The sequence below is a fragment of the Triturus cristatus genome, chromosome 1_1 (genome assembly GCF_964204655.1).
Source record: "Triturus cristatus chromosome 1_1, aTriCri1.1, whole genome shotgun sequence".
NCBI lineage: Eukaryota > Metazoa > Chordata > Amphibia > Caudata > Salamandridae > Triturus > Triturus cristatus.
Genome location: NC_140579.1, coordinates 189,269,193 through 189,341,281, shown reverse-complemented (window position 1 = coordinate 189,341,281; position 72,089 = coordinate 189,269,193).

The following is a 72,089-nucleotide window of genomic DNA, read 5'->3' as shown; positions in this document are numbered from 1 at the left end:
GAGACCTGATGTCTGATGCATGATGTCTTATGTCTGATGCTTGTGGATGTCTGATGCCTGATGTCTGATGCTTGTGGATGTCTGATGCCTGATGTCTGATGCCTGATGTTTGTGAATGTCTGATGCCTGATGTCTGATGCCTGATGTCTGATGTCAATGCCTGATGTCTGATGCTTGTGGATGTCTGATGTTTGTTGGTGCCTGATGTCTGATGCCTGATGTCTGATTCCTGATGTCTGATGCTTGTGGATGTCTGATGCCTGATGTCTGATGCTTGATGCTTGTGGATGTGCAATGCCTGATGTCTGATGCTCGATGTTTGATGTCTGATGCTTGTGGATGTCTGATGCTTGTGGATGTTTGATTCCTGATGTCTGATGCTTGTGGATGTCTGATGCATGATGTATGACACCTGATGTCTGATGCATAATGTCTGATGCATGATGTCTGATGCTTGTGGATGTCTGATGCCTGATGTCTGACGCTTGTGGATGTGTGATGCCTGATGTCTGATGCTCGATGTTTGATGTCTGATGCCTGGTGCTTGTGGAAGTGTGTTGTCTGATGCATGATGTCTGATGCTTGTGGATGTCTGATGCCTGATGTCTGATGCCTGATGTTTGTGAATGTCTGATGCCGGATGTCTGATGCCTGATGTCTGATGCATGATGTCTGATGTCAATGCCTGATGTCTGATGCTTGTGGATGTCTGATGTTTGTGGATGCCTGGTGCCTGATGTCTGATGCCTGATGTCTGATTCCTGATGTCTGATTCCTGATGGCTGATGCTTGTGGATGTTTGATGCCTGATGTCTGATGCTTGATGCTTGTGGATGTGCGATGCCTGATGTCTGATGCCTGATGCTTGTGGATGTGTGTTGCCTGATTTCTGATGCATGATGTCTGATGCTTGTGGATGTTTGATTCCTGATGTCTGATGCTTGTGGATATCTGATGCTTGTGGCTGTCTGATGCTTGTGGATGTCTGATGCATGATGTCTGATGCTTGATGCTTGTGGATGTCTAATGCATGATGCTTGTGGATGCCTGATGTCTGATGCCTGATGTCTGATGCTTGTGGATGTCTGATGCCTGATGACTGATGTCTGATGCTTGTGGATGTCTGATGTCTGATGTCTCATGACTGATGTCTGATGCCTGATGCTTGTGGATATCTAATGCCTGATGTATGATGCGTGATGCTTGTGGATGTCTGTTGCCTGATGCTTGTGGATGTCTGATGCCTGATGTTTGATGCCTGATGTCTGATGCTTGTGGATGCCTGATGTCTGATGCTTGTGGATGTCTGATGCTTGATGACTGATGTCTGATGCTTGTGGATGTCTGATGCCTGATGTCTCATGACTTATGTGTGATGCTTGTGGATATCTAATGCCTGATGTATGATGCCTGATGCTTGTGGATGTCTGATGTCTGATGCTTGTGGATGTCTGTTGCCTGATGCTTGTGGATGTCTGATGCCTGATGTCTGATGTCTGATGCTTGTGGATGCCTGATGTCTGATGCTTCTGGATGCCTGATGCCTGTGGATGCCTGATATCTGATGCCTGACACTTGTGGATGTCTGATGCCTCATGCTTGTGGATGTCTGATGTCTGATATCTGATGCCTGATGTTTGATGTCTGATGCTTGTGGATGTATGTTGCCTGATGTCTGATGCCTGATATCTGATGCCTGATGTCTGATGCTTGTGGATGTCTGATGCTTGTGGATGTCTGATGCTTGATGCTTGTGGATGTCTGATGCCTGATGCCTGATGCCTGATGTCTATTGCCTGATGCCTGATGTCTTATGCCTGATGTCTGATTCCTGATGTCTGATGCTTGATGCTTGTGGATGTCTGATGCCTGATGTCTGATGCCCGATGTTTGATGTCTGATGCCTGATGCTTGTGGATGTGTGTTGCCTGATGTCTGATGCTTGTGGATGTCTGATGCTTGTGGATGTCTGATGCTTGTGGATGTTTGATTCCTGATGTCTGATGCTTGTGGATGTCTGATGCATGATGTATGACACCTGATGTCTGATGCATGATGTCTGATGCATGATGTCTGATGCTTGTGGATGTCTGATGCCTGATGTCTGATGCTTGTGGATGTCTGATGCCTGATGTCTGATGCCTGATGTTTGTGAATGTCTGATGCCGGATGCCTGATGCCTGATGTCTTATGCATGATGTCTGATGCCTGATGTCTGATGCCTGATGTCTGATGCTTGTGGATGTCTGATGCCTGATATCTGATGCCTGATGTCTGATGCCTGATGCCTGATGTCTGATTCCTGATGTCTGATGCTTGTGGATGTCTGATGCTTGATGCTTGTGGATGTCTGATGCTTGTGGATGTGTGTTGCCTGATGTCTGATGCATGATGTCTGATACCTGATGTCTGATGCTTGTGGATGTCTGATGCCTGATGTCTGATGCTTGATGCTTGTGGAAGTCTGATGCCTGATGTCTGATGCCTGATGTTTGATGCCTGGTGTCTGATGCTTCTGGATGTCTGATGCATGATGTCTGATGCCTGATGTCTTATGCCTGATGGCTGATGCCTGAAGTCTGATGGCTGATGTCTTATGACTGATGTTTGTGAATGTCTGATGCCAGATGTCTGATGCCTGATGTCTGATGCATGATGTCTGATGCCTGATGTCCGATGTCTGATGCTTGTGGATGTCTGATGCCTGATGTCTGATGCCTGATGTCAGATGCCTGATGCTTGATGCTTGTGGATGTCTGATGCCTGATGTTTGTGGATTTGTGTTGCCTGATGTCTGATGCATGATGTCTGATACCTGATGTCTGATGCTTTTGGATGTCTGATGCTTGATGCTTGTGGAAGTCTGATGCCTGATGTCTGATGCCCGATGTTTGATGTCTGATGCCTGGTGCTTGTGGATGTGTGTTGCCTGATGTCTGATGCATGATGTCTGATGCTTGTGGATGTTTGATTCCTGATGTCTGATGCTTGTGGATGTCTGATAACTGATGTCTGATGCTTGTGGATGTCTGATGCATGATGTCTGACACCTGATGTCTGATGCATGATGTCTGATGCTTGTGGATGTCTGATGCCTGATGGCTGATGCTTGTGGGTGTCTGATGCCTGATGTCTGATGCCTGCTGTTTGTGAATGTCTGATGCCGGATGTCTGATGCTTGATGTCTGATGCATGATGTCTGATGCCTGATGTCTGATGCTTGTGGATGTCTGATGCTTGTGGATGTCTGATGCTTGTGGATGCCTGGTGCCTGATGCCTGATGCCTGATTTCTGATGTCTTATTCCTGATGTCTGATTCCTGATGTCTGATGCTTGTGGATGTCTGATGCCTGATGTCTTATGCTTGATGCTTGTGGATGTGTGATGCCTGATGCTCGATGTTTGATGTCTGATGCCTGATGCTTGTGGATGTGTGTTGGTTGATGTCTGATGCATGATGTCTGATGCTTGTGGATGTCTGATGCTTGTGGATGTTTGATTCCTGATGTCTGATGCTTGTGGCTGTCTGATGCCTGATGTCAGATGTCCGATGTTTGATGTCTGATGCCTGATGCTTGTGGATGTGTGTTGCCTGATGTCTGATGCATGATGTCTGATACCTGATGTCTGGTGCTTGTGGATGTCTGATGTCTGATGCTTGATGCTTGTTGAAGTCTGATGCCTGATGTCTGATGCCCGATGTTTGATGTCTGATATCTGATGCTTGTGGATGTGTGTTGCCTGATGTCTGATGCATGATGTCTGATGCTTGTGGATGTTTGATTCCTGATGCTTGTGGCTGTCTGATGCCTGATGTCTGATGCTTGTGGATGTCTGAGGCATTATGTCTGACACCTGATGTCTGATGCATGATGTCTGATGTCTGATGCTTGTGGATGTCTGATGCCTGATGTCTGATGCTTGTGGATGTCTGATGCCTGATGTCTGATGCCTGATGTTTGTGAATGTCTGATGCCGGATGTCTGATGCTTGATGTCTGATGCATGATGCCTGATGTCTGATGCCTGATGTTTGTGAATGTCTGATGCCGGATGTCTAATGCCTGATGTCTGATGCATGATGTCTGATGCCTGATGTCAATGCCTGATGTCTGATGCTTGTGGATGTCTGATGTTTGTGGATGCCTGGTGCCTGATGTCTGATGCCTGATGTCTGATTCCTGATGTCTGATGCTTGTGGATGTCTGATGCCTGATGTCTGATGCTTGATGCTTGTGGATGTGCAATGCCTGATGTCTGATGCTCGATGTTTGATGTCTGATGCCTGATGCTTGTGGATGTGTGTTGCCTGATGTCTGATGCATGATGTCTGATGCTTGTGGATGTCTGATGCTTGTGGATGTTTGATTCCTGATGTCTGATGCTTGTGGATGTCTGATGCATGATGTATGACACCTGATGTCTGATGCATGATGTCTGATGCTTGTGGATGTCTGATGCCTGATGTCTGATGCTTGTGGATGTGTGATGCCTGATGTCTGATGCTCGATGTTTGATGTCTGATGCCTGGTGCTTGTGGAAGTGTGTTGTCTGATGCATGATGTCTGATGCTTGTGGATGTCTGATGCTTGTGGATGTTTGATTCCTCATGTCTGATGCTTGTGGATGTCAGATGCTTGTGGCTGTCTGATGCCTGATGCTTGTGGATGTCTGAGGCATGATGTCTGAGACCTGATGTCTGATGCATGATGTCTTATGTCTGATGCTTGTGGATGTCTGATGCCTGATGTTTGATGCTTGTGGATGTCTGATGCCTGATGTCTGATGCCTGATGTTTGTGAATGTCTGATGCCTGATGTCTGATGCCTGATGTCTGATGTCAATGCCTGATGTCTGATGCTTGTAGATGTCTGATGTTTGTGGATGCCTGGTGCCTGATGTCTGATTCCTGATGTCTGATTCCTGATGTCTGATGCTTGTGGATGTCTGATGCCTGATGTCTGATGCTTGATGCTTGTGGATGTCTGATGCTTGTGGATTTGTGTTGCCTGATGTCTGATGCATGATGTCTGATACCTGATGTCTGGTGCTTGTGGATGTCTGATGTCTGATGCTTGATGCTTGTTGAAGTCTGATGCCTGATGTCTGATGCCCGATGTTTGATGTCTGATATCTGATGCTTGTGGATGTCTGATGTCTGATGCTTGATGCTTGTTGAAGTCTGATGCCTGATGTCTGATGCCCGATGTTTGATGTCTGATATCTGATGCTTGTGGATGTGTGTTGCCTGATGTCTGATGCATGATGTCTAATGCTTGTGCATGTTTGATTCCTGATGTCTGATGCTTGTGGCTATCTGATGCCTGATGTCTGATGCTTGTGGATGTCTGAGGCATGATGTCTGATGCATGATGCCTGATGTCTGATGCTTGTGGATGTCTGATGCCTGATGTCTGATGCTTGTGGATGTCTGATGCCTGATGTTTGTGAATGTCTGATGCCGGATGTCTGATGCCTGTTGTCTGATGCATGATGTCTGATGCCTGATGTCAATGCCTGATGTCTGATGCTTGTGGATGTCTGATAACTGATGTCTGATGCTTGTGGGTGTCTGATGCATGATGTCTGACACCTGATGTCTGATGCATGATGTCTGATGCTTGTGGATGTCTGATGGCTGATGCTTGTGGGTGTCTGATGTCTGATGCCTGATGTTTGTGAATGTCTGATGCCAGATGTCTGATGCTTGATGTCTGATGCTTGATTTCTGATGCATGATGTCTGATGCCTGATGTCTGATGCTTGTGGATGTCTGATGCTTGTGGATGTCTGATGCTTGTGGATGCCTGGTGCCTGATGCCTGATTTCTGATGTCTTATTCCTGATGTCTGATTCCTAATGTCTGATGCTTGTGGATGTCTGATGCCTGATGTCTGATGCTTGATGCTTGTGGATGTGTGATGCCTGATGCTCGATGTTTGATGTCTGATGCCTGATGCTTGTGGATGTGTGTTGCTTGATGTCTGATGCATGATGTCTGATGCTTGTTGATGTCTGATGCTTGTGGATGTTTGATTCCTGATGTCTGATGCTTGTGGATGTCTGATGCTTGTGGCTGTCTGATGCCTGATGTCTGATGTCCGATGTTTGATGTCTGATGCCTGATGCTTGTGGATGTGTGTTGCCTGATGTCTGATGCATGATGTCTGATACCTGATGTCTGGTGCTTGTGGATGTCTGATGTCTGATGCTTGATGCTTGTTGAAGTCTGATGCCTGATGTCTGATGCCCGATGTTTGATGTCTGATATCTGATGCTTGTGGATGTGTGTTGCCTGATGTCTGATGCATGATGTCTGATGCTTGTGGATGTTTGATTCCTGATGTCTGATGCTTGTGGCTGTCTGATGCCTGATGTCTGATGCTTGTGCATCTCTGAGGCATGATGTCTGACACCTGATGTCTGATGCATGATGTCTGATGTCTGATGGTTGTGGATGTCTGATGCCTGATGTCTGATGCTTGTGGATGTCTGATGCCTGATGTCTGATGCCTGATGTTTATGAATGTCTGATGCCGGATGTCTGATGCCTGATGTCTGATGCATGATGTCTGATGCCTGATGTCAATGCCTGATGTCTGATGCTTGTGGATGTCTGATGTTTGTGGATGCCTGGTGCCTGATGTCTGATGCCTGATGTCTGATTCCTGATGTCTGATGCTTGTGGATGTCTGATGCCTGATGTCTGATGCTTGATGCTTGTGGATGTGCAATGCCTGATGTCTGATGCTCGATGTTTGATGTCTGATGCCTGATGCTTGTGGATGTGTGTTGCCTGATGTCTGATGCATGATGTCTGATGCTTGTGGATGTCTGATGCTTGTGGATGTTTGATTCCTGATGTCTGATGCTTGTGGATGTCTGATGCATGATGTATGACACCTGATGTCTGATGCATGATGTCTGATGCATGATGTCTGATGCTTGTGGTTGTCTGATGCCTGATGTCTGATGCTTGTGGATGTGTGATGCCTGATGTCTGATGCTCGATGTTTGATGTCTGATGCCTGGTGCTTGTGGAAGTGTGTTGTCTGATGCATGATGTCTGATGCTTGTGGATGTCTGATGCTTGTGGATGTTTGATTCCTGATGTCTGATGCTTGTGGATGTCTGATGCTTGTGGCTGTCTGATGCCTGATGTCTGATGTCCGATGTTTGATGTCTGATGCCTGATGCGTGTGGATGTGTGTTGCCTGATGTCTGATGCATGATGTCTGATACCTGATGTCTGGTGCTTGTGGATGTCTGATGTCTGATGCTTGATGCTTGTTGAAGTCTGATGCCTGATGTCTGATGCCCGATGTTTGATGTCTGATATCTGATGCTTGTGGATGTGTGTTGCCTGATGTCTGATGCATGATGTCTGATGCTTGTGGATGTTTGATTCCTGATGTCTGATGCTTTTGGCTGTCTGATGCCTGATGTCTAAAGCTTGTGGATGTCTGAGGCATGATGTCTGACACCTGATGTCTGATGCATGATGTCTGATGTCTGATGCTTGTGGATGTCTGATGCCTGATGTCTGATGCTTGTGGATGTCTGATGTCTGATGCCTGATGTTTGTGAATGTCTGATGCCGGATGTCTGATGCCTGATGTCTGATGCATGATGTCTGATGCCTGATGTCAATGCCTGATGTCTGATGCTTGTGGATGTCTGATGTTTGTTGGTGCCTGATGTCTGATGCCTGATGTCTGATTCCTGATGTCTGATGCTTGTGGATGTCTGATGCCTGATGTCTGATACTTGATGCTTGTGGATGTGCAATGCCTGATGTCTGATGCTCGATGTTTGATGTCTGATGCTTGTGGATGTCTGATGCTTGTGGATGTTTGATTCCTGATGTCTGATGCTTGTGGATGTCTGATGCATGATGTATGACACCTGATGTCTGATGCATGATGTCTGATGCATGATGTCTGATGCTTGTGGATGTCTGATGCCTGATGTCTGACGCTTGTGGATGTGTGATGCCTGATGTCTGATGCTCGATGTTTGATGTCTGATGCCTGGTGCTTGTGGAAGTGTGTTGTCTGATGCATGATGTCTGATGCTTGTGGATGTCTGATGCCTGATGTCTGATGCCTGATGTTTGTGAATGTCTGATGTCGGATGTCTGATGCCTGATGTCTGATGCATGATGTCTGATGTCAATGCCTGATGTCTGATGCTTGTGGATGTCTGATGTTTGTGGATGCCTGGTGCCTGATGTCTGATGCCTGATGTCTGATTCCTGATGTCTGATTCCTGATGGCTGATGCTTGTGGATGTTTGATGCCTGATGTCTGATGCTTGATGCTTGTGGATGTGTGATGCCTGATGTCTGATGCCTGATGCTTGTGGATGTGTGTTGCCTGATTTCTGATGCATGATGTCTGATGCTTGTGGATGTTTGATTCCTGATGTCTGATGCTTGTGGATATCTGATGCTTGTGGCTGTCTGATGCTTGTGGATGTCTGATGCATGATGTCTGATGCTTGATGCTTGTGGATGTCTGATGCATGATGCTTGTGGATGCCTGATGTCTGATGCCTGATGTCTGATGCTTGTGGATGTCTGATGCCTGATGACTGATGTCTGATGCTTGTGGATGTCTGATGTCTGATGTCTCATGACTGATGTCTGATGCCTGATGCTTGTGGATATCTAATGCCTGATGTATGATGCGTGATGCTTGTGGATGTCTGTTGCCTGATGCTTGTGGATGTCTGATGCCTGATGTTTGATGCCTGATGTCTGATGCTTGTGGATGCCTGATGTCTGATGCTTGTGGATGTCTGATGCTTGATGACTGATGTCTGATGCTTGTGGATGTCTGATGCCTGATGTCTCATGACTTATGTGTGATGCTTGTGGATATCTAATGCCTGATGTATGATGCCTGATGCTTGTGGATGTCTGATGTCTGATGCTTGTGGATGTCTGTTGCCTGATGCTTGTGGATGTCTGATGCCTGATGTCTGATGCCTGATGTCTTATGCTTCTGGATGCCTGATGTCTGATGCTTCTGGATGCCTGATGCCTGTGGATGCCTGATATCTGATGCCTGACACTTGTGGATGTCTGATGCCTCATGCTTGTGGATGTCTGATGTCTGATATCTGATGCCTGATGTTTGATGTCTGATGCTTGTGGATGTATGTTGCCTGATGTCTGATGCCTGATATCTGATGCCTGATGTCTGATGCTTGTGGATGTCTGATGCTTGTGGATGTCTGATGCTTGATGCTTGTGGATGTCTGATGCCTGATGCCTGATGTCTATTGCCTGATGCCTGATGTCTTATGCCTGATGTCTGATTCCTGATGTCTGATGCTTGATGCTTGTGGATGTCTGATGCCTGATGTCGGATGCCCGATGTTTGATGTCTGATGCCTGATGCTTGTGGATGTGTGTTGCCTGATGTCTGATGCTTGTGGATGTCTGATGCTTGTGGATGTCTGATGCTTGTGGATGTTTGATTCCTGATGTCTGATGCTTGTGGATGTCTGATGCATGATGTATGACACCTGATGTCTGATGGATGATGTCTGATGCATGATGTCTGATGCTTGTGGATGTCTGATGCCTGATGTCTGATGCTTGTGGATGTCTGATGCCTGATGTCTGATGCCTGATGTTTGTGAATGTCTGATGCCGGATGCCTGATGCCTGATGTCTTATGCATGATGTCTGATGCCTGATGTCTGATGCCTGATGTCTGATGCTTGTGGATGTCTGATGCCTGATATCTGATGCCTGATGTCTGATGCCTGATGCCTGATGTCTGATTCCTGATGTCTGATGCTTGTGGATGTCTGATGCTTGATGCTTGTGGATGTCTGATGCTTGTGGATGTGTGTTGCCTGATGTCTGATGCATGATGTCTGATACCTGATGTCTGATGCTTGTGGATGTCTGATGCCTGATGTCTGATGCTTGATGCTTGTGGAAGTCTGATGCCTGATGTCTGATGCCTGATGTTTGATGCCTGATGTCTGATGCTTCTGGATGTCTGATGCATGATGTCTGATGCCTGATGTCTTATGCCTGATGGCTGATGCCTGAAGTCTGATGGCTGATGTCTTATGACTGATGTTTGTGAATGTCTGATGCCAGATGTCTGATGCCTGATGTCCGATGCATGATGTCTGATGCCTGATGTCTGATGTCTGATGCTTGTGGATGTCTGATGCCTGATGTCTGATGCCTGATGTCAGATGCCTGATGCTTGATGCTTGTGGATGTCTGATGCCTGATGTTTGTGGATTTGTGTTGCCTGATGTCTGATGCATGATGTCTGATACCTGATGTCTGATGCTTTTGGATGTCTGATGCTTGATGCTTGTGGAAGTCTGATGCCTGATGTCTGATGCCCGATGTTTGATGTCTGATGCCTGGTGCTTGTGGATGTGTGTTGCCTGATGTCTGATGCATGATGTCTGATGCTTGTGGATGTTTGATTCCTGATGTCTGATGCTTGTGGATGTCTGATAACTGATGTCTGATGCTTGTGGATGTCTGATGCATGATGTCTGACACCTGATGTCTGATGCATGATGTCTGATGCTTGTGGATGTCTGATGCCTGATGGCTGATGCTTGTGGGTGTCTGATGCCTGATGTCTGATGCCTGATGTTTGTGAATGTCTGATGCCGGATGTCTGATGCTTGATGTCTGATGCATGATGTCTGATGCCTGATGTCTGATGCTTGTGGATGTCTGATGCTTGTGGATGTCTGATGCTTGTGGATGCCTGGTGCCTGATGCCTGATGCCTGATTTCTGATGTCTTATTCCTGATGTCTGATTCCTGATGTCTGATGCTTGTGGATGTCTGATGCCTGATGTCTTATGCTTGATGCTTGTGGATGTGTGATGCCTGATGCTCGATGTTTGATGTCTGATGCCTGATGCTTGTGGATGTGTGTTGGTTGATGTCTGATGCATGATGTCTGATGCTTGTGGATGTCTGATGCTTGTGGGTGTTTGATTCCTGATGTCTGATGCTTGTGGCTGTCTGATGCCTGATGTCAGATGTCCGATGTTTGATGTCTGATGCCTGATGCTTGTGGATGTGTGTTGCCTGATGTCTGATGCATGATGTCTGATACCTGATGTCTGGTGCTTGTGGATGTCTGATGTCTGATGCTTGATGCTTGTTGAAGTCTGATGCCTGATGTCTGATGCCCGATGTTTGATGTCTGATATCTGATGCTTGTGGATGTGTGTTGCCTGATGTCTGATGCATGATGTCTGATGCTTGTGGATGTTTGATTCCTGATGTCTGATGCATGTGGCTGTCTGATGCCTGATGTCTGATGCTTGTGGATGTCTGAGGCATGATGTCTGACACCTGATGTCTGATGCATGATGTCTGATGTCTGATGCTTGTGGATGTCTGATGCCTGATGTCTGATGCTTGTGGATGTCTGATGCCTGATGTCTGATGCCTGATGTTTGTGAATGTCTGATGCCGGATGTCTGATGCCTGATGTCTGATGCATGATGCCTGATGTCTGATGCCTGATGTTTGTGAATGTCTGATGCCGGATGTCTGATGCCTGATGTCTGATGCATGATGTCTGATGCCTGATGTCAATGCCTGATGTCTGATGCTTGTGGATGTCTGATGTTTGTGGATGCCTGGTGCCTGATGTCTGATGCCTGATGTCTGATTCCTGATGTCTGATGCTTGTGAATGTCTGATGCCTGATGTCTGATGCTTGATGCTTGTGGATGTGCAATGCCTGATGTCTGATGCTCGATGTTTGATGTCTGATGCCTGATGCTTGTGGATGTGTGTTGCCTGATGTCTGATGCATGATGTCTGATGCTTGTGGATGTCTGATGCTTGTGGATGTTTGATTCCTGATGTCTGATGCTTGTGGATGTCTGATGCATGATGTATGACACCTGATGTCTGATGCATGATGTCTGATGCTTGTGGATGTCTGATGCCTGATGTCTGATGCTTGTGGATGTGTGATGCCTGATGTCTGATGCTCGATGTTTGATGTCTGATGCCTGGTGCTTCTGGAAGTGTGTTGTCTGATGCATGATGTCTGATGCTTGTGGATGTCTGATGCTTGTGGATGTTTGATTCCTGATGTCTGATGCTTGTGGATGTCAGATGCTTGTGGCTGTCTGATGCCTGATGCTTGTGGATGTCTGAGGCATGATGTCTGAGACCTGATGTCTGATGCATGATGTCTTATGTCTGATGCTTGTGGATGTCTGATGCCTGATGTCTGATGCTTGTGGATGTCTGATGCCTGATGTCTGATGCCTGATGTTTGTGAATGTCTGATGCCTGATGTCTGATGCCTGATGTCTGATGTCAATGCCTGATGTCTGATGCTTGTGGATGTCTGATGCCTGATGTCTGATGCTTGATGCTTGTGGATGTGCAATGCCTGATGTCTGATGCTCGATGTTTGATGTCTGATGCTTGTGGATGTCTGATGCTTGTGGATGTTTGATTCCTGATGTCTGATGCTTGTGGATGTCTGATGCATGATGTATGACACCTGATGTCTGATGCATGATGTCTGATGCATGATGTCTGATGCTTGTGGATGTCTGATGCCTGATGTCTGACGCTTGTGGATGTGTGATGCCTGATGTCTGATGCTCGATGTTTGATGTCTGATGCCTGGTGCTTGTGGAAGTGTGTTGTCTGATGCATCTCTGAGGCATGATGTCTGACACCTGATGTCTGATGCATGATGTCTGATGTCTGATGGTTGTGGATGTCTGATGCCTGATGTCTGATGCTTGTGGATGTCTGATGCCTGATGTCTGATGCCTGATGTTTATGAATGTCTGATGCCGGATGTCTGATGCCTGATGTCTGATGCATGATGTCTGATGCCTGATGTCAATGCCTGATGTCTGATGCTTGTGGATGTCTGATGTTTGTGGATGCCTGGTGCCTGATGTCTGATGCCTGATGTCTGATTCCTGATGTCTGATGCTTGTGGATGTCTGATGCCTGATGTCTGATGCTTGATGCTTGTGGATGTGCAATGCCTGATGTCTGATGCTCGATGTTTGATGTCTGATGCCTGATGCTTGTGGATGTGTGTTGCCTGATGTCTGATGCATGATGTCTGATGCTTGTGGATGTCTGATGCTTGTGGATGTTTGATTCCTGATGTCTGATGCTTGTGGATGTCTGATGCATGATGTATGACACCTGATGTCTGATGCATGATGTCTGATGCATGATGTCTGATGCTTGTGGTTGTCTGATGCCTGATGTCTGATGCTTGTGGATGTGTGATGCCTGATGTCTGATGCTCGATGTTTGATGTCTGATGCCTGGTGCTTGTGGAAGTGTGTTGTCTGATGCATGATGTCTGATGCTTGTGGATGTCTGATGCTTGTGGATGTTTGATTCCTGATGTCTGATGCTTGTGGATGTCTGATGCTTGTGGCTGTCTGATGCCTGATGTCTGATGTCCGATGTTTGATGTCTGATGCCTGATGCGTGTGGATGTGTGTTGCCTGATGTCTGATGCATGATGTCTGATACCTGATGTCTGGTGCTTGTGGATGTCTGATGTCTGATGCTTGATGCTTGTTGAAGTCTGATGCCTGATGTCTGATGCCCGATGTTTGATGTCTGATATCTGATGCTTGTGGATGTGTGTTGCCTGATGTCTGATGCATGATGTCTGATGCTTGTGGATGTTTGATTCCTGATGTCTGATGCTTTTGGCTGTCTGATGCCTGATGTCTAAAGCTTGTGGATGTCTGAGGCATGATGTCTGACACCTGATGTCTGATGCATGATGTCTGATGTCTGATGCTTGTGGATGTCTGATGCCTGATGTCTGATGCTTGTGGATGTCTGATGTCTGATGCCTGATGTTTGTGAATGTCTGATGCCGGATGTCTGATGCCTGATGTCTGATGCATGATGTCTGATGCCTGATGTCAATGCCTGATGTCTGATGCTTGTGGATGTCTGATGTTTGTTGGTGCCTGATGTCTGATGCCTGATGTCTGATTCCTGATGTCTGATGCTTGTGGATGTCTGATGCCTGATGTCTGACGCTTGTGGATGTGTGATGCCTGATGTCTGATGCTCGATGTTTGATGTCTGATGCCTGGTGCTTGTGGAAGTGTGTTGTCTGATGCATGATGTCTGATGCTTGTGGATGTCTGATGCCTGATGTCTGATGCCTGATGTTTGTGAATGTCTGATGTCGGATGTCTGATGCCTGATGTCTGATGCATGATGTCTGATGTCAATGCCTGATGTCTGATGCTTGTGGATGTCTGATGTTTGTGGATGCCTGGTGCCTGATGTCTGATGCCTGATGTCTGATTCCTGATGTCTGATTCCTGATGGCTGATGCTTGTGGATGTTTGATGCCTGATGTCTGATGCTTGATGCTTGTGGATGTGTGATGCCTGATGTCTGATGCCTGATGCTTGTGGATGTGTGTTGCCTGATTTCTGATGCATGATGTCTGATGCTTGTGGATGTTTGATTCCTGATGTCTGATGCTTGTGGATATCTGATGCTTGTGGCTGTCTGATGCTTGTGGATGTCTGATGCATGATGTCTGATGCTTGATGCTTGTGGATGTCTGATGCATGATGCTTGTGGATGCCTGATGTCTGATGCCTGATGTCTGATGCTTGTGGATGTCTGATGCCTGATGACTGATGTCTGATGCTTGTGGATGTCTGATGTCTGATGTCTCATGACTGATGTCTGATGCCTGATGCTTGTGGATATCTAATGCCTGATGTATGATGCGTGATGCTTGTGGATGTCTGTTGCCTGATGCTTGTGGATGTCTGATGCCTGATGTTTGATGCCTGATGTCTGATGCTTGTGGATGCCTGATGTCTGATGCTTTTGGATGTCTGATGCTTGATGACTGATGTCTGATGCTTGTGGATGTCTGATGCCTGATGTCTCATGACTTATGTGTGATGCTTGTGGATATCTAATGCCTGATGTATGATGCCTGATGCTTGTGGATGTCTGATGTCTGATGCTTGTGGATGTCTGTTGCCTGATGCTTGTGGATGTCTGATGCCTGATGTCTGATGCCTGATGTCTTATGCTTCTGGATGCCTGATGTCTGATGCTTCTGGATGCCTGATGCCTGTGGATGCCTGATATCTGATGCCTGACACTTGTGGATGTCTGATGCCTCATGCTTGTGGATGTCTGATGTCTGATATCTGATGCCTGATGTTTGATGTCTGATGCTTGTGGATGTATGTTGCCTGATGTCTGATGCCTGATATCTGATGCCTGATGTCTGATGCTTGTGGATGTCTGATGCTTGTGGATGTCTGATGCTTGATGCTTGTGGATGTCTGATGCCTGATGCCTGATGTCTATTGCCTGATGCCTGATGTCTTATGCCTGATGTCTGATTCCTGATGTCTGATGCTTGATGCTTGTGGATGTCTGATGCCTGATGTCGGATGCCCGATGTTTGATGTCTGATGCCTGATGCTTGTGGATGTGTGTTGCCTGATGTCTGATGCTTGTGGATGTCTGATGCTTGTGGATGTCTGATGCTTGTGGATGTTTGATTCCTGATGTCTGATGCTTGTGGATGTCTGATGCATGATGTATGACACCTGATGTCTGATGGATGATGTCTGATGCATGATGTCTGATGCTTGTGGATGTCTGATGCCTGATGTCTGATGCTTGTGGATGTCTGATGCCTGATGTCTGATGCCTGATGTTTGTGAATGTCTGATGCCGGATGCCTGATGCCTGATGTCTTATGCATGATGTCTGATGCCTGATGTCTGATGCCTGATGTCTGATGCTTGTGGATGTCTGATGCCTGATATCTGATGCCTGATGTCTGATGCCTGATGCCTGATGTCTGATTCCTGATGTCTGATGCTTGTGGATGTCTGATGCTTGATGCTTGTGGATGTCTGATGCTTGTGGATGTGTGTTGCCTGATGTCTGATGCATGATGTCTGATACCTGATGTCTGATGCTTGTGGATGTCTGATGCCTGATGTCTGATGCTTGATGCTTGTGGAAGTCTGATGCCTGATGTCTGATGCCTGATGTTTGATGCCTGATGTCTGATGCTTCTGGATGTCTGATGCATGATGTCTGATGCCTGATGTCTTATGCCTGATGGCTGATGCCTGAAGTCTGATGGCTGATGTCTTATGACTGATGTTTGTGAATGTCTGATGCCAGATGTCTGATGCCTGATGTCCGATGCATGATGTCTGATGCCTGATGTCTGATGTCTGATGCTTGTGGATGTCTGATGCCTGATGTCTGATGCCTGATGTCAGATGCCTGATGCTTGATGCTTGTGGATGTCTGATGCCTGATGTTTGTGGATTTGTGTTGCCTGATGTCTGATGCATGATGTCTGATACCTGATGTCTGATGCTTTTGGATGTCTGATGCTTGATGCTTGTGGAAGTCTGATGCCTGATGTCTGATGCCCGATGTTTGATGTCTGATGCCTGGTGCTTGTGGATGTGTGTTGCCTGATGTCTGATGCATGATGTCTGATGCTTGTGGATGTTTGATTCCTGATGTCTGATGCTTGTGGATGTCTGATAACTGATGTCTGATGCTTGTGGATGTCTGATGCATGATGTCTGACACCTGATGTCTGATGCATGATGTCTGATGCTTGTGGATGTCTGATGCCTGATGGCTGATGCTTGTGGGTGTCTGATGCCTGATGTCTGATGCCTGATGTTTGTGAATGTCTGATGCCGGATGTCTGATGCTTGATGTCTGATGCATGATGTCTGATGCCTGATGTCTGATGCTTGTGGATGTCTGATGCTTGTGGATGTCTGATGCTTGTGGATGCCTGGTGCCTGATGCCTGATGCCTGATTTCTGATGTCTTATTCCTGATGTCTGATTCCTGATGTCTGATGCTTGTGGATGTCTGATGCCTGATGTCTTATGCTTGATGCTTGTGGATGTGTGATGCCTGATGCTCGATGTTTGATGTCTGATGCCTGATGCTTGTGGATGTGTGTTGGTTGATGTCTGATGCATGATGTCTGATGCTTGTGGATGTCTGATGCTTGTGGGTGTTTGATTCCTGATGTCTGATGCTTGTGGCTGTCTGATGCCTGATGTCAGATGTCCGATGTTTGATGTCTGATGCCTGATGCTTGTGGATGTGTGTTGCCTGATGTCTGATGCATGATGTCTGATACCTGATGTCTGGTGCTTGTGGATGTCTGATGTCTGATGCTTGATGCTTGTTGAAGTCTGATGCCTGATGTCTGATGCCCGATGTTTGATGTCTGATATCTGATGCTTGTGGATGTGTGTTGCCTGATGTCTGATGCATGATGTCTGATGCTTGTGGATGTTTGATTCCTGATGTCTGATGCATGTGGCTGTCTGATGCCTGATGTCTGATGCTTGTGGATGTCTGAGGCATGATGTCTGACACCTGATGTCTGATGCATGATGTCTGATGTCTGATGCTTGTGGATGTCTGATGCCTGATGTCTGATGCTTGTGGATGTCTGATGCCTGATGTCTGATGCCTGATGTTTGTGAATGTCTGATGCCGGATGTCTGATGCCTGATGTCTGATGCATGATGCCTGATGTCTGATGCCTGATGTTTGTGAATGTCTGATGCCGGATGTCTGATGCCTGATGTCTGATGCATGATGTCTGATGCCTGATGTCAATGCCTGATGTCTGATGCTTGTGGATGTCTGATGTTTGTGGATGCCTGGTGCCTGATGTCTGATGCCTGATGTCTGATTCCTGATGTCTGATGCTTGTGAATGTCTGATGCCTGATGTCTGATGCTTGATGCTTGTGGATGTGCAATGCCTGATGTCTGATGCTCGATGTTTGATGTCTGATGCCTGATGCTTGTGGATGTGTGTTGCCTGATGTCTGATGCATGATGTCTGATGCTTGTGGATGTCTGATGCTTGTGGATGTTTGATTCCTGATGTCTGATGCTTGTGGATGTCTGATGCATGATGTATGACACCTGATGTCTGATGCATGATGTCTGATGCTTGTGGATGTCTGATGCCTGATGTCTGATGCTTGTGGATGTGTGATGCCTGATGTCTGATGCTCGATGTTTGATGTCTGATGCCTGGTGCTTCTGGAAGTGTGTTGTCTGATGCATGATGTCTGATGCTTGTGGATGTCTGATGCTTGTGGATGTTTGATTCCTGATGTCTGATGCTTGTGGATGTCAGATGCTTGTGGCTGTCTGATGCCTGATGCTTGTGGATGTCTGAGGCATGATGTCTGAGACCTGATGTCTGATGCATGATGTCTTATGTCTGATGCTTGTGGATGTCTGATGCCTGATGTCTGATGCTTGTGGATGTCTGATGCCTGATGTCTGATGCCTGATGTTTGTGAATGTCTGATGCCTGATGTCTGATGCCTGATGTCTGATGTCAATGCCTGATGTCTGATGCTTGTGGATGTCTGATGCCTGATGTCTGATGCTTGATGCTTGTGGATGTGCAATGCCTGATGTCTGATGCTCGATGTTTGATGTCTGATGCTTGTGGATGTCTGATGCTTGTGGATGTTTGATTCCTGATGTCTGATGCTTGTGGATGTCTGATGCATGATGTATGACACCTGATGTCTGATGCATGATGTCTGATGCATGATGTCTGATGCTTGTGGATGTCTGATGCCTGATGTCTGACGCTTGTGGATGTGTGATGCCTGATGTCTGATGCTCGATGTTTGATGTCTGATGCCTGGTGCTTGTGGAAGTGTGTTGTCTGATGCATGATGTCTGATGCTTGTGGATGTCTGATGCCTGATGTCTGATGCCTGATGTTTGTGAATGTCTGATGCCGGATGTCTGATGCCTGATGTCTGATGCATGATGTCTGATGCTTGTGGATGTTTGATTCCGGATGTCTGATGCTTGATGTCTGATGCATGATGTCTGATGCCTGATGTCTGATGCTTGTGGATGTCTGATGCTTGTGGATGTCTGATGCTTGTGGATGCCTGGTGCCTGATGCCTGATGCCTGATTTCTGATGTCTTATTCCTGATGTCTGATGCCTGATGTCTGATGCTTGTGGATGTCTGATGTTTGTGGATGCCTGGTGCCTGATGTCTGATGCCTGATGTCTGATTCCTGATGTCTGATTCCTGATGGCTGATGCTTGTGGATATTTGATGCCTGATGTCTGATGCTTGATGCTTGTGGATGTGCGATGCCTGATGTCTGATGCCTGATGCTTGTGGATGTGTGTTGCCTGATTTCTGATGCATGATGTCTGATGCTTGTGGATGTTTGATTCCTGATGTCTGATGCTTGTGGATATCTGATGCTTGTGGCTGTCTGATGCTTGTGGATGTCTGATGCATGATGTCTGATGCTTGATGCTTGTGGATGTCTGATGCATGATGCTTGTGGATGCCTGATGTCTGATGCCTGATGTCTGATGCTTGTGGATGTCTGATGCCTGATGACTGATGTCTGATGCTTGTGGATGTCTGATGTCTGATGTCTCATGACTGATGTCTGATGCCTGATGCTTGTGGATATCTAATGCCTGATGTATGATGCGTGATGCTTGTGGATGTCTGTTGCCTGATGCTTGTGGATGTCTGATGCCTGATGTTTGATGCCTGATGTCTGATGCTTGTGGATGCCTGATGTCTGATGCTTGTGGATGTCTGATGCTTGATGACTGATGTCTGATGCTTGTGGATGTCTGATGCCTGATGTCTCATGACTTATGTGTGATGCTTGTGGATATCTAATGCCTGATGTATGATGCCTGATGCTTGTGGATGTCTGATGTCTGATGCTTGTGGATGTCTGTTGCCTGATGCTTGTGGATGTCTGATGCCTGATGTCTGATGCTTGTGGATGTCTGATGCATGATGTCTGATGCTTGAGGCTTGTGGATGTCTGATGCATGATGCTTGTGGATGCCTGATGTCTGATGCCTGATGTCTGATGCTTGTGGATGTCTGATGCCTGATGACTGATGTCTGATGCTTGTGGATGTCTGATGTCTGATGTCTCATGACTGATGTCTGATGCCTGATGCTTGTGGATATCTAATGCCTGATGTATGATGCGTGATGCTTGTGGATGTCTGTTGCCTGATGCTTGTGGATGTCTGATGCCTGATGTTTGATGCCTGATGTCTGATGCTTGTGGATGCCTGATGTCTGATGCTTGTGGATGTCTGATGACTGATGTCTGATGCTTGTGGATGTCTGATGCCTGATGTCTCATGACTGATGTGTGATGCTTGTGGATATCTAATGCCTGATGTATGATGCCTGATGCTTGTGGATGTCTGATGTCTGATGCTTGTGGATGTCTGTTGCCTGATGCTTGTGGAAGTCTGATGCCTGATGTGTGATGCCTGATGTCTGATGCTTGTGGATGCCTGATGTCTGATGCTTCTGGATGCCTGATGCCTGTGGATGCCTGATATCTGATGCCTGACACTTGTGGATGTCTGATGCCTCATGCTTGTGGATGTCTGATGTCTGATATCTGATGCCTGATGTTTGATGTCTGATGCCTGATGCTTGTGGATGTATGTTGCCTGATGTCTGATGCATGATGTCTGATGCCTGATGTCTGATGCTTGTGGATGTCTGATGCTTGTGGATGTCTGATGCTTGATGCTTGTGGATGTCTGATGCCTGATGTCTTATGCCTGATGTCTGATTCCTGATGTCTGATGCTTGATGCTTGTGGATGTCTGATGCCTGATGTCTGATGCCCGATGTTTGATGTCTGATGCCTGATGCTTGTGGATGTGTGTTGCCTGATGTCTGATGCTTGTGGATGTCTGATGCTTGTGGATGTCTGATGCTTGTGGATGTTTGATTCCTGATGTCTGATGCTTGTGGATGTCTGATGCATGATGTATGACACCTGATGTCTGATGCATGATGTCTGATGCATGATGTCTGATGCTTGTGGATGTCTGATACCTGATGTCTGATGCCTGATGTTTGTGAATGTCTGATGCCTGATGCCTGATGTCTTATGCATGATGTCTGATGCCTGATGTCTGATGCCTGATGTCTGATGCTTGTGGATGTCTGATGCCTGATGTCTGATGCCTGATGCCTGATGTCTGATTCCTGATGTCTGATGCTTGTGGATGTCTGATGCGTGATGCTTGTGGATGTCTGATGCTTGTGGATGTGTGTTGCCTGATGTCTGATGCATGATGTCTGATACCTGATGTCTGATGCTTGTGGATGTCTGATGCCTGATGTCTGATGCTTGATGCTTGTGGAAGTCTGATGCCTGATGTCTGATGCTTCTGGATGTCTGATGCATGATGCATGATGTCTGATGCCTGATGGCTGATGCCTGAAGTCTGATGGCTGATGTCTTATGACTGATGTTTGTGAATGTCTGATGCCAGATGTCTGATGCCTGATGTCTGATGTCTGATGCCTGATGTCTGATGCCTGATGTCTGATGTCTGATGCTTGTGGATGTCTGATGCCTGATGTCTGATGCCTGATGTCAGATGCCTGATGCTTGATGCTTGTGGATGTCTGATGCCTGATGTTTGTGGATTTGTGTTGCCTGATGTCTGATGCATGATGTCTGATACCTGATGTCTGATGCTTTTGGATGTCTGATGCTTGATGCTAGTGGAAGTCTGATGCCTGATGTCTGATGCCCGATGTTTGATGTCTGATGCCTGGTGCTTGTGGATGTGTGTTGCCTGATGTCTGATGCATGATGTCTGATGCTTGTGGATGTTTGATTCCTGATGTCTGATGCTTGTGGATGTCTGATAACTGATGTCTGATGCTTGTGGATGTCTGATGATGATGTCTGACACCTGATGTCTGATGCATGATGTCTGATGCTTGTGGATGTCTGATGGCTGATGCTTGTGGGTGTCTGATGTCTGATGCCTGATGTTTGTGAATGTCTGATGCCAGATGTCTGATGCTTGATGTCTGATGCTTGATTTCTGATGCATGATGTCTGATGCCTGATGTCTGATGCTTGTGGATGTCTGATGCTTGTGGATGTCTGATGCTTGTGGATGCCTGGTGCCTGATGCCTGATTTCTGATGTCTTATTCCTGATGTCTGATTCCTGATGTCTGATGCTTGTGGATGTCTGATGCCTGATGTCTGATGCTTGATGCTTGTGGATGTGTGATGCCTGATGCTCGATGTTTGATGTCTGATGCCTGATGCTTGTGGATGTGTGTTGCTTGATGTCTGATGCATGATGTCTGATGCTTGTTGATGTCTGATGCTTGTGGATGTTTGATTCCTGATGTCTGATGCTTGTGGATGTCTGATGCTTGTGGCTGTCTGATGCCTGATGTCTGATGTCCGATGTTTGATGTCTGATGCCTGATGCTTGTGGATGTGTGTTGCCTGATGTCTGATGCATGATGTCTGATACCTGATGTCTGGTGCTTGTGGATATCTGATGTCTGATGCTTGATGCTTGTTGAAGTCTGATGCCTGATGTCTGATGCCCGATGTTTGATGTCTGATATCTGATGCTTGTGGATGTGTGTTGCCTGATGTCTGATGCATGATGTCTGATGCTTGTGGATGTTTGATTCCTGATGTCTGATGCTTGTGGCTGTCTGATGCCTGATGTCTGATGCTTGTGCATGTCTGAGGCATGATGTCTGACACCTGATGTCTGATGCATGATGTCTGATGTCTGATGGTTGTGGATGTCTGATGCCTGATGTCTGATGCTTGTGGATGTCTGATGCCTGATGTCTGATGCCTGATGTTTATGAATGTCTGATGCCGGATGTCTGATGCCTGATGTCTGATGCATGATGTCTGATGCCTGATGTCAATGCCTGATGTCTGATGCTTGTGGATGTCTGATGTTTGTGGATGCCTGGTGCCTGATGTCTGATGCCTGATGTCTGATTCCTGATATCTGATGCTTGTGGATGTCTGATGCCTGATGTCTGATGCTTGATGCTTGTGGATATGCAATGCCTGATGTCTGATGCTCGATGTTTGATGTCTGATGCCTGATGCTTGTGGATGTGTGTTGCCTGATGTCTGATGCATGATGTCTGATGCTTGTGGATGTCTGATGCTTGTGGATGTTTGATTCCTGATGTCTGATGCTTGTGGATGTCTGATGCATGATGTATGACACATGATGTCTGATGCATGATGTCTGATGCATGATGTCTGATGCTTGTGGATGTCTGATGCCTGATGTCTGATGCTTGTGGATGTGTGATGCCTGATGTCTGATGCTCGATGTTTGATGTATGATGCCTGGTGCTTGTGGAAGTGTGTTGTCTGATGCATGATGTCTGATGCTTGTGGATGTCTGATGCTTGTGGATGTTTGATTCCTGATGTCTGATGCTTGTGGATGTCTGATGCTTGTGGCTGTCTGATGCCTGATGTCTGATGTCTGATGTTTGATGTCTGATGCCTGATGCGTGTGGATGTGTGTTGCCTGATGTCTGATGCATGATGTCTGATACCTGATGTCTGGTGCTTGTGGATGTCTGATGTCTGATGCTTGATGCTTGTTGAAGTCTGATGCCTGATGTCTGATGCCCGATGTTTGATGTCTGATATCTGATGCTTGTGGATGTGTGTTGCCTGATGTCTGATGCATGATGTCTGATGCTTGTGGATGTTTGATTCCTGATGTCTGATGCTTTTGGCTGTCTGATGCCTGATGTCTAAAGCTTGTGGATGTCTGAGGCATGATGTCTGACACCTGATGTCTGATGCATGATGTCTGATGTCTGATGCTTGTGGATGTCTGATGCCTGATGTCTGATGCTTGTGGATGTCTGATGTCTGATGCCTGATGTTTGTGAATGTCTGATGCCGGATGTCTGATGCCTGATGTCTGATGCATGATGTCTGATGCATGATGTCAATGCCTGATGTCTGATGCTTGTGGATGTCTGATGTTTGTTGGTGCCTGATGTCTGATGCCTGATGTCTGATTCCTGATGTTTGATGCTTGTGGATGTCTGATGCCTGATGTCTGATGCTTGATGCTTGTGGATGTGCAATGCCTGATGTCTGATGCTTGATGTTTGATGTCTGATGCTTGTGGATGTCTGATGCTTGTGGATGTTTGATTCCTGATGTCTGATGCTTGTGGATGTCTGATGCATGATGTATGACACCTGATGTCTGATGCCTGATGTCTGATGCATGATGTCTGATGCTTGTGGATGTCTGATGCCTGATGTCTGACGCTTGTGGATGTGTGATGCCTGATGTCTGATGCTCGATGTTTGATGTCTGATGCCTGGTGCTTGTGGAAGTGTGTTGTCTGATGCATGATGTCTGATGCTTGTGGATGTCTGATGCCTGATGTCTGATGCCTGATGTTTGTGAATGTCTGATGCCGGATGTCTGATGCCTGATGTCTGATGCATGATGTCTGATGTCAATGCCTGATGTCTGATGCTTGTGGATGTCTGATGTTTGTGGATGCCTGGTGCCTGATGTCTGATGCCTGATGTCTGATTCCTGATGTCTGATTCCTGATGGCTGATGCTTGTGGATGTTTGATGCCTGATGTCTGATGCTTGATGCTTGTGGATGTGCGATGCCTGATGTCTGATGCCTGATGCTTGTGGATGTGTGTTGCCTGATTTCTGATGCATGATGTCTGATGCTTGTGGATGTTTGATTCCTGATGTCTGATGCTTGTGGATATCTGATGCTTGTGGCTGTCTGATGCTTGTGGATGTCTGATGCATGATGTCTGATGCTTGATGCTTGTGGATGTCTGATGCATGATGCTTGTGGATGCCTGATGTCTGATGCCTGATGTCTGATGCTTGTGGATGTCTGATGCCTGATGACTGATGTCTGATGCTTGTGGATGTCTGATGTCTGATGTCTCATGACTGATGTCTGATGCCTGATGCTTGTGGATATCTAATGCCTGATGTATGATGCGTGATGCTTGTGGATGTCTGTTGCCTGATGCTTGTGGATGTCTGATGCCTGATGTTTGATGCCTGATGTCTGATGCTTGTGGATGCCTGATGTCTGATGCTTGTGGATGTCTGATGCTTGATGACTGATGTCTGATGCTTGTGGATGTCTGATGCCTGATGTCTCATGACTTATGTGTGATGCATGTGGATATCTAATGCCTGATGTATGATGTCTGATGCTTGTGGATGTCTGATGTCTGATGCTTGTGGATGTCTGTTGCCTGATGCTTGTGGATGTCTGATGCCTGATGTCTGATGCCTGATGTCTGATGCTTGTGGATGCCTGATGTCTGATGCTTCTGGATGCCTGATGCCTGTGGATGCCTGATATCTGATGCCTGACACTTGTGGATGTCTGATGCCTCATGCTTGTGGATGTCTGATGTCTGATATCTGATGCCTGATGTTTGATGTCTGATGCTTGTGGATGTATGTTGCCTGATGTCTGATGCCTGATATCTGATGCCTGATGTCTGATGCTTGTGGATGTCTGATGCTTGTGGATGTCTGATGCTTGATGCTTGTGGATGTCTGATGCCTGATGCCTGATGCCTGATGTCTATTGCCTGATGCCTGATGTCTTATGCCTGATGTCTGATTCCTGATGTCTGATGCTTGATGCTTGTGGATGTCTGATGCCTGATGTCTGATGCCCGATGTTTGATGTCTGATGCCTGATGCTTGTGGATGTGTGTTGCCTGATGTCTGATGCTTGTGGATGTCTGATGCTTGTGGATGTCTGATGCTTGTGGATGTTTGATTCCTGATGTCTGATGCTTGTGGATGTCTGATGCATGATGTATGACACCTGATGTCTGATGCATGATGTCTGATGCATGATGTCTGATGCTTGTGGATGTCTGATGCCTGATGTCTGATGCTTGTGGATGTCTGATGCCTGATGTCTGATGCCTGATGTTTGTGAATGTCTGATGCCGGATGCCTGATGCCTGATGTCTTATGCATGATGTCTGATGCCTGATGTCTGATGCCTGATGTCTGATGCTTGTGGATGTCTGATGCCTGATATCTGATGCCTGATGTCTGATGCCTGATGCCTGATGTCTGATTCCTGATGTCTGATGCTTGTGGATGTCTGATGCTTGATGCTTGTGGATGTCTGATGCTTGTGGATGTGTGTTGCCTGATGTCTGATGCATGATGTCTGATACCTGATGTCTGATGCTTGTGGATGTCTGATGCCTGATGTCTGATGCTTGATGCTTGTGGAAGTCTGATGCCTGATGTCTGATGCCTGATGTTTGATGCCTGATGTCTGATGCTTCTGGATGTCTGATGCATGATGTCTGATGCCTGATGTCTTATGCCTGATGGCTGATGCCTGAAGTCTGATGGCTGATGTCTTATGACTGATGTTTGTGAATGTCTGATGCCAGATGTCTGATGCCTGATGTCTGATGCATGATGTCTGATGCCTGATGTCTGATGTCTGATGCTTGTGGATGCCTGATGCCTGATGTCTGATGCCTGATGTCAGATGCCTGATGCTTGATGCTTGTGGATGTCTGATGCCTGATGTTTGTGGATTTGTGTTGCCTGATGTCTGATGCATGATGTCTGATACCTGATGTCTGATGCTTTTGGATGTCTGATGCTTGATGCTTGTGGAAGTCTGATGCCTGATGTCTGATGCCCGATGTTTGATGTCTGATGCCTGGTGCTTGTGGATGTGTGTTGCCTGATGTCTGATGCATGATGTCTGATGCTTGTGGATGTTTGATTCCTGATGTCTGATGCTTGTGGATGTCTGATAACTGATGTCTGATGCTTGTGGATGTCTGATGCATGATGTCTGACACCTGATGTCTGATGCATGATGTCTGATGCTTGTGGATGTCTGATGCCTGATGGCTGATGCTTGTGGGTGTCTGATGCCTGATGTCTGATGCCTGATGTTTGTGAATGTCTGATGCTGGATGTCTGATGCTTGATGTCTGATGCATGATGTCTGATGCCTGATGTCTGATGCTTGTGGATGTCTGATGCTTGTGGATGTCTGATGCTTGTGGATGCCTGGTGCCTGATGCCTGATGCCTGATTTCTGATGTCTTATTCCTGATGTCTGATTCCTGATGTCTGATGCTTGTGGATGTCTGATGCCTGATGTCTTATGCTTGATGCTTGTGGATGTGTGATGCCTGATGCTCGATGTTTGATGTCTGATGCCTGATGCTTGTGGATGTGTGTTGGTTGATGTCTGATGCATGATGTCTGATGCTTGTGGATGTCTGATGCTTGTGGATGTTTGATTCCTGATGTCTGATGCTTGTGGCTGTCTGATGCCTGATGTCAGATGTCCGATGTTTGATGTCTGATGCCTGATGCTTGTGGATGTGTGTTGCCTGATGTCTGATGCATGATGTCTGATACCTGATGTCTGGTGCTTGTGGATGTCTGATGTCTGATGCTTGATGCTTGTTGAAGTCTGATGCCTGATGTCTGATGCCCGATGTTTGATGTCTGATATCTGATGCTTGTGGATGGGTGTTGCCTGATGTCTGATGCATGATGTCTGATGCTTGTGGATGTTTGATTCCTGATGTCTGATGCTTGTGGCTGTCTGATGCCTGATGTCTGATGCTTGTGGATGTCTGAGGCATGATGTCTGACACCTGATGTCTGATGCATGATGTCTGATGTCTGATGCTTGTGGATGTCTGATGCCTGATGTCTGATGCTTGTGGATGTCTGATGCCTGATGTCTGATGCCTGATGTTTGTGAATGTCTAATGCCGGATGTCTGATGCTTGATGTCTGATGCATGATGCCTGATGTCTGATGCCTGATGTTTGTGAATGTCTGATGCCGGATGTCTGATGCCTGATGTCTGATGCATGATGTCTGATGCCTGATGTCAATGCCTGATGTCTGATGCTTGTGGATGTCTGATGTTTGTGGATGCCTGGTGCCTGATGTCTGATGCCTGATGTCTGATTCCTGATGTCTGATGCTTGTGGATGTCTGATGCCTGATGTCTGATGCTTGATGCTTGTGGATGTGCAATGCCTGATGTCTGATGCTCGATGTTTGATGTCTGATGCCTGATGCTTGTGGATGTGTGTTGCCTGATGTCTGATGCATGATGTCTGATGCTTGTGGATGTCTGATGCTTGTGGATGTCTGATGCATGATGTATGACACCTGATGTCTGATGCATGATGTCTGATGCTTGTGGATGTCTGATGCCTGATGTCTGATGCTTGTGGATGTGTGATGCCTGATGTCTGATGCTCGATGTTTGATGTCTGATGCCTGGTGCTTGTGGAAGTGTGTTGTCTGATGCATGATGTCTGATGCTTGTGGATGTCTGATGCTTGTGGATGTTTGATTCCTGATGTCTGATGCTTGTGGATGTCAGATGCTTGTGGCTGTCTGATGCCTGATGCTTGTGGATGTCTGAGGCATGATGTCTGAGACCTGATGTCTGATGCATGATGTCTTATGTCTGATGCTTGTGGATGTCTGATGCCTGATGCCTGATGTCTGATGCTTGTGGATGTCTGATGCCTGATGTCTGATGCCTGATGTTTGTGAATGTCTGATGCCTGATGTCTGATGCCTGATGTCTGATGTCAATGCCTGATGTCTGATGCTTGTGGATGTCTGATGTTTGTGGATGCCTGGTGCCTGATGTCTGATTCCTGATGTCTGATTCCTGATGTCTGATTCCTGATGTCTGATGCTTGTGGATGTCTGATGCCTGATGTCTGATGCTTGATGCTTGTGGATGTCTGATGCTTGTGGATTTGTGTTGCCTGATGTCTGATGCATGATGTCTGATACCTGATGTCTGGTGCTTGTGGATGTCTGATGTCTGATGCTTGATGCTTGTTGAAGTCTGATGCCTGATGTCTGATGCCCGATGTTTGATGTCTGATATCTGATGCTTGTGGATGTGTGTTGCCTGATGTCTGATGCATGATGTCTAATGCTTGTGGATGTTTGATTCCTGATGTCTGATGCTTGTGGCTATCTGATGCCTGATGTCTGATGCTTGTGGATGTCTGAGGCATGATGTCTGATGCATGATGCCTGATGTCTGATGCTTGTGGATGTCTGATGCCTGATGTCTGATGCTTGTGGATGTCTGATGCCTGATGTTTGTGAATGTCTGATGCCGGATGTCTGATGCCTGTTGTCTGATGCATGATGTCTGATGCCTGATGTCAATGCCTGATGTCTCATGCTTGTGGATGTCTGATGTTTGTGGATGCCTGGTGCCTGATGTCTGATGCCTGATGTCTGATTCCTGATGTCTGATTCCTGATGTCTGATGCTTGTGGATGTCTGATGCCTGATGTCTGATGCCTGATGCTTGTGGATGTGTGTTGCCTGATGTCTGATGCATGATGTCTGATGCTTGTGGATGTCTGATGCTTGTGGATGTTTGATTCCTGATGTCTGATGCTTGTGGATGTCTGATGCATGATGTATGACACCTGATGTCTGATGCATGATGTCTGATGCATGATGTCTGATGCTTGTGGATGTCTGATGCCTGATGTCTGATGCTTGTGGATGTGTGATGCTTGATGCTCGATGTTTGATGTCTGATGCCTGGTGCTTGTGGAAGTGTGTTGTCTGATGCATGATGTCTGATGCTTGTGGATGTTTGATTCCTGATGTCTGATGCTTGTGGATGTCAGATGCTTGTGGCTGTCTGATGCCTGATGCGTGTGGATGTCTGAGGCATGATGTCTGACACCTGATGTCTAATGCATGATGTCTGATGCTTGTGGATGTCAGATGCTTGTGGCTGTCTGATGCCTGATGCTTGTGGATGTCTGAGGCATGATGTCTGAGACCTGATGTCTGATGCATGATGTCTTATGTCTGATGCTTGTGGATGTCTGATGCCTGATGTCTGATGCTTGTGGATGTCTGATGCCTGATGTCTGATGCCTGATGTTTGTGAATGTCTGATGCCTGATGTCTGATGCCTGATGTCTGATGTCAATGCCTGATGTCTGATGCTTGTGGATGTCTGATGTTTGTGGATGCCTGGTGCCTGATGTCTGATTCCTGATGTCTGATTCCTGATGTCTGATTCCTGATGTCTGATGCTTGTGGATGTCTGATGCCTGATGTCTGATGCTTGATGCTTGTGGATGTCTGATGCTTGTGGATTTGTGTTGCCTGATGCCTGATGCATGATGTCTGATACCTGATGTCTGGTGCTTGTGGATGTCTGATGTCTGATGCTTGATGCTTGCTGATGCCTGATGTCTGATGCCCGATGTTTGATGTCTGATATCTGATGCTTGTGGATGTGTGTTGCCTGATGTCTGATGCATGATGTCTAATGCTTGTGGATGTTTGATTCCTGATGTCTGATGCTTGTGGCTATCTGATGCCTGATGTCTGATGCTTGTGGATGTCTGAGGCATGATGTCTGATGCATGATGCCTGATGTCTGATGCTTGTGGATGTCTGATGCCTGATGTCTGATGCTTGTGGATGTCTGATGCCTGATGTTTGTGAATGTCTGATGCCGGATGTCTGATGCCTGTTGTCTGATGCATGATGTCTGATGCCTGATGTCAATGCCTGATGTCTCATGCTTGTGGATGTCTGATGTTTGTGGATGCCTGGTGCCTGATGTCTGATGCCTGATGTCTGATTCCTGATGTCTGATTCCTGATGTCTGATGCTTGTGGATGTCTGATGCCTGATGTCTGATGCCTGATGCTTGTGGATGTGTGTTGCCTGATGTCTGATGCATGATGTCTGATGCTTGTGGATGTCTGATGCTTGTGGATGTTTGATTCCTGATGTCTGATGCTTGTGGATGTCTGATGCATGATGTATGACACCTGATGTCTGATGCATGATGTCTGATGCATGATGTCTGATGCTTGTGGATGTCTGATGCCTGATGTCTGATGCTTGTGGATGTGTGATGCTTGATGCTCGATGTTTGATGTCTGATGCCTGGTGCTTGTGGAAGTGTGTTGTCTGATGCATGATGTCTGATGCTTGTGGATGTTTGATTCCTGATGTCTGATGCTTGTGGATGTCAGATGCTTGTGGCTGTCTGATGCCTGATGCGTGTGGATGTCTGAGGCATGATGTCTGACACCTGATGTCTAATGCATGATGTCTGATGCTTGTGGATGTCTGATGCCTGATGTCTGATGCTTGTGGATGTCTGATGCCTGATGTCTGATGCCTGATGTTTGTGAATGTCTGATGCCGGATGTCTGATGCCTGATGTCTGATGCATGATGTCTGATGTCAATGCTTGATGTCTGATGCTTGTGGATGTCTGATGTTTGTGGATGCCTGGTGCCTGATGCCTGATGTCTGATTCCTGATGTCTGATTCCTGATGTCTGATGCTTGTGGATGTCTGATGCCTGATGTCTGATGCTTGATGCTTGTGGATGTGCGATTCCTGATGTCTGATGCTCGATGTTTGATGTCTGATGCCTCATGCTTGTGGATGTGTGTTGCCTGATTTCTGATGCATGATGTCTGATGCTTGTGGATTTGTGATTCCTGATGTCTGATGCTTGTGGATGTCTGATGCTTGTGGCTGTCTGATGCCTGATGTCTGATGCTTGTGGATGTCTGATGCATGATGTCTGATGCTTGATGCTTGTGGATGTCTGATGCCTGATGCTTGTGGATGCCTGATGTCTGATGCCTGATGTCTGATGCTTGTGGATGTCTGATGCCTGATGACTGATGTGTGATGCTTGTGGATGTCTGATGCCTGATGTCTCATGACTGATGTCTGATGCCTGATGCTTGTGGATATCTAATGCCTGATGTATGATGCGTGATGCTTGTGGATGTCTGTTGCCTGATGCGTGTGGATGTCTGATGTCTTATGTTTGATGCCTGATGCCTGATGCTTGTGGATGCCTGATGTCTGATGCTTGTGGATGTCTGATGCCTGATGACTGATGTCTGATGCTTGTGGATGTCTGATGCCTGATGTCTCATGACTGGTGTGTGATGCTTGTGGATATCTAATGCCTGATGTATGATGCCTGATGCTTGTGGATGTCTGATGTCTGATGCTTGTGGATGTCTGTTGCCTGATGCTTGTGGATGTCTGATGCCTGATGTGTGATGCCTGATGTCTGATGCTTGTGGATGCCTGATGTCTGATGCTTGTGGATGCCTGATGCCTGTGGATGCCTGATATCTGATGCCTGACACTTGTGGATGTCTGATGCCTCATGCTTGTGGATGTCTGATATCTGATGCCTGATGTTTGATGTCTGATGTCTGATGCTTGTGGATGTCTGATGCTTGTGGATGTTTGATTCCTGATGTCTGATGCTTGTGGATGTCTGATGCATGATGTATGACACCTGATGTCTGATGCATGATGTCTGATGCATGATGTCTGATGCTTGTGGATGTCTGATGCCTGATGTCTGATGCTTGTGGATGTGTGATGCTTGATGCTCGATGTTTGATGTCTGATGCCTGGTGCTTGTGGAAGTGTGTTGTCTGATGCATGATGTCTGATGCTTGTGGATGTTTGATTCCTGATGTCTGATGCTTGTGGATGTCAGATGCTTGTGGCTGTCTGATGCCTGATGCGTGTGGATGTCTGAGGCATGATGTCTGACACCTGATGTCTAATGCATGATGTCTGATGCTTGTGGATGTCAGATGCTTGTGGCTGTCTGATGCCTGATGCTTGTGGATGTCTGAGGCATGATGTCTGAGACCTGATGTCTGATGCATGATGTCTTATGTCTGATGCTTGTGGATGTCTGATGCCTGATGTCTGATGCTTGTGGATGTCTGATGCCTGATGTCTGATGCCTGATGTTTGTGAATGTCTGATGCCTGATGTCTGATGCCTGATGTCTGATGTCAATGCCTGATGTCTGATGCTTGTGGATGTCTGATGTTTGTGGATGCCTGGTGCCTGATGTCTGATTCCTGATGTCTGATTCCTGATGTCTGATTCCTGATGTCTGATGCTTGTGGATGTCTGATGCCTGATGTCTGATGCTTGATGCTTGTGGATGTCTGATGCTTGTGGATTTGTGTTGCCTGATGTCTGATGCATGATGTCTGATACCTGATGTCTGGTGCTTGTGGATGTCTGATGTCTGATGCTTGATGCTTGCTGATGCCTGATGTCTGATGCCCGATGTTTGATGTCTGATATCTGATGCTTGTGGATGTGTGTTGCCTGATGTCTGATGCATGATGTCTAATGCTTGTGGATGTTTGATTCCTGATGTCTGATGCTTGTGGCTATCTGATGCCTGATGTCTGATGCTTGTGGATGTCTGAGGCATGATGTCTGATGCATGATGCCTGATGTCTGATGCTTGTGGATGTCTGATGCCTGATGTCTGATGCTTGTGGATGTCTGATGCCTGATGTTTGTGAATGTCTGATGCCGGATGTCTGATGCCTGTTGTCTGATGCATGATGTCTGATGCCTGATGTCAATGCCTGATGTCTCATGCTTGTGGATGTCTGATGTTTGTGGATGCCTGGTGCCTGATGTCTGATGCCTGATGTCTGATTCCTGATGTCTGATTCCTGATGTCTGATGCTTGTGGATGTCTGATGCCTGATGTCTGATGCCTGATGCTTGTGGATGTGTGTTGCCTGATGTCTGATGCATGATGTCTGATGCTTGTGGATGTCTGATGCTTGTGGATGTTTGATTCCTGATGTCTGATGCTTGTGGATGTCTGATGCATGATGTATGACACCTGATGTCTGATGCATGATGTCTGATGCATGATGTCTGATGCTTGTGGATGTCTGATGCCTGATGTCTGATGCTTGTGGATGTGTGATGCTTGATGCTCGATGTTTGATGTCTGATGCCTGGTGCTTGTGGAAGTGTGTTGTCTGATGCATGATGTCTGATGCTTGTGGATGTTTGATTCCTGATGTCTGATGCTTGTGGATGTCAGATGCTTGTGGCTGTCTGATGCCTGATGCGTGTGGATGTCTGAGGCATGATGTCTGACACCTGATGTCTAATGCATGATGTCTGATGCTTGTGGATGTCTGATGCCTGATGTCTGATGCTTGTGGATGTCTGATGCCTGATGTCTGATGCCTGATGTTTGTGAATGTCTGATGCCGGATGTCTGATGCCTGATGTCTGATGCATGATGTCTGATGTCAATGCTTGATGTCTGATGCTTGTGGATGTCTGATGTTTGTGGATGCCTGGTGCCTGATGCCTGATGTCTGATTCCTGATGTCTGATTCCTGATGTCTGATGCTTGTGGATGTCTGATGCCTGATGTCTGATGCTTGATGCTTGTGGATGTGCGATGCCTGATGTCTGATGCTCGATGTTTGATGTCTGATGCCTCATGCTTGTGGATGTGTGTTGCCTGATTTCTGATGCATGATGTCTGATGCTTGTGGATTTGTGATTCCTGATGTCTGATGCTTGTGGATGTCTGATGCTTGTGGCTGTCTGATGCCTGATGTCTGATGCTTGTGGATGTCTGATGCATGATGTCTGATGCTTGATGCTTGTGGATGTCTGATGCCTGATGCTTGTGGATGCCTGATGTCTGATGCCTGATGTCTGATGCTTGTGGATGTCTGATGCCTGATGACTGATGTGTGATGCTTGTGGATGTCTGATGCCTGATGTCTCATGACTGATGTCTGATGCCTGATGCTTGTGGATATCTAATGCCTGATGTATGATGCGTGATGCTTGTGGATGTCTGTTGCCTGATGCGTGTGGATGTCTGATGTCTGATGTTTGATGCCTGATGCCTGATGCTTGTGGATGCCTGATGTCTGATGCTTGTGGATGTCTGATGCCTGATGACTGATGTCTGATGCTTGTGGATGTCTGATGCCTGATGTCTCATGACTGATGTGTGATGCTTGTGGATATCTAATGCCTGATGTATGATGCCTGATGCTTGTGGATGTCTGATGTCTGATGCTTGTGGATGTCTGTTGCCTGATGCTTGTGGATGTCTGATGCCTGATGTGTGATGCCTGATGTCTGATGCTTGTGGATGCCTGATGTCTGATGCTTGTGGATGCCTGATGCCTGTGGATGCCTGATATCTGATGCCTGACACTTGTGGATGTCTGATGCCTCATGCTTGTGGATGTCTGATATCTGATGCCTGATGTTTGATGTCTGATGTCTGATGCTTGTGGATGTCTGATGCTTGTGGATGTTTGATTCCTGATGTCTGATGCTTGTGGATGTCTGATGCATGATGTATGACACCTGATGTCTGATGCATGATGTCTGATGCATGATGTCTGATGCTTGTGGATGTCTGATGCCTGATGTCTGATGCTTGTGGATGTGTGATGCTTGATGCTCGATGTTTGATGTCTGATGCCTGGTGCTTGTGGAAGTGTGTTGTCTGATGCATGATGTCTGGTGCTTGTGGATGTTTGATTCCTGATGTCTGATGCTTGTGGATGTCAGATGCTTGTGGCTGTCTGATGCCTGATGCGTGTGGATGTCTGAGGCATGATGTCTGACACCTGATGTCTAATGCATGATGTCTGATGCTTGTGGATGTCAGATGCTTGTGGCTGTCTGATGCCTGATGCTTGTGGATGTCTGAGGCATGATGTCTGAGACCTGATGTCTGATGCATGATGTCTTATGTCTGATGCTTGTGGATGTCTGATGCCTGATGTCTGATGCTTGTGGATGTCTGATGCCTGATGTCTGATGCCTGATGTTTGTGAATGTCTGATGCCTGATGTCTGATGCCTGATGTCTGATGTCAATGCCTGATGTCTGATGCTTGTGGATGTCTGATGTTTGTGGATGCCTGGTGCCTGATGTCTGATTCCTGATGTCTGATTCCTGATGTCTGATTCCTGATGTCTGATGCTTGTGGATGTCTGATGCCTGATGTCTGATGCTTGATGCTTGTGGATGTCTGATGCTTGTGGATTTGTGTTGCCTGATGTCTGATGCATGATGTCTGATACCTGATGTCTGGTGCTTGTGGATGTCTGATGTCTGATGCTTGATGCTTGCTGATGCCTGATGTCTGATGCCCGATGTTTGATGTCTGATATCTGATGCTTGTGGATGTGTGTTGCCTGATGTCTGATGCATGATGTCTAATGCTTGTGGATGTTTGATTCCTGATGTCTGATGCTTGTGGCTATCTGATGCCTGATGTCTGATGCTTGTGGATGTCTGAGGCATGATGTCTGATGCATGATGCCTGATGTCTGATGCTTGTGGATGTCTGATGCCTGATGTCTGATGCTTGTGGATGTCTGATGCCTGATGTTTGTGAATGTCTGATGCCGGATGTCTGATGCCTGTTGTCTGATGCATGATGTCTGATGCCTGATGTCAATGCCTGATGTCTCATGCTTGTGGATGTCTGATGTTTGTGGATGCCTGGTGCCTGATGTCTGATGCCTGATGTCTGATTCCTGATGTCTGATTCCTGATGTCTGATGCTTGTGGATGTCTGATGCCTGATGTCTGATGCCTGATGCTTGTGGATGTGTGTTGCCTGATGTCTGATGCATGATGTCTGATGCTTGTGGATGTCTGATGCTTGTGGATGTTTGATTCCTGATGTCTGATGCTTGTGGATGTCTGATGCATGATGTATGACACCTGATGTCTGATGCATGATGTCTGATGCATGATGTCTGATGCTTGTGGATGTCTGATGCCTGATGTCTGATGCTTGTGGATGTGTGATGCTTGATGCTCGATGTTTGATGTCTGATGCCTGGTGCTTGTGGAAGTGTGTTGTCTGATGCATGATGTCTGATGCTTGTGGATGTTTGATTCCTGATGTCTGATGCTTGTGGATGTCAGATGCTTGTGGCTGTCTGTTGCCTGATGCTTGTGGATGTCTGAGGCATGATGTCTGACACCTGATGTCTAATGCATGATGTCTGATGCTTGTGGATGTCTGATGCCTGATGTCTGATGCTTGTGGATGTCTGATGCCTGATGTCTGATGCCTGATGTTTGTGAATGTCTGATGCCGGATGTCTGATGCCTGATGTCTGATGCATGATGTCTGATGTCAATGCTTGATGTCTGATGCTTGTGGATGTCTGATGTTTGTGGATGCCTGGTGCCTGATGCCTGATGTCTGATTCCTGATGTCTGATTCCTGATGTCTGATGCTTGTGGATGTCTGATGCCTGATGTCTGATGCTTGATGCTTGTGGATGTGCGATGCCTGATGTCTGATGCTCGATGTTTGATGTCTGATGCCTCATGCTTGTGGATGTGTGTTGCCTGATTTCTGATGCATGATGTCTGATGCTTGTGGATTTGTGATTCCTGATGTCTGATGCTTGTGGATGTCTGATGCTTGTGGCTGTCTGATGCCTGATGTCTGATGCTTGTGGATGTCTGATGCATGATGTCTGATGCTTGATGCTTGTGGATGTCTGATGCCTGATGCTTGTGGATGCCTGATGTCTGATGCCTGATGTCTGATGCTTGTGGATGTCTGATGCCTGATGACTGATGTGTGATGCTTGTGGATGTCTGATGCCTGATGTCTCATGACTGATGTCTGATGCCTGATGCTTGTGGATATCTAATGCCTGATGTATGATGCGTGATGCTTGTGGATGTCTGTTGCCTGATGCGTGTGGATGTCTGATGTCTGATGTTTGATGCCTGATGCCTGATGCTTGTGGATGCCTGATGTCTGATGCTTGTGGATGTCTGATGCCTGATGACTGATGTCTGATGCTTGTGGATGTCTGATGCCTGATGTCTCATGACTGATGTGTGATGCTTGTGGATATCTAATGCCTGATGTATGATGCCTGATGCTTGTGGATGTCTGATGTCTGATGCTTGTGGATGTCTGTTGCCTGATGCTTGTGGATGTCTGATGCCTGATGTGTGATGCCTGATGTCTGATGCTTGTGGATGCCTGATGTCTGATGCTTGTGGATGCCTGATGCCTGTGGATGCCTGATATCTGATGCCTGACACTTGTGGATGTCTGATGCCTCATGCTTGTGGATGTCTGATATCTGATGCCTGATGTTTGATGTCTGATGCCTGATGCTTGTGGATGTATGTTGCCTGATGTCTGATGCATGATGTCTGATGCCTGATGTCTGATGCTTGTGGATGTCTGATGCTTGTGGATGTCTGATGCTTGATGCTTGTGGATGTCTGATGCCTGATGCCTGATGCCTGATGTCTGATGCCTGATGCCTGATGTCTTATGCCTGATGTCTGATTCCTGATGTCTGATGCTTGTGGATGTCTGATGCCTGATGCCCAATGTTTGATGTCTGATGCCTGATGCTTGTGGATGTCTGATGTCTGATGCTTGATGCTTGTTGAAGTCTGATGCCTGATGTCTGATGCCTGATGTTTGATGTCTGATATCTGATGCTTGTGGATGTGTGTTGCCTGATGTCTGATGCATGATGTCTGATGCTTGTGGATGTCTGATGCTTGTGGATGTTTGATTCCTGATGTCTGATGCTTGTGGATGTCTGATGCATGATGTATGACACCTGATGTCTGATGCATGATGTCTGATGCATGATGTCTGATGCTTGTGGATGTCTGATGCCTGATGTCTGATGCTTGTGGATGTCTGATGCCTGATGTCTGATGCCTGATGTTTGTGAATGTCTGATGCCGGATGTCTGATGCCTGATGTCTTATGCATGATGTCTGATGCCTGATGTCTGATGCCTGATGTCTGATGCTTGTGGATGTCTGATGCCTGATGTCTGATGCTTGATGCTTGTTGAAGTCTGATGCCTTATGTCTGATGCCTGATGTTTGATGCCTGATGTCTGATGCTTCTGGATGTCTGATGCATGATGTCTGATGCATGATGCCTGATGTCTTATGCCTGATGGCTGATGTCTTATGACTGATGTTTGTGAATGTCTGATGCCTGATGTCTGATGCATGTCTGATGCCTGATGTCTGATGCCTGATGTCTGATGGCTGATACCTGATGCTTGATGCTTGTGGATGTCTGATGCCTGATGTTTGTGGATTTGTGTTGCCTGATGTCTGATGCATGATGTCTGATACCTGATGTCTGATGCTTTTGGATGTCTGATGCTTGATGCTTGTGGAAGTCGGATGCCTGATGTCTGATGCCCGATGTTTGATGTCTGATGCCTGGTGCTTGTGGATGTGTGTTGCCTGATGTCTGATGCATGATGTCTGATGCTTGTGGATGTTTGATTCCTGATGTCTGATGCTTGTGGATGTCTGATAACTGATGTCTGATGCTTGTGGATGTCTGATGCATGATGTCTGACACCTGATGTCTGATGCATGATGTCTGATGCCTGATGGCTGATGCTTGTGGGTGTCTGATGCCTGATGTCTGATGCTTGTGGATGACTGATGCTTGTGGATGTTTGATTCCTGATGTCTGATGCTTGTGGATGTCAGATGCTTGTGGCTGTCTGATGCCTGATGCTTGTGGATGTCTGAGGCATGATGTCTGATGCTTGTGGATGTCTGATGCCTGATGTCTGATGCCTGATGTTTGTGAATGTCTGATGCCTGATGTCTGATGCCTGATGTCTGATGTCAATGCCTGATGTCTGATGCTTGTGGATGTCTGATGTTTGTGGATGCCTGGTGCCTGATGTCTGATTCCTGATGTCTGATTCCTGATGTCTGATTCCTGATGTCTGATGCTTGTGGATGTCTGATGCCTGATGTCTGATGCTTGATGCTTGTGGATGTCTGATGCTTGTGGATGTGTGTTGCCTGATGTCTGATGCATGATGTCTGATACCTGATGTCTGGTGCTTGTGGATGTCTGATGTCTGATGCTTGATGCTTGTTGAAGTCTGATGCCTGATGTCTGATGCCCGATGTTTGATGTCTGATATCTGATGCTTGTGGATGTGTGTTGCCTGATGTCTGATGCATGATGTCTAATGCTTGTGGATGTTTGATTCCTGATGTCTGATGCTTGTGGCTATCTGATGCCTGATGTCTGATGCTTGTGGATGTCTGAGGCATGATGTCTGATGTCTGATGCTTGTGGATGTCTGATGCCTGATGTCTGATGCTTGTGGATGTCTGATGCCTGATGTTTGTGAATGTCTGATGCCGGATGTCTGATGCCTGTTGTCTGATGCATGATGTCTGATGCCTGATGTCAATGCCTGATGTCTGATGCTTGTGGATGTCTGATGTTTGTGGATGCCTGGTGCCTGATGTCTGATGCCTGATTCCTGATGTCTGATTCCTGATGTCTGATGCTTGTGGATGTCTGATGCCTGATGTCTGATGTTTGATGCTTATGGATGTGCAGTGCCTGATGTCTGATGCTCGATGTTTGATGTCTAATGCCTGATGCTTGTGGATGTGTGTTGCCTGATGTCTGATGCATGATGTCTGATGCTTGTGGATGTCTGATGCTTGTGGATGTTTGATTCCTGATGTCTGATGCTTGTGGATGTCTGATGCATGATGTATGACACCTGATGTCTGATGCATGATGTCTGATGCATGATGTCTGATGCTTGTGGATGTCTGATGCCTGATGTCTGATGCTTGTGGATGTGTGATGCTTGATGCTCGATGTTTGATGTCTGATGCCTGGTGCTTGTGGAAGTGTGTTGTCTGATGCATGATGTCTGATGCTTGTGGATGTCTGATGCTTGTGGATGTTTGATTCCTGATGTCTGATGCTTGTGGATGTCAGATGCTTGTGGCTGTCTGATGCCTGATGCGTGTGGATGTCTGAGGCATGATGTCTGACACCTGATGTCTGATGCATGATGTCTGATGCTTGTGGATGTCTGATGCCTGATGTCTGATGCTTGTGGATGTCTGATGCCTGATGTCTGATGCCTGATGTTTGTGAATGTCTGATGCCGGATGTCTGATGCCTGATGTCTGATGCATGATGTCTGATGTCAATGCCTGATGTCTGATGCTTGTGGATGTCTGATGTTTGTGGATGCCTGGTGCCTGATGCCTGATGTCTGATTCCTGATGTCTGATTCCTGATGTCTGATGCTTGTGGATGTCTGATGCCTGATGTCTGATGCTTGATGCTTGTGGATGTGTGATGCCTGATGTCTGATGCTCGATGTTTGATGTCTGATGCTTGATGCTTGTGGATGCCTGATGTCTGATGCCCGATGTTTGATGTCTGATATCTGATGCTTGTGGATGTGTGTTGCCTGATGTCTGATGCCTGATGTCTGATGCTTGTGGATGTCTGAGGCATGATGTCTGACACCTGATGTCTGATGCATGATGTCTGATGTCTGATGCTTGTGGATGTCTGATGCCTGATGTCTGATGCTTGTGGATGTCTGATGCCTGATGTCTGATGCCTGATGTTTGTGAATGTCTGATGCCGGATGTCTGATGCTTGATGTCTGATGCATGATGCCTGATGTCTGATGCCTGATGTTTGTGAATGTCTGATGCCGGATGTCTGATGCCTGATGTCTGATGCATGATGTCTGATGCCTGATGTCAATGCCTGATGTCTGATGCTTGTGGATGTCTGATGTTTGTGGATGCCTGGTGCCTGATGTCTGATGCCTGATGTCTGATTCCTGATGTCTGATGCTTGTGGATGTCTGATGCCTGATGTCTGATGCTTGATGCTTGTGGATGTGCAATGCCTGATGTCTGATGCTCGATGTTTGATGTCTGATGCCTGATGCTTGTGGATGTGTGTTGCCTGATGTCTGATGCATGATGTCTGATGCTTGTGGATGTCTGATGCTTGTGGATGTTTGATTCCTGATGTCTGATGCTTGTGGATGTCTGATGCATGATGTATGACACCTGATGTCTGATGCATGATGTCTGATGCTTGTGGATGTCTGATGCCTGATGTCTGATGCTTGTGGATGTGTGATGCCTGATGTCTGATGCTCGATGTTTGATGTCTGATGCCTGGTGCTTGTGGAAGTGTGTTGTCTGATGCATGATGTCTGATGCTTGTGGATGTCTGATGCTTGTGGATGTTTGATTCCTGATGTCTGATGCTTGTGGATGTCAGATGCTTGTGGCTGTCTGATGCCTGATGCTTGTGGATGTCTGAGGCATGATGTCTGAGACCTGATGTCTGATGCATGATGTCTTATGTCTGATGCTTGTGGATGTCTGATGCCTGATGTCTGATGCTTGTGGATGTCTGATGCCTGATGTCTGATGCCTGATGTTTGTGAATGTCTGATGCCTGATGTCTGATGCCTGATGTCTGATGTCAATGCCTGATGTCTGATGCTTGTGGATGTCTGATGTTTGTGGATGCCTGGTGCCTGATGTCTGATTCCTGATGTCTGATTCCTGATGTCTGATTCCTGATGTCTGATGCTTGTGGATGTCTGATGCCTGATGTCTGATGCTTGATGCTTGTGGATGTCTGATGCTTGTGGATTTGTGTTGCCTGATGTCTGATGCATGATGTCTGATACCTGATGTCTGGTGCTTGTGGATGTCTGATGTCTGATGCTTGATGCTTGTTGAAGTCTGATGCCTGATGTCTGATGCCCAATGTTTGATGTCTGATATCTGATGCTTGTGGATGTGTGTTGCCTGATGTCTGATGCATGATGTCTAATGCTTGTGGATGTTTGATTCCTGATGTCTGATGCTTGTGGCTATCTGATGCCTGATGTCTGATGCTTGTGGATGTCTGAGGCATGATGTCTGATGCATGATGCCTGATGTCTGATGCTTGTGGATGTCTGATGCCTGATGTCTGATGCTTGTGGATGTCTGATGTCTGATGTTTGTGAATGTCTGATGCCGGATGTCTGATGCCTGTTGTCTGATGCATGATGTCTGATGCCTGATGTCAATGCCTGATGTCTGATGCTTGTGGATGTCTGATGTTTGTGGATGCCTGGTGCCTGATGTCTGATGCCTGATGTCTGATTCCTGATGTCTGATTCCTGATGTCTGATGCTTGTGGATGTCTGATGCCTGATGTCTGATGCCTGATGCTTGTGGATGTGTGTTGCCTGATGTCTGATGCATGATGTCTGATGCTTGTGGATGCCTGATGCTTGTGGATGTTTGATTCCTGATGTCTGATGCTTGTGGATGTCTGATGCATGATGTATGACACCTGATGTCTGATGCATGATGTCTGATGCATGATGTCTGATGCTTGTGGATGTCTGATGCCTGATGTCTGATGCTTGTGGATGTGTGATGCTTGATGCTCGATGTTTGATGTCTGATGCCTGGTGCTTGTGGAAGTGTGTTGTCTGATGCATGATGTCTGATGCTTGTGGATGTTTGATTCCTGATGTCTGATGCTTGTGGATGTCAGATGCTTGTGGCTGTCTGATGCCTGATGCGTGTGGATGTCTGAGGCATGATGTCTGACACCTGATGTCTAATGCATGATGTCTGATGCTTGTGGATGTCTGATGCCTGAAGTCTGATGCTTGTGGATGTCTGATGCCTGATGTCTGATGCCTGATGTTTGTGAATGTCTGATGCCGGATGTCTGATGCCTGATGTCTGATGCATGATGTCTGATGTCAATGCTTGATGTCTGATGCTTGTGGATGTCTGATGTTTGTGGATGCCTGGTGCCTGATGCCTGATGTCTGATTCCTGATGTCTGATTCCTGATGTCTGATGCTTGTGGATGTCTGATGCCTGATGTCTGATGCTTGATGCTTGTGGATGTGTGATGCCTGATGTCTGATGCTCGATGTTTGATGTCTGATGCCTCATGCTTGTGGATGTGTGTTGCCTGATTTCTGATGCATGATGTCTGATGCTTGTGGATGTTTGATTCCTGATGTCTGATGCTTGTGGATGTCTGATGCTTGTGACTGTCTGATGCCTGATGTCTGATGCTTGTGGATGTCTGATGCATGATGTCTGATGCTTGATGCTTGTGGATATCTGATGCCTGATGCTTGTGGATGCCTGATGTCTGATGCCTGATGTCTGATGCTTGTGGATGTCTGATGCCTGATGACTGATGTGTGATGCTTGTGGATGTCTGATGCCTGATGTCTCATGACTGATGTCTGATGCCTGATGTTTGTGGATATCTAATGCCTGATGTATGATGCGTGATGCTTGTGGATGTCTGTTGCCTGATGCGTGTGGATGTCTGATGTCTGATGTTTGATGCCTGATGCCTGATGCTTGTGGATGCCTGATGTCTGATGCTTGTGGATGTCTGATGCCTGATGACTGATGTCTGATGCTTGTGGATGTCTGATGCCTGATGTCTCATGACTGATGTGTGATGCTTGTGGATATCTAATGCCTGATGTATGATGCCTGATGCTTGTGGATGTCTGATGTCTGATGCTTGTGGATGTCTGTTGCCTGATGCTTGTGGATGTCTGATGCCTGATGTGTGATGCCTGATGTCTGATGCTTGTGGATGCCTGATGTCTGATGCTTGTGGATGCCTGATGCCTGTGGATGCCTGATATCTGATGCCTGACACTTGTGGATGTCTGATGCCTCATGCTTGTGGATGTCTGATATCTGATGCCTGATGTTTGATGTCTGATGCCTGATGCTTGTGGATGTATGTTGCCTGATGTCTGATGCATGATGTCTGATGCCTGATGTCTGATGCTTGTGGATGTCTGATGCTTGTGGATGTCTGATGCTTGATGCTTGTGGATGTCTGATGCCTGATGCCTGATGCCTGATGTCTGATGCCTGATGCCTGATGTCTTATGCCTGATGTCTGATTCCTGATGTCTGATGCTTGTGGATGTCTGATGCCTGATGTCTGATGCCCGATGTTTGATGTCTGATGCCTGTTGCTTGTGGATGTCTGATGCTTGATGCTTGTTGAAGTCTGATGCCTGATGTCTGATGCCTGATGTTTGATGTCTGATATCTGATGCTTGTGGATGTGTGTTGCCTGATGTCTGATGCATGATGTCTGATGCTTGTGGATGTCTGATGCTTGTGGATGTTTGATTCCTGATGTCTGATGCTTGTGGATGTCTGATGCATGATGTATGACACCTGATGTCTGATGCATGATGTCTGATGCATGATGTCTGATGCTTGTGGATGTCTGATGCCTGATGTCTGATGCTTGTGGATGTCTGATGCCTGATGTCTGATGCCTGATGTTTGTGAATGTCTGATGCCGGATGTCTGATGCCTGATGTCTTATGCATGATGTCTGATGCCTGATGTCTGATGCCTGATGTCTGATGCTTGTGGATGTCTGATGCCTGATGTCTGATGCTTGATGCTTGTGGAAGTCTGATGCCTTATGTCTGATGCCTGATGTTTGATGCCTGATGTCTGATGCTTCTGGATGTCTGATGCATGATGTCTGATGCATGATGCCTGATGTCTTATGCCTGATGGCTGATGCCTGAAGTCTGATGGCTGATGTCTTATGACTGATGTTTGTGAATGTCTGATGCCTGATGTCTGATGCATGTCTGATGCCTGATGTCTGATGCCTGATGTCTGATGGCTGATACCTGATGCTTGATGATTGTGGATGTCTGATGCCTGATGTTTGTGGATTTGTGTTGCCTGATGTCTGATGCATGATGTCTGATACCTGATGTCTGATGCTTTTGGATGTCTGATGCTTGATGCTTGTGGAAGTCTGATGCCTGATGTCTGATGCCCGATGTTTGATGTCTGATGCCTGGTGCTTGTGGATGTGTGTTGCCTGATGTCTGATGCATGATGTCTGATGCTTGTGGATGTTTGATTCCTGATGTCTGATGCTTGTGGATGTCTGATAACTGATGTCTGATGCTTGTGGATGTCTGATGCATGATGTCTGACACCTGATGTCTGATGCATGATGTCTGATGCCTGATGGCTGATGCTTGTGGGTGTCTGATGCCTGATGTCTGATGCTTGTGGATGTCTGATGCTTGTGGATGTTTGATTCCTGATGTCTGATGCTTGTGGATGTCAGATGCTTGTGGCTGTCTGATGCCTGATGCTTGTGGATGTCTGAGGCATGATGTCTGATGCTTGTGGATGTCTAATGCCTGATGTCTGATGCCTGATGTTTGTGAATGTCTGATGCCTGATGTCTGATGCCTGATGTCTGATGTCAATGCCTGATGTCTGATGCTTGTGGATGTCTGATGTTTGTGGATGCCCGGTGCCTGATGTCTGATTCCTGATGTCTGATTCCTGATGTCTGATTCCTGATGTCTGATGCTTGTGGATGTCTGATGCCTGATGTCTGATGCCCAATGTTTGATGTCTGATGCCTGATGCTTGTGGATGTCTGAAGTCTGATGCCTGATGTCTGATGCCTGATGTTTGATGTCTGATATCTGATGCTTGTGGATGTGTGTTGCCTGATGTCTGATGCATGATGTCTGATGCTTGTGGATGTCTGATGCTTGTGGATGTTTGATTCCTGATGTCTGATGCTTGTGGATGTCTGATGCATGATGTATGACACCTGATGTCTGATGCATGATGTCTGATGCATGATGTCTGATGCTTGTGGATGTCTGATGCCTGATGTCTGATGCTTGTGGATGTCTGATGCCTGATGTCTGATGCCTGATGTTTGTGAATGTCTGATGCCGGATGTCTGATGCCTGATGTCTTATGCATGATGTCTGATGCCTGATGTCTGATGCCTGATGTCTGATGCTTGTGGATGTCTGATGCCTGATGTCTGATGCTTGATGCTTGTGGAAGTCTGATGCCTTATGTCTGATGCCTGATGTTTGATGCCTGATGTCTGATGCTTCTGGATGTCTGATGCATGATGTCTGATGCATGATGCCTGATGTCTTATGCCTGATGGCTGATGCCTGAAGTCTGATGGCTGATGTCTTATGACTGATGTTTGTGAATGTCTGATGCCTGATGTCTGATGCATGTCTGATGCCTGATGTCTGATGCCTGATGTCTGATGGCTGATACCTGATGCTTGATGCTTGTGGATGTCTGATGCCTGATGTTTGTAGATTTGTGTTGCCTGATGTCTGATGCATGATGTCTGATACCTGATGTCTGATGCTTTTGGATGTCTGATGCTTGATGCTTGTGGAAGTCTGATGCCTGATGTCTGATGCCCGATGTTTGATGTCTGATGCCTGGTGCTTGTGGATGTGTGTTGCCTGATGTCTGATGCATGATGTCTGATGCTTGTGGATGTTTGATTCCTGATGTCTGATGCTTGTGGATGTCTGATAACTGATGTCTGATGCTTGTGGATGTCTGATGCATGATGTCTGACACCTGATGTCTGATGCATGATGTCTGATGCCTGATGGCTGATGCTTGTGGGTGTCTGATGCCTGATGTCTGATGCTTGTGGATGACTGATGCTTGTGGATGTTTGATTCCTGATGTCTGATGCTTGTGGATGTCAGATGCTTGTGGCTGTCTGATGCCTGATGCTGGTGGATGTCTGAGGCATGATGTCTGATGCTTGTGGATGTCTGATGCCTGATGTCTGATGCCTGATGTTTGTGAATGTCTGATGCCTGATGTCTGATGCCTGATGTCTGATGTCAATGCCTGATGTCTGATGCTTGTGGATGTCTGATGTTTGTGGATGCCTGGTGCCTGATGTCTGATTCCTGATGTCTGATTCCTGATGTCTGATTCCTGATGTCTGATGCTTGTGGATGTCTGATGCCTGATGTCTGATGCTTGATGCTTGTGGATGTCTGATGCTTGTGGATGTGTGTTGCCTGATGTCTGATGCATGATGTCTGATACCTGATGTCTGGTGCTTGTGGATGTCTGATGTCTGATGCTTGATGCTTGTTGAAGTCTGATGCCTGATGTCTGATGCCCGATGTTTGATGTCTGATATCTGATGCTTGTGGATGTGTGTTGCCTGATGTCTGATGCATGATGTCTAATGCTTGTGGATGTTTGATTCCTGATGTCTGATGCTTGTGGCTACCTGATGCCTGATGTCTGATGCTTGTGGATGTCTGAGGCATGATGTCTGATGTCTGATGCTTGTGGATGTCTGATGCCTGATGTCTGATGCTTGTGGATGTCTGATGCCTGATGTTTGTGAATGTCTGATGCCGGATGTCTGATGCCTGTTGTCTGATGCATGATGTCTGATGCCTGATGTCAATGCCTGATGTCTGATGCTTGTGGATGTCTGATGTTTGTGGATGCCTGGTGCCTGATGTCTGATGCCTGATTCCTGATGTCTGATTCCTGATGTCTGATGCTAGTGGATGTCTGATGCCTGATGTCTGATGCTTGATGCTTATGGATGTGCAGTGCCTGATGTCTGATGCTCGATGTTTGATGTCTAATGCCTGATGCTTGTGGATGTGTGTTGCCTGATGTCTGATGCATGATGTCTGATGCTTGTGGATGTCTGATGCTTGTGGATGTTTGATTCCTGATGTCTGATGCTTGTGGATGTCTGATGCATGATGTATGACACCTGATGTCTGATGCATGATGTCTGATGCATGATGTCTGATGCTTGTGGATGTCTGATGCCTGATGTCTGATGCTTGTGGATGTGTGATGCTTGATGCTCGATGTTTGATGTCTGATGCCTGGTGCTTGTGGAAGTGTGTTGTCTGATGCATGATGTCTGATGCTTGTGGATGTCTGATGCTTGTGGATGTTTGATTCCTGATGTCTGATGCTTGTGGATGTCAGATGCTTGTGGCTGTCTGATGCCTGATGCGTGTGGATGTCTGAGGCATGATGTCTGACACCTGATGTCTGATGCATGATGTCTGATGCTTGTGGATGTCTGATGCCTGATGTCTGATGCTTGTGGATGTCTGATGCCTGATGTCTGATGCCTGATGTTTGTGAATGTCTGATGCCGGATGTCTGATGCCTGATGTCTGATGCATGATGTCTGATGTCAATGCCTGATGTCTGATGCTTGTGGATGTCTGATGTTTGTGGATGCCTGGTGCCTGATGCCTGATGTCTGATTCCTGATGTCTGATTCCTGATGTCTGATGCTTGTGGATGTCTGATGCCTGATGTCTGATGCTTGATGCTTGTGGATGTGTGATGCCTGATGTCTGATGCTCGATGTTTGATGTCTGATGCTTGATGCTTGTGGATGCCTGATGTCTGATGCCCGATGTTTGATGTCTGATATCTGATGCTTGTGGATGTGTGTTGCCTGATGTCTGATGCCTGATGTCTGATGCTTGTGGATGTCTGAGGCATGATGTCTGACACCTGATGTCTGATGCATGATGTCTGATGTCTGATGCTTGTGGATGTCTGATGCCTGATGTCTGATGCTTGTGGATGTCTGATGCCTGATGTCTGATGCCTGATGTTTGTGAATGTCTGATGCCGGATGTCTGATGCTTGATGTCTGATGCATGATGCCTGATGTCTGATGCCTGATGTTTGTGAATGTCTGATGCCGGATGTCTGATGCCTGATGTCTGATGCATGATGTCTGATGCCTGATGTCAATGCCTGATGTCTGATGCTTGTGGATGTCTGATGTTTGTGGATGCCTGGTGCCTGATGTCTGATGCCTGATGTCTGATTCCTGATGTCTGATGCTTGTGGATGTCTGATGCCTGATGTCTGATGCTTGATGCTTGTGGATGTGCAATGCCTGATGTCTGATGCTCGATGTTTGATGTCTGATGCCTGATGCTTGTGGATGTGTGTTGCCTGATGTCTGATGCATGATGTCTGATGCTTGTAGATGTCTGATGCTTGTGGATGTTTGATTCCTGATGTCTGATGCTTGTGGATGTCTGATGCATGATGTATGACACCTGATGTCTGATGCATGATGTCTGATGCTTGTGGATGTCTGATGCCTGATGTCTGATGCTTGTGGATGTGTGATGCCTGATGTCTGATGCTCGATGTTTGATGTCTGATGCCTGGTGCTTGTGGAAGTGTGTTGTCTGATGCATGATGTCTGATGCTTGTGGATGTCTGATGCTTGTGGATGTTTGATTCCTGATGTCTGATGCTTGTGGATGTCAGATGCTTGTGGCTGTCTGATGCCTGATGCTTGTGGATGTCTGAGGCATGATGTCTGAGACCTGATGTCTGATGCATGATGTCTTATGTCTGATGCTTGTGGATGTCTGATGCCTGATGTCTGATGCTTGTGGATGTCTGATGCCTGATGTCTGATGCCTGATGTTTGTGAATGTCTGATGCCTGATGTCTGATGCCTGATGTCTGATGTCAATGCCTGATGTCTGATGCTTGTGGATGTCTGATGTTTGTGGATGCCTGGTGCCTGATGTCTGATTCCTGATGTCTGATTCCTGATGTCTGATTCCTGATGTCTGATGCTTGTGGATGTCTGATGCCTGATGTCTGATGCTTGATGCTTGTGGATGTCTGATGCTTGTGGATTTGTGTTGCCTGATGTCTGATGCATGATGTCTGATACCTGATGTCTGGTGCTTGTGGATGTCTGATGTCTGATGCTTGATGCTTGTTGAAGTCTGATGCCTGATGTCTGATGCCCAATGTTTGATGTCTGATATCTGATGCTTGTGGATGTGTGTTGCCTGATGTCTGATGCATGATGTCTAATGCTTGTGGATGTTTGATTCCTGATGTCTGATGCTTGTGGATGTCTGATGCCTGATGTCTGATGCTTGTGGATGTCTGAGGCATGATGTCTGATGCATGATGCCTGATGTCTGATGCTTGTGGATGTCTGATGCCTGATGTCTGATGCTTGTGGATGTCTGATGTCTGATGTTTGTGAATGTCTGATGCCGGATGTCTGATGCCTGTTGTCTGATGCATGATGTCTGATGCCTGATGTCAATGCCTGATGTCTGATGCTTGTGGATGTCTGATGTTTGTGGATGCCTGGTGCCTGATGTCTGATGCCTGATGTCTGATTCCTGATGTCTGATTCCTGATGTCTGATGCTTGTGGATGTCTGATGCCTGATGTCTGATGCCTGATGCTTGTGGATGTGTGTTGCCTGATGTCTGATGCATGATGTCTGATGCTTGTGGATGTCTGATGCTTGTGGATGTTTGATTCCTGATGTCTGATGCTTGTGGATGTCTGATAACTGATGTCTGATGCTTGTGGATGTCTGATGCATGATGTCTGACACCTGATGTCTGATGCATGATGTCTGATGCTTGTGGATGTCTGATGCCTGATGGCTGATGCTTGTGGGTGTCTGATGCCTGATGTCTGATGCCTGATGTTTGTGAATGTCTGATGCCGGATGTCTGATGCTTGATGTCTGATGCATGATGTCTGATGCCTGATGTCTGATGCTTGTGGATGTCTGATGCTTGTGGATGTCTGATGCTTGTGGATGCCTGGTGCCTGATGCCTGATGCCTGATTTCTGATGTCTTATTCCTGATGTCTGATGCCTGATGTCTGATGCTTGTGGATGTCTGATGCCTGATGTCTTATGCTTGATGCTTGTGGATGTGTGATGCCTGATGCTCGATGTTTGATGTCTGATGCCTGATGCTTGTGGATGTGTGTTGGTTGATGTCTGATGCATGATGTCTGATGCTTGTGGATGTCTGATGCTTGTGGATGTTTGATTCCTGATGTCTGATGCTTGTGGCTGTCTGATGCCTGATGTCAGATGTCCGATGTTTGATGTCTGATGCCTGATGCTTGTGGATGTGTGTTGCCTGATGTCTGATCCATGATGTCTGATACCTGATGTCTGGTGCTTGTGGATGTCTGATGTCTGATGCTTGATGCTTGTTGAAGTCTGATGCCTGATGTCTGATGCCCGATGTTTGATGTCTGATATCTGATGCTTGTGGATGTGTGTTGCCTGATGTCTGATGCATGATGTCTGATGCTTGTGGATGTTTGATTCCTGATGTCTGATGCTTGTGGCTGTCTGATGCCTGATGTCTGATGCTTGTGGATGTCTGAGGCATGATGTCTGACACCTGATGTCTGATGCATGATGTCTGATGTCTGATGCTTGTGGATGTCTGATGCCTGATGTCTGATGCTTGTGGATGTCTGATGCCTGATGTCTGATGCCTGATGTTTGTGAATGTCTAATGCCGGATGTCTGATGCTTGATGTCTGATGCATGATGCCTGATGTCTGATGCCTGATGTTTGTGAATGTCTGATGCCGGATGTCTGATGCCTGATGTCTGATGCATGATGTCTGATGCCTGATGTCAATGCCTGATGTCTGATGCTTGTGGATGTCTGATGTTTGTGGATGCCTGGTGCCTGATGTCTGATGCCTGATGTCTGATTCCTGATGTCTGATGCTTGTGGATGTCTGATGCCTGATGTCTGATGCTTGATGCTTGTGGATGTGCAATGCCTGATGTCTGATGCTCGATGTTTGATGTCTGATGCCTGATGCTTGTGGATGTGTGTTGCCTGATGTCTGATGCATGATGTCTGATGCTTGTGGATGTCTGATGCTTGTGGATGTCTGATGCATGATGTATGACACCTGATGTCTGATGCATGATGTCTGATGCTTGTGGATGTCTGATGCCTGATGTCTGATGCTTGTGGATGTGTGATGCCTGATGTCTGATGCTCGATGTTTGATGTCTGATGCCTGGTGCTTGTGGAAGTGTGTTGTCTGATGCATGATGTCTGATGCTTGTGGATGTCTGATGCTTGTGGATGTTTGATTCCTGATGTCTGATGCTTGTGGATGTCAGATGCTTGTGGCTGTCTGATGCCTGATGCTTGTGGATGTCTGAGGCATGATGTCTGAGACCTGATGTCTGATGCATGATGTCTTATGTCTGATGCTTGTGGATGTCTGATGCCTGATGTCTGATGCTTGTGGATGTCTGATGCCTGATGTCTGATGCCTGATGTTTGTGAATGTCTGATGCCTGATGTCTGATGCCTGATGTCTGATGTCATTCCATGATGTCTGATGCTTGTGGATGTCTGATGTTTGTGGATGCCTGGTGCCTGATGTCTGATTCCTGATGTCTGATTCCTGATGTCTGATTCCTGATGTCTGATGCTTGTGGATGTCTGATGCCTGATGTCTGATGCTTGATGCTTGTGGATGTCTGATGCTTGTGGATTTGTGTTGCCTGATGTCTGATGCATGATGTCTGATACCTGATGTCTGGTGCTTGTGGATGTCTGATGTCTGATGCTTGATGCTTGTTGAAGTCTGATGCCTGATGTCTGATGCCCGATGTTTGATGTCTGATATCTGATGCTTGTGGATGTGTGTTGCCTGATGTCTGATGCATGATGTCTAATGCTTGTGGATGTTTGATTCCTGATGTCTGATGCTTGTGGCTATCTGATGCCTGATGTCTGATACTTGTGGATGTCTGAGGCATGATGTCTGATGCATGATGCCTGATGTCTGATGCTTGTGGATGTCTGATGCCTGATGTCTGATGCTTGTGGATGTCTGATGCCTGATGTTTGTGAATGTCTGATGCCGGATGTCTGATGCCTGTTGTCTGATGCATGATGTCTGATGCCTGATGTCAATGCCTGATGTCTCATGCTTGTGGATGTCTGATGTTTGTGTATGCCTGGTGCCTGATGTCTGATGCCTGATGTCTGATTCCTGATGTCTGATTCCTGATGTCTGATGCTTGTGGATGTCTGATGCCTGATGTCTGATGCCTGATGCTTGTGGATGTGTGTTGCCTGATGTCTGATGCATGATGTCTGATGCTTGTGGATGTCTGATGCTTGTGGATGTTTGATTCCTGATGTCTGATGCTTGTGGATGTCTGATGCATGATGTATGACACCTGATGTCTGATGCATGATGTCTGATGCATGATGTCTGATGCTTGTGGATGTCTGATGCCTGATGTCTGATGCTTGTGGATGTGTGATGCTTGATGCTCGATGTTTGATGTCTGATGCATGGTGCTTGTGGAAGTGTGTTGTCTGATGCATGATGTCTGATGCTTGTGGATGTTTGATTCCTGATGTCTGATGCTTGTGGATGTCAGATGCTTGTGGCTGTCTGATGCCTGATGCGTGTGGATGTCTGAGGCATGATGTCTGACACCTGATGTCTAATGCATGATGTCTGATGCTTGTGGATGTCAGATGCTTGTGGCTGTCTGATGCCTGATGCTTGTGGATGTCTGAGGCATGATGTCTGAGACCTGATGTCTGATGCATGATGTCTTATGTCTGATGCTTGTGGATGTCTGATGCCTGATGTCTGATGCTTGTGGATGTCTGATGCCTGATGTCTGATGCCTGATGTTTGTGAATGTCTGATGCCTGATGTCTGATGCCTGATGTCTGATGTCAATGCCTGATGTCTGATGCTTGTGGATGTCTGATGTTTGTGGATGCCTGGTGCCTGATGTCTGATTCCTGATGTCTGATTCCTGATGTCTGATTCCTGATGTCTGATGCTTGTGGATGTCTGATGCCTGATGTCTGATGCTTGATGCTTGTGGATGTCTGATGCTTGTGGATTTGTGTTGCCTGATGTCTGATGCATGATGTCTGATACCTGATGTCTGGTGCTTGTGGATGTCTGATGTCTGATGCTTGATGCTTGCTGATGCCTGATGTCTGATGCCCGATGTTTGATGTCTGATATCTGATGCTTGTGGATGTGTGTTGCCTGATGTCTGATGCATGATGTCTAATGCTTGTGGATGTTTGATTCCTGATGTCTGATGCTTGTGGCTATCTGATGCCTGATGTCTGATGCTTGTGGATGTCTGAGGCATGATGTCTGATGCATGATGCCTGATGTCTGATGCTTGTGGATGTCTGATGCCTGATGTCTGATGCTTGTGGATGTCTGATGCCTGATGTTTGTGAATGTCTGATGCCGGATGTCTGATGCCTGTTGTCTGATGCATGATGTCTGATGCCTGATGTCAATGCCTGATGTCTCATGCTTGTGGATGTCTGATGTTTGTGGATGCCTGGTGCCTGATGCCTGATGTCTGATTCCTGATGTCTGATTCCTGATGTCTGATGCTTGTGGATGTCTGATGCCTGATGTCTGATGCCTGATGCTTGTGGATGTGTGTTGCCTGATGTCTGATGCATGATGTCTGATGCTTGTGGATGTCTGATGCTTGTGGATGTTTGATTCCTGATGTCTGATGCTTGTGGATGTCTGATGCATGATGTATGACACCTGATGTCTGATGCATGATGTCTGATGCATGATGTCTGATGCTTGTGGATGTCTGATGCCTGATGTCTGATGCTTGTGGATGTGTGATGCTTGATGCTCGATGTTTGATGTCTGATGCCTGGTGCTTGTGGAAGTGTGTTGTCTGATGCATGATGTCTGATGCTTGTGGATGTTTGATTCCTGATGTCTGATGCTTGTGGATGTCAGATGCTTGTGGCTGTCTGATGCCTGATGCGTGTGGATGTCTGAGGCATGATGTCTGACACCTGATGTCTAATGCATGATGTCTGATGCTTGTGGATGTCTGATGCCTGATGTCTGATGCTTGTGGATGTCTGATGCCTGATGTCTGATGCCTGATGTTTGTGAATGTCTGATGCCGGATGTCTGATGCCTGATGTCTGATGCATGATGTCTGATGTCAATGCTTGATGTCTGATGCTTGTGGATGTCTGATGTTTGTGGATGCCTGGTGCCTGATGCCTGATGTCTGATTCCTGATGTCTGATGCTTGTGGATGTCTGATGCCTGATGTCTGATGCTTGATGCTTGTGGATGTGCGATGCCTGATGTCTGATGCTCGATGTTTGATGTCTGATGCCTCATGCTTGTGGATGTGTGTTGCCTGATTTCTGATGCATGATGTCTGATGCTTGTGGATTTGTGATTCCTGATGTCTGATGCTTGTGGATGTCTGATGCTTGTGGCTGTCTGATGCCTGATGTCTGATGCTTGTGGATGTCTGATGCATGATGTCTGATGCTTGATGCTTGTGGATGTCTGATGCCTGATGCTTGTGGATGCCTGATGTCTGATGCCTGATGTCTGATGCTTGTGGATGTCTGATGCCTGATGACTGATGTGTGATGCTTGTGGATGTCTGATGCCTGATGTCTCATGACTGATGTCTGATGCCTGATGCTTGTGGATATCTAATGCCTGATGTATGATGCGTGATGCTTGTGGATGTCTGTTGCCTGATGCGTGTGGATGTCTGATGTCTGATGTTTGATGCCTGATGCCTGATGCTTGTGGATGCCTGATGTCTGATGCTTGTGGATGTCTGATGCCTGATGACTGACGTCTGATGCTTGTGGATGTCTGATGCCTGATGTCTCATGACTGATGTGTGATGCTTGTGGATATCTAATGCCTGATGTATGATGCCTGATGCTTGTGGATGTCTGATGTCTGATGCTTGTGGATGTCTGTTGCCTGATGCTTGTGGATGTCTGATGCCTGATGTGTGATGCCTGATGTCTGATGCTTGTGGATGCCTGATGTCTGATGCTTGTGGATGCCTGATGCCTGTGGATGCCTGATATCTGATGCCTGACACTTGTGGATGTCTGATGCCTCATGCTTGTGGATGTCTGATATCTGATGCCTGATGTTTGATGTCTGATGCCTGATGCTTGTGGATGTATGTTGCCTGATGTCTGATGCATGATGTCTGATGCCTGATGTCTGATGCTTGTGGATGTCTGATGCTTGTGGATGTCTGATGCTTGATGCTTGTGGATGTCTGATGCCTGATGCCTGATGCCTGATGTCTGATGCCTGATGCCTGATGTCTTATGCCTGATGTCTGATTCCTGATGTCTGATGCTTGTGGATGTCTGATGCCTGATGTCTGATGCCCGATGTTTGATGTCTGATGCCTGATGCTTGTGGATGTCTGATGCTTGATGCTTGTTGAAGTCTGATGCCTGATGTCTGATGCCTGATGTTTGATGTCTGATATCTGATGCTTGTGGATGTGTGTTGCCTGATGTCTGATGCACGATGTCTGATGCTTGTGGATGTCTGATGCTTGTGGATGTTTGATTCCTGATGTCTGATGCTTGTGGATGTCTGATGCATGATGTATGACACCTGATGTCTGATGCATGATGTCTGATGCATGATGTCTGATGCTTGTGGATGTCTGATGCCTGATGTCTGATGCTTGTGGATGTCTGATGCCTGATGTCTGATGCCTGATGTTTGTGAATGTCTGATGCCGGATGTCTGATGCCTGATGTCTTATGCATGATGTCTGATGCCTGATGTCTGATGCCTGATGTCTGATGCTTGTGGATGTCTGATGCCTGATGTCTGATGCTTGATGCTTGTGGAAGTCTGATGCCTTATGTCTGATGCCTGATGTTTGATGCATGATGTCTGATGCATGATGCCTGATGTCTTATGCCTGATGGCTGATGCCTGAAGTCTGATGGCTGATGTCTTATGACTGATGTTTGTGAATGTCTGATGCCTGATGTCTGATGCATGTCTGATGCCTGATGTCTGATGCCTGATGTCTGATGGCTGATACCTGATGCTTGATGCTTGTGGATGTCTGATGCCTGATGTTTGTGGATTTGTGTTGCCTGATGTCTGATGCATGATGTCTGATACCTGATGTCTGATGCTTTTGGATGTCTGATGCTTGATGCTTGTGGAAGTCGGATGCCTGATGTCTGATGCCCGATGTTTGATGTCTGATGCCTGGTGCTTGTGGATGTGTGTTGCCTGATGTCTGATGCATGATGTCTGATGCTTGTGGATGTTTGATTCCTGATGTCTGATGCTTGTGGATGTCTGATAACTGATGTCTGATGCTTGTGGATGTCTGATGCATGATGTCTGACACCTGATGTCTGATGCATGATGTCTGATGCCTGATGGCTGATGCTTGTGGGTGTCTGATGCCTGATGTCTGATGCTTGTGGATGACTGATGCTTGTGGATGTTTGATTCCTGATGTCTGATGCTTGTGGATGTCAGATGCTTGTGGCTGTCTGATGCCTGATGCTTGTGGATGTCTGAGGCATGATGTCTGATGCTTGTGGATGTCTGATGCCTGATGTCTGATGCCTGATGTTTGTGAATGTCTGATGCCTGATGTCTGATGCCTGATGTCTGATGTCAATGCCTGATGTCTGATGCTTGTGGATGTCTGATGTTTGTGGATGCCTGGTGCCTGATGTCTGATTCCTGATGTCTGATTCCTGATGTCTGATTCCTGATGTCTGATGCTTGTGGATGTCTGATGCCTGATGTCTGATGCTTGATGCTTGTGGATGTCTGATGCTTGTGGATGTGTGTTGCCTGATGTCTGATGCATGATGTCTGATACCTGATGTCTGGTGCTTGTGGATGTCTGATGTCTGATGCTTGATGCTTGTTGAAGTCTGATGCCTGATGTCTGATGCCCGATGTTTGATGTCTGATATCTGATGCTTGTGGATGTGTGTTGCCTGATGTCTGATGCATGATGTCTAATGCTTGTGGATGTTTGATTCCTGATGTCTGATGCTTGTGGCTATCTGATGCCTGATGTCTGATGCTTGTGGATGTCTGAGGCATGATGTCTGATGTCTGATGCTTGTGGATGTCTGATGCCTGATGTCTGATGCTTGTGGATGTCTGATGCCTGATGTTTGTGAATGTCTGATGCCGGATGTCTGATGCCTGTTGTCTGATGCATGATGTCTGATGCCTGATGTCAATGCCTGATGTCTGATGCTTGTGGATGTCTGATGTTTGTGGATGCCTGGTGCCTGATGTCTGATGCCTGATTCCTGATGTCTGATTCCTGATGTCTGATGCTTGTGGATGTCTGATGCCTGATGTCTGATGCTTGATGCTTATGGATGTGCAGTGCCTGATGTCTGATGCTCGATGTTTGATGTCTAATGCCTGATGCTTGTGGATGTGTGTTGCCTGATGTCTGATGCATGATGTCTGATGCTTGTGGATGTCTGATGCTTGTGGATGTTTGATTCCTGATGTCTGATGCTTGTGGATGTCTGATGCATGATGTATGACACCTGATGTCTGATGCATGATGTCTGATGCATGATGTCTGATGCTTGTGGATGTCTGATGCCTGATGTCTGATGCTTGTGGATGTGTGATGCTTGATGCTCGATGTTTGATGTCTGATGCCTGGTGCTTGTGGAAGTGTGTTGTCTGATGCATGATGTCTGATGCTTGTGGATGTCTGATGCTTGTGGATGTTTGATTCCTGATGTCTGATGCTTGTGGATGTCAGATGCTTGTGGCTGTCTGATGCCTGATGCGTGTGGATGTCTGAGGCATGATGTCTGACACCTGATGTCTGATGCATGATGTCTGATGCTTGTGGATGTCTGATGCCTGATGTCTGATGCTTGTGGATGTCTGATGCCTGATGTCTGATGCCTGATGTTTGTGAATGTCTGATGCCGGATGTCTGATGCCTGATGTCTGATGCATGATGTCTGATGTCAATGCCTGATGTCTGATGCTTGTGGATGTCTGATGTTTGTGGATGCCTGGTGCCTGATGCCTGATTCCTGATGTCTGATTCCTGATGTCTGATGCTTGTGGATGTCTGATGCCTGATGTCTGATGCTTGATGCTTGTGGATGTGTGATGCCTGATGTCTGATGCTCGATGTTTGATGTCTGATGCTTGATGCTTGTGGATGCCTGATGTCTGATGCCCGATGTTTGATGTCTGATATCTGATGCTTGTGGATGTGTGTTGCCTGATGTCTGATGTCTGATGTCTGATGCTTGTGGATGTCTGAGGCATGATGTCTGACACCTGATGTCTGATGCATGATGTCTGATGTCTGATGCTTGTGGATGTCTGATGCCTGATGTCTGATGCTTGTGGATGTCTGATGCCTGATGTCTGATGCCTGATGTTTGTGAATGTCTGATGCCGGATGTCTGATGCTTGATGTCTGATGCATGATGCCTGATGTCTGATGCCTGATGTTTGTGAATGTCTGATGCCGGATGTCTGATGCCTGATGTCTGATGCATGATGTCTGATGCCTGATGTCAATGCCTGATGTCTGATGCTTGTGGATGTCTGATGTTTGTGGATGCCTGGTGCCTGATGTCTGATGCCTGATGTCTGATTCCTGATGTCTGATGCTTGTGGATGTCTGATGCCTGATGTCTGATGCTTGATGCTTGTGGATGTGCAATGCCTGATGTCTGATGCTCGATGTTTGATGTCTGATGCCTGATGCTTGTGGATGTGTGTTGCCTGATGTCTGATGCATGATGTCTGATGCTTGTGGATGTCTGATGCTTGTGGATGTTTGATTCCTGATGTCTGATGCTTGTGGATGTCTGATGCATGATGTATGACACCTGATGTCTGATGCATGATGTCTGATGCTTGTGGATGTCTGATGCCTGATGTCTGATGCTTGTGGATGTGTGATGCCTGATGTCTGATGCTCGATGTTTGATGTCTGATGCCTGGTGCTTGTGGAAGTGTGTTGTCTGATGCATGATGTCTGATGCTTGTGGATGTCTGATGCTTGTGGATGTTTGATTCCTGATGTCTGATGCTTGTGGATGTCAGATGCTTGTGGCTGTCTGATGCCTGATGCTTGTGGATGTCTGAGGCATGATGTCTGAGACCTGATGTCTGATGCATGATGCCTTATGTCTGATGCTTGTGGATGTCTGATGCCTGATGTCTGATGCTTGTGGATGTCTGATGCCTGATGTCTGATGCCTGATGTTTGTGAATGTCTGATGCCTGATGTCTGATGCCTGATGTCTGATTCCTGATGTCTGATTCCTGATGTCTGATGCTTGTGGATGTCTGATGCCTGATGTCTGATGCTTGATGCTTGTGGATGTCTGATGCTTGTGGATTTGTGTTGCCTGATGTCTGATGCATGATGTCTGATACCTGATGTCTGGTGCTTGTGGATGTCTGATGTCTGATGCTTGATGCTTGTTGAAGTCTGATGCCTGATGTCTGATGCCCAATGTTTGATGTCTGATATCTGATGCTTGTGGATGTGTGTTGCCTGATGTCTGATGCATGATGTCTAATGCTTGTGGATGTTTGATTCCTGATGTCTGATGCTTGTGGCTATCTGATGCCTGATGTCTGATGCTTGTGGATGTCTGAGGCATGATGTCTGATGCATGATGCCTGATGTCTGATGCTTGTGGATGTCTGATGCCTGATGTCTGATGCTTGTGGATGTCTGATGTCTGATGTTTGTGAATGTCTGATGCCGGATGTCTGATGCCTGTTGTCTGATGCATGATGTCTGATGCCTGATGTCAATGCCTGATGTCTGATGCTTGTGGATGTCTGATGTTTGTGGATGCCTGGTGCCTGATGTCTGATGCCTGATGTCTGATTCCTGATGTCTGATTCCTGATGTCTGATGCTTGTGGATGTCTGATGCCTGATGTCTGATGCCTGATGCTTGTGGATGTGTGTTGCCTGATGTCTGATGCATGATGTCTGATGCTTGTGGATGTCTGATGCTTGTGGATGTTTGATTCCTGATGTCTGATGCTTGTGGATGTCTGATGCATGATGTATGACACCTGATGTCTGATGCATGATGTCTGATGCATGATGTCTGATGCTTGTGGATGTCTGATGCCTGATGTCTGATGCTTGTGGATGTGTGATGCTTGATGCTCGATGTTTGATGTCTGATGCCTGGTGCTTGTGGAAGTGTGTTGTCTGATGCATGATGTCTGATGCTTGTGGATGTTTGATTCCTGATGTCTGATGCTTGTGGATGTCAGATGCTTGTGGCTGTCTGATGCCTGATGCGTGTGGATGTCTGAGGCATGATGTCTGACACCTGATGTCTAATGCATGATGTCTGATGCTTGTGGATGTCTGATGCCTGATGTCTGATGCTTGTGGATGTCTGATGCCTGATGTCTAATGCCTGATGTTTGTGAATGTCTGATGCCGGATGTCTGATGCCTGATGTCTGATGCATGATGTCTGATGTCAATGCTTGATGTCTGATGCTTGTGGATGTCTGATGTTTGTGGATGCCTGGTGCCTGATGCCTGATGTCTGATTCCTGATGTCTGATTCCTGATGTCTGATGCTTGTGGATGTCTGATGCCTGATGTCTGATGCTTGATGCTTGTGGATGTGTGATGCCTGATGTCTGATGCTCGATGTTTGATGTCTGATGCCTCATGCTTGTGGATGTGTGTTGCCTGATTTCTGATGCATGATGTCTGATGCTTGTGGATGTTTGATTCCTGATGTCTGATGCTTGTGGATGTCTGATGCTTGTGGCTGTCTGATGCCTGATGTCTGATGCTTGTGGATGTCTGATGCATGATGTCTGATGCTTGATGCTTGTGGATGTCTGATGCCTGATGCTTGTGGATGCCTGATGTCTGATGCCTGATGTCTGATGCTTGTGGATGTCTGATGCCTGATGACTGATGTGTGATGCTTGTGGATGTCTGATGCCTGATGTCTCATGACTGATGTCTGATGCCTGATGTTTGTGGATATCTAATGCCTGATGTATGATGCGTGATGCTTGTGGATGTCTGTTGCCTGATGCGTGTGGATGTCTGATGTCTGATGTTTGATGCCTGATGCCTGATGCTTGTGGATGCCTGATGTCTGATGCTTGTGGATGTCTGATGCCTGATGACTGATGTCTGATGCTTGTGGATGTCTGATGCCTGATGTCTCATGACTGATGTGTGATGCTTGTGGATATCTAATGCCTGATGTATGATGCCTGATGCTTGTGGATGTCTGATGTCTGATGCTTGTGGATGTCTGTTGCCTGATGCTTGTGGATGTCTGATGCCTGATGTGTGATGCCTGATGTCTGATGCTTGTGGATGCCTGATGTCTGATGCTTGTGGATGCCTGATGCCTGTGGATGCCTGATATCTGATGCCTGACACTTGTGGATGTCTGATGCCTCATGCTTGTGGATGTCTGATATCTGATGCCTGATGTTTGATGTCTGATGCCTGATGCTTGTGGATGTATGTTGCCTGATGTCTGATGCATGATGTCTGATGCCTGATGTCTGATGCTTGTGGATGTCTGATGCTTGTGGATGTCTGCTGCTTGATGCTTGTGGATGTCTGATGCCTGATGCCTGATGCCTGATGTCTGATGCCTGATGCCTGATGTCTTATGCCTGATGTCTGATTCCTGATGTCTGATGCTTGTGGATGTCTGATGCCTGATGTCTGATGCCCGATGTTTGATGTCTGATGCCTGATGCTTGTGGATGTCTGATGCTTGATGCTTGTTGAAGTCTGATGCCTGATGTCTGATGCCTGATGTTTGATGTCTGATATCTGATGCTTGTGGATGTGTGTTGCCTGATGTCTGATGCATGATGTCTGATGCTTGTGGATGTCTGATGCTTGTGGATGTTTGATTCCTGATGTCTGATGCTTGTGGATGTCTGATGCATGATGTATGACACCTGATGTCTGATGCATGATGTCTGATGCATGATGTCTGATGCTTGTGGATGTCTGATGCCTGATGTCTGATGCTTGTGGATGTCTGATGCCTGATGTCTGATTCCTGATGTTTGTGAATGTCTGATGCCGGATGTCTGATGCCTGATGTCTTATGCATGATGTCTGATGCCTGATGTCTGATGCCTGATGTCTGATGCTTGTGGATGTCTGATGCCTGATGTCTGATGCTTGATGCTTGTGGAAGTCTGATGCCTTATGTCTGATGCCTGATGTTTGATGCCTGATGTCTGATGCTTCTGGATGTCTGATGCATGATGTCTGATGCATGATGCCTGATGTCTTATGCCTGATGGCTGATGCCTGAAGTCTGATGGCTGATGTCTTATGACTGATGTTTGTGAATGTCTGATGCCTGATGTCTGATGCATGTCTGATGCCTGATGTCTGATGCCTGATGTCTGATGGCTGATACCTGATGCTTGATGCTTGTGGATGTCTGATGCCTGATGTTTGTGGATTTGTGTTGCCTGATGTCTGATGCATGATGTCTGATACCTGATGTCTGATGCTTTTGGATGTCTGATGCTTGATGCTTGTGGAAGTCTGATGCCTGATGTCTGATGCCCGATGTTTGATGTCTGATGCCTGGTGCTTGTGGATGTGTGTTGCCTGATGTCTGATGCATGATGTCTGATGCTTGTGGATGTTTGATTCCTGATGTCTGATGCTTGTGGATGTCTGATAACTGATGTCTGATGCTTGTGGATGTCTGATGCATGATGTCTGACACCTGATGTCTGATGCATGATGTCTGATGCCTGATGGCTGATGCTTGTGGGTGTCTGATGCCTGATGTCTGATGCTTGTGGATGTCTGATGCTTGTGGATGTTTGATTCCTGATGTCTGATGCTTGTGGATGTCAGATGCTTGTGGCTGTCTGATGCCTGATGCTTGTGGATGTCTGAGGCATGATGTCTGATGCTTGTGGATGTCTGATGCCTGATGTCTGATGCCTGATGTTTGTGAATGTCTGATGCCTGATGTCTGATGCCTGATGTCTGATGTCAATGCCTGATGTCTGATGCTTGTGGATGTCTGATGTTTGTGGATGCCTGGTGCCTGATGTCTGATTCCTGATGTCTGATTCCTGATGTCTGATTCCTGATGTCTGATGCTTGTGGATGTTTGATGCCTGATGTCTGATGCCCAATGTTTGATGTCTGATGCCTGATGCTTGTGGATGTCTGATGTCTGATGCTTGATGCTTGTTGAAGTCTGATGCCTGATGTCTGATGCCTGATGTTTGATGTCTGATATCTGATGCTTGTGGATGTGTGTTGCCTGATGTCTGATGCATGATGTCTGATGCTTGTGGATGTCTGATGCTTGTGGATGTTTGATTCCTGATGTCTGATGCTTGTGGATGTCTGATGCATGATGTATGACACCTGATGTCTGATGCATGATGTCTGATGCATGATGTCTGATGCTTGTGGATGTCTGATGCCTGATGTCTGATGCTTGTGGATGTCTGATGCCTGATGTCTGATGCCTGATGTTTGTGAATGTCTGATGCCGGATGTCTGATGCCTGATGTCTTATGCATGATGTCTGATGCCTGATGTCTGATGCCTGATGTCTGATGCTTGTGGATGTCTGATGCCTGATGTCTGATGCTTGATGCTTGTGGAAGTCTGATGCCTTATGTCTGATGCCTGATGTTTGATGCCTGATGTCTGATGCTTCTGGATGTCTGATGCATGATGTCTGATGCATGATGCCTGATGTCTTATGCCTGATGGCTGATGCCTGAAGTCTGATGGCTGATCTCTTATGACTGATGTTTGTGAATGTCTGATGCCTGATGTCTGATGCATGTCTGATGCCTGATGTCTGATGCCTGATGTCTGATGGCTGATACCTGATGCTTGATGCTTGTGGATGTCTGATGCCTGATGTTTGTGGATTTGTGTTGCCTGATGTCTGATGCATGATGTCTGATACCTGATGTCTGATGCTTTTGGATGTCTGATGCTTGATGCTTGTGGAAGTCTGATGCCTGATGTCTGATGCCCGATGTTTGATGTCTGATGCCTGGTGCTTGTGGATGTGTGTTGCCTGATGTCTGATGCATGATGTCTGATGCTTGTGGATGTTTGATTCCTGATGTCTGATGCTTGTGGATGTCTGATAACTGATGTCTGATGCTTGTGGATGTCTGATGCATGATGTCTGACACCTGATGTCTGATGCATGATGTCTGATGCCTGATGGCTGATGCTTGTGGGTGTCTGATGCCTGATGTCTGATGCTTGTGGATGACTGATGCTTGTGGATGTTTGATTCCTGATGTCTGATGCTTGTGGATGTCAGATGCTTGTGGCTGTCTGATGCCTGATGCTTGTGGATGTCTGAGGCATGATGTCTGATGCTTGTGGATGTCTGATGCCTGATGTCTGATGCCTGATGTTTGTGAATGTCTGATGCCTGATGTCTGATGCCTGATGTCTGATGTCAATGCCTGATGTCTGATGCTTGTGGATGTCTGATGTTTGTGGATGCCTGGTGCCTGATGTCTGATTCCTGATGTCTGATTCCTGATGTCTGATTCCTGATGTCTGATGCTTGTGGATGTCTGATGCCTGATGTCTGATGCTTGATGCTTGTGGATGTCTGATGCTTGTGGATGTGTGTTGCCTGATGTCTGATGCATGATGTCTGATACCTGATGTCTGGTGCTTGTGGATGTCTGATGTCTGATGCTTGATGCTTGTTGAAGTCTGATGCCTGATGTCTGATGCCCGATGTTTGATGTCTGATATCTGATGCTTGTGGATGTGTGTTGCCTGATGTCTGATGCATGATGTCTAATGCTTGTGGATGTTTGATTCCTGATGTCTGATGCTTGTGGCTATCTGATGCCTGATGTCTGATGCTTGTGGATGTCTGAGGCATGATGTCTGATGTCTGATGCTTGTGGATGTCTGATGCCTGATGTCTGATGCTTGTGGATGTCTGATGCCTGATGTTTGTGAATGTCTGATGCCGGATGTCTGATGCCTGTTGTCTGATGCATGATGTCTGATGCCTGATGTCAATGCCTGATGTCTGATGCTTGTGGATGTCTGATGTTTGTGGATGCCTGGTGCCTGATGTCTGATGCCTGATTCCTGATGTCTGATTCCTGATGTCTGATGCTTGTGGATGTCTGATGCCTGATGTCTGATGCTTGATGCTTATGGATGTGCAGTGCCTGATGTCTGATGCTCGATGTTTGATGTCTAATGCCTGATGCTTGTGGATGTGTGTTGCCTGATGTCTGATGCATGATGTCTGATGCTTGTGGATGTCTGATGCTTGTGGATGTTTGATTCCTGATGTCTGATGCTTGTGGATGTCTGATGCATGATGTATGACACCTGATGTCTGATGCATGATGTCTGATGCATGATGTCTGATGCTTGTGGATGTCTGATGCCTGATGTCTGATGCTTGTGGATGTGTGATGCTTGATGCTCGATGTTTGATGTCTGATGCCTGGTGCTTGTGGAAGTGTGTTGTCTGATGCATGATGTCTGATGCTTGTGGATGTCTGATGCTTGTGGATGTTTGATTCCTGATGTCTGATGCTTGTGGATGTCAGATGCTTGTGGCTGTCTGATGCCTGATGCGTGTGGATGTCTGAGGCATGATGTCTGACACCTGATGTCTGATGCATGATGTCTGATGCTTGTGGATGTCTGATGCCTGATGTCTGATGCTTGTGGATGTCTGATGCCTGATGTCTGATGCCTGATGTTTGTGAATGTCTGATGCCGGATGTCTGATGCCTGATGTCTGATGCATGATGTCTGATGTCAATGCCTGATGTCTGATGCTTGTGGATGTCTGATGTTTGTGGATGCCTGGTGCCTGATGCCTGATGTCTGATTCCTGATGTCTGATTCCTGATGTCTGATGCTTGTGGATGTCTGATGCCTGATGTCTGATGCTTGATGCTTGTGGATGTGTGATGCCTGATGTCTGATGCTCGATGTTTGATGTCTGATGCTTGATGCTTGTGGATGCCTGATGTCTGATGCCCGATGTTTGATGTCTGATATCTGATGCTTGTGGATGTGTGTTGCCTGATGTCTGATGCCTGATGTCTGATGCTTGTGGATGTCTGAGGCATGATGTCTGACACCTGATGTCTGATGCATGATGTCTGATGTCTGATGCTTGTGGATGTCTGATGCCTGATGTCTGATGCTTGTGGATGTCTGATGCCTGATGTCTGATGCCTGATGTTTGTGAATGTCTGATGCCGGATGTCTGATGCTTGATGTCTGATGCATGATGCCTGATGTCTGATGCCTGATGTTTGTGAATGTCTGATGCCGGATGTCTGATGCCTGATGTCTGATGCATGATGTCTGATGCCTGATGTCAATGCCTGATGTCTGATGCTTGTGGATGTCTGATGTTTGTGGATGCCTGGTGCCTGATGTCTGATGCCTGATGTCTGATTCCTGATGTCTGATGCTTGTGGATGTCTGATGCCTGATGTCTGATGCTTGATGCTTGTGGATGTGCAATGCCTGATGTCTGATGCTCGATGTTTGATGTCTGATGCCTGATGCTTGTGGATGTGTGTTGCCTGATGTCTGATGCATGATGTCTGATGCTTGTGGATGTCTGATGCTTGTGGATGTTTGATTCCTGATGTCTGATGCTTGTGGATGTCTGATGCATGATGTATGACACCTGATGTCTGATGCATGATGTCTGATGCTTGTGGATGTCTGATGCCTGATGTCTGATGCTTGTGGATGTGTGATGCCTGATGTCTGATGCTCGATGTTTTATGTCTGATGCCTGGTGCTTGTGGAAGTGTGTTGTCTGATGCATGATGTCTGATGCTTGTGGATGTCTGATGCTTGTGGATGTTTGATTCCTGATGTCTGATGCTTGTGGATGTCAGATGCTTGTGGCTGTCTGATGCCTGATGCTTGTGGATGTCTGAGGCATGATGTCTGAGACCTGATGTCTGATGCATGATGTCTTATGTCTGATGCTTGTGGATGTCTGATGCCTGATGTCTGATGCTTGTGGATGTCTGATGCCTGATGTCTGATGCCTGATGTTTGTGAATGTCTGATGCCTGATGTCTGATGCCTGATGTCTGATGTCAATGCCTGATGTCTGATGCTTGTGGATGTCTGATGTTTGTGGATGCCTGGTGCCTGATGTCTGATTCCTGATGTCTGATTCCTGATGTCTGATTCCTGATGTCTGATGCTTGTGGATGTCTGATGCCTGATGTCTGATGCTTGATGCTTGTGGATGTCTGATGCTTGTGGATTTGTGTTGCCTGATGTCTGATGCATGATGTCTGATACCTGATGTCTGGTGCTTGTGGATGTCTGATGTCTGATGCTTGATGCTTGTTGAAGTCTGATGCCTGATGTCTGATGCCCAATGTTTGATGTCTGATATCTGATGCTTGTGGATGTGTGTTGCCTGATGTCTGATGCATGATGTCTAATGCTTGTGGATGTTTGATTCCTGATGTCTGATGCTTGTGGCTATCTGATGCCTGATGTCTGATGCTTGTGGATGTCTGAGGCATGATGTCTGATGCATGATGCCTGATGTCTGATGCTTGTGGATGTCTGATGCCTGATGTCTGATGCTTGTGGATGTCTGATGTCTGATGTTTGTGAATGTCTGATGCCGGATGTCTGATGCCTGTTGTCTGATGCATGATGTCTGATGCCTGATGTCAATGCCTGATGTCTGATGCTTGTGGATGTCTGATGTTTGTGGATGCCTGGTGCCTGATGTCTGATGCCTGATGTCTGATTCCTGATGTCTGATTCCTGATGTCTGATGCTTGTGGATGTCTGATGCCTGATGTCTGATGCCTGATGCTTGTGGATGTGTGTTGCCTGATGTCTGATGCATGATGTCTGATGCTTGTGGATGTCTGATGCTTGTGGATGTTTGATTCCTGATGTCTGATGCTTGTGGATGTCTGATGCATGATGTATGACACCTGATGTCTGATGCATGATGTCTGATGCATGATGTCTGATGCTTGTGGATGTCTGATGCCTGATGTCTGATGCTTGTGGATGTGTGATGCTTGATGCTCGATGTTTGATGTCTGATGCCTGGTGCTTGTGGAAGTGTGTTGTCTGATGCATGATGTCTGATGCTTGTGGATGTTTGATTCCTGATGTCTGATGCTTGTGGATGTCAGATGCTTGTGGCTGTCTGATGCCTGATGCGTGTGGATGTCTGAGGCATGATGTCTGACACCTGATGTCTAATGCATGATGTCTGATGCTTGTGGATGTCTGATGCCTGATGTCTGATGCTTGTGGATGTCTGATGCCTGATGTCTGATGCCTGATGTTTGTGAATGTCTGATGCCGGATGTCTGATGCCTGATGTCTGATGCATGATGTCTGATGTCAATGCTTGATGTCTGATGCTTGTGGATGTCTGATGTTTGTGGATGCCTGGTGCCTGATGCCTGATGTCTGATTCCTGATGTCTGATTCCTGATGTCTGATGCTTGTGGATGTCTGATACCTGATGTCTGATGCTTGATGCTTGTGGATGTGCGATGCCTGATGTCTGATGCTCGATGTTTGATGTCTGATGCCTCATGCTTGTGGATGTGTGTTGCCTGATTTCTGATGCATGATGTCTGATGCTTGTGGATGTTTGATTCCTGATGTCTGATGCTTGTGGATGTCTGATGCTTGTGGCTGTCTGATGCCTGATGTCTGATGCTTGTGGATGTCTGATGCATGATGTCTGATGCTTGATGCTTGTGGATGTCTGATGCCTGATGCTTGTGGATGCCTGATGTCTGATGCCTGATGTCTGATGCTTGTGGATGTCTGATGCCTGATGACTGATGTGTGATGCTTGTGGATGTCTGATGCCTGATGTCTCATGACTGATGTCTGATGCCTGATGTTTGTGGATATCTAATGCCTGATGTATGATGCGTGATGCTTGTGGATGTCTGTTGCCTGATGCGTGTGGATGTCTGATGTCTGATGTTTGATGCCTGATGCCTGATGCTTGTGGATGCCTGATGTCTGATGCTTGTGGATGTCTGATGCCTGATGACTGATGTCTGATGCTTGTGGATGTCTGATGCCTGATGTCTCATGACTGATGTGTGATGCTTGTGGATATCTAATGCCTGATGTATGATGCCTGATGCTTGTGGATGTCTGATGTCTGATGCTTGTGGATGTCTGTTGCCTGATGCTTGTGGATGTCTGATGCCTGATGTGTGATGCCTGATGTCTGATGCTTGTGGATGCCTGATGTCTGATGCTTGTGGATGCCTGATGCCTGTGGATGCCTGATATCTGATGCCTGACACTTGTGGATGTCTGATGCCTCATGCTTGTGGATGTCTGATATCTGATGCCTGATGTTTGATGTCTGATGCCTGATGCTTGTGGATGTATGTTGCCTGATGTCTGATGCATGATGTCTGATGCCTGATGTCTGATGCTTGTGGATGTCTGATGCTTGTGGATGTCTGATGCTTGATGCTTGTGGATGTCTGATGCCTGATGCCTGATGCCTGATGTCTGATGCCTGATGCCTGATGTCTTATGCCTGATGTCTGATTCCTGATGTCTGATGCTTGTGGATGTCTGATGCCTGATGTCTGATGCCTGATGTTTGATGTCTGATGCCTGATGCTTGTGGATGTCTGATGCTTGATGCTTGTTGAAGTCTGATGCCTGATGTCTGATGCCTGATGTTTGATGTCTAATATCTGATGCTTGTGGATGTGTGTTGCCTGATGTCTGATGCATGATGTCTGATGCTTGTGGATGTCTGATGCTTGTGGATGTTTGATTCCTGATGTCTGATGCTTGTGGATGTCTGATGCATGATGTATGACACCTGATGTCTGATGCATGATGTCTGATGCATGATGTCTGATGCTTGTGGATGTCTGATGCCTGATGTCTGATGCTTGTGGATGTCTGATGCCTGATGTCTGATGCCTGATGTTTGTGAATGTCTGATGCCGGATGTCTGATGCCTGATGTCTTATGCATGATGTCTGATGCCTGATGTCTGATGCCTGATGTCTGATGCTTGTGGATGTCTGATGCCTGATGTCTGATGCTTGATGCTTGTGGAAGTCTGATGCCTTATGTCTGATGCCTGATGTTTGATGCCTGATGTCTGATGCTTCTGGATGTCTGATGCATGATGTCTGATGCATGATGCCTGATGTCTTATGCCTGATGGCTGATGCCTGAAGTCTGATGGCTGATGTCTTATGACTGATGTTTGTGAATGTCTGATGCCTGATGTCTGATGCATGTCTGATGCCTGATGTCTGATGCCTGATGTCTGATGGCTGATACCTGATGCTTGATGCTTGTGGATGTCTGATGCCTGATGTTTGTGGATTTGTGTTGCCTGATGTCTGATGCATGATGTCTGATACCTGATGTCTGATGCTTTTGGATGTCTGATGCTTGATGCTTGTGGAAGTCTGATGCCTGATGTCTGATGCCCGATGTTTGATGTCTGATGCCTGGTGCTTGTGGATATGTGTTGCCTGATGTCTGATGCATGATGTCTGATGCTTGTGGATGTTTGATTCCTGATGTCTGATGCTTGTGGATGTCTGATAACTGATGTCTGATGCTTGTGGATGTCTGATGCATGATGTCTGACACCTGATGTCTGATGCATGATGTCTGATGCCTGATGGCTGATGCTTGTGGGTGTCTGATGCCTGATGTCTGATGCTTGTGGATGTCTGATGCTTGTGGATGTTTGATTCCTGATGTCTGATGCTTGTGGATGTCAGATGCTTGTGGCTGTCTGATGCCTGATGCTTGTGGATGTCTGAGGC